Source organism: Phaenicophaeus curvirostris, unplaced genomic scaffold (genome assembly GCF_032191515.1).
Source record: "Phaenicophaeus curvirostris isolate KB17595 unplaced genomic scaffold, BPBGC_Pcur_1.0 scaffold_71, whole genome shotgun sequence".
NCBI lineage: Eukaryota > Metazoa > Chordata > Aves > Cuculiformes > Cuculidae > Phaenicophaeus > Phaenicophaeus curvirostris.
In genome coordinates this window covers 24,812-94,600 of record NW_027206693.1, presented here as the reverse complement: position 1 = coordinate 94,600, position 69,789 = coordinate 24,812, and the positions used below count along the sequence as shown (strand labels likewise).

The following is a 69,789-nucleotide window of genomic DNA, read 5'->3' as shown; positions in this document are numbered from 1 at the left end:
GCTGGGGAGGTCCAAGCTGGACACGAGGGGAAAGAAATATCACTCCAAGGGCTGCTGTGCTGCCACATGTCACCCAGAAGGCGTCTGGATCAGCCCAGGGCTTTGAGTCTCAAGGAAGAGCCAGGGAGGCCACAGATATAACAGCAAAGAAAGGTGACAGCAAGGTGAGGCACCTGGGGAGATGGCTGCAGCCTGCAGGGCAAGGGGCACGGGTGATGCAATACTGTGGGACAGTCAGTGGTGGAGAGGACAGACACATGTGGAAAAGATGAAAGTTCCCTAACAGGGTAGCCTTTTCATGGCTTTGGGGATGGTTTCTGTCTCTGACACTGATTCCTATGAGGAGATGACAAATCCTTCCGACCCTGGGGCCTCATTGCCCCCTTGTCCATACTTGGGAGCCTGGGAGGACCATAGTCCTGCCCTTGATATTGCCCATCTCCACATCCCACTCACTGTCCCAGGATGAGCCTTTTGAGGAAAGGGTGAGAGACAAGATCTTCCTTCCCAGGGACTGGGAGTCAGGACTGGCCATTTGGTTAACGGGGTCAGGGCTTGGGCCTTTGGATTAATGAAACACATCCAGGCTGACTCAGCATCAGAGACACCTTTACCTTGCTTTTCCCAGCCTGTCATCGCTGCCTCCAGTTTTCTGCTCTAACTGGGCCCTGGAGATGCTTTCTCAGCAGTGCCCTCAGTGGGACCAATTAACAAGAAACTTTGGACTCTGTATCTGACATCAAATCATTGAGAAGTTTGTTCAAGCTCTTGGGATCTGTGAGGAGGGGACTCTTGTGAGGCAGTTTGGAAGGGCTGTAAAGTCAGGGATTGCAGCATGCGTGCCTCAGGCTGTCCTTGAGAGCAGGGTCCTTGCACCCCAGGCTCTGGGTGCCAGAGCAGAGACTCTGCCACCTGCCCAGGGAACTCCACGTGGTGCTGTGGGGAGAAACTGGGGAGGGGGAAGAAGGATTTCCTGGCAGGAGAGGACCTCCAGCTGCTGACAGGGTCCTGTGTGGGTCAGGACTGCTCATGGCTGCAGGTCACCCCAGGATATTTCTGAAGGGAAAATTCTGTGGGAAAATCAAAGTAGGGATTATGTTACCGATGAGGAGCTTTCCTGAGTTTGTGTTTTCATTTTCCTACTCCGGGAGAATTTGGGGGGTGAATGGGAACAAGAGGCTCTCATGGTTGAACAAAACCCTGAGACTCCTGAGCTACAGTGCAAGGTTGGTGTCTGGGAGGGGGTGATCAGAGACAGGGAATGGAAATGCTGTCCGCGTGCCCGGCTGTCTCTGCCCTGGCCTCTTGCTGCCAGACCCTCACTCCCTTTCCCCCTTTTCTCCCTCTGACTCTGTTCTTGCTGGTGTTCTCTTCTTCTCACTGCCAGGCTCTCTGGGGATGGGAGTGTCAGCTGCAGAGTCACCCACTGCCCTGGTGGCTCCTTTCCTGCTGTTTTGTCCATGGGATCCTGTGTCTCGACTGTGCTCTGAGCTGTGAGGCTGTGGGCAATGCAGTCAGTGGGTCTGGGGAAGGACCTGAATCTCCAGCAATCAAATGCCATCACTTGGCTCCCCGTGAGGTGTCCTTCCAAGCTCTGAGCTTCCCTCCAGGATGCAAACCTGTCCTATCACATCTTTGTGATACCTGAAAGAACCATGGAGAAGCTCAGGGATGTTACGAGAGAGAAAATGCTGTTGGTTTTGTGAAATGAGCCGTGTGTGTCCTGAGCTGAAAGTGGGTGCTGAGACCTTAGTGGAGGGTGAGGCATTCAGTGGTGTGAGGCGGGTCCCTGTGATCTCAGCAGGGTCTGGTGGCTTTTCAGGGTAACACGGGAGTGTGAATCCCTTCATCTCAGAAAGGTGCAAGTCCAGGACAAGAAAAGGAGCAGATCCACAGGACAAAGCTGAACCCCAGCAGTGTCCCCTGTCCCCACCGTCCCCATGACCCCCTGCTGCAGAGCAGGGCTGACTCCTCACAGCCAGCAGGCAGAGGCCCTGCTCCTCCTGGCACATTCAGCTGGAATAAAGCAGGGCTCCAGGCACGGAGCTGAAGGAGGGGTTGGGTGAGAAGGGACAGGGGTTGTGCAGCAGGAGAGGGGAATGAGAAAGGGCTGTGGTTTGGCTCAGGAAATTCTCCCCCTAACTTGTCACTGTCTTTCTTCCTGTGACAGTGCCCCATGCTCAGCGGCAGCAGATGTCCAACAGCAGCTCCATCACCCAGTTCCTCCTCCTGGCATTCACAGACACACGCGAGCTGCAGCTCTTGCACTTCTGCCTCTTCCTGGGCATCTACCTGGCTGCCCTCCTGGGCAACAGCCTCATCATCACCACTGTCGCCTGTGACCACCACCTCCACACCCCCATGTACTTCTTCCTCCTCAACCTCTCCATCCACGACCTGGGCTCCATCTCCACCACTGTCCCTAAATCCATGGCCAATTCTCTCTGGGACACCAGGGCCATTTCCTACATGGGATGTGTTGCCCAAGTTTTTCTATTTATCTTCGTGTTTGGTGCAGAGTATTTTCTCCTCACCATCATGTCCTATGACCGCTATGTTGCCATCTGCAAACCCCTGCACTACGGGACCCTCCTGGGCAGCAGAGCTTGTGTCCACATGGCAGCAGCTGCCTGGGGTGCTGGGTTTCTCACTGCTCTGCTGAACATGGCAAGTACATTTTCCCTACCCCTGTGCAAGGGCAATGCTATGGACCAGTTCTTCTGTGAAATCCCCCAGATCCTCAAGCTCCCCTGCTCACATTCCTACTTCAGGGAGATTTGCCTTCTCGTGGTCGGTGTCTTAGGAGCATTTGGTTGTTTTGTTTTCATTGTGGTGTCCTATGTGCAGATCTTCAGGGCTGTGCTGAAGATCCCCTCTGAGCAGGGACGGCACAAAGCCTTCTCCACGTGCCTCCCTCACCTGGCCGTGGTCTCCCTCTTTATCAGCACTGGAATGTTTTCCGACTTGAAGCCCCCCTCCATCTCCTCTCCATCTCTGGACATTGTGGTGTCATTTCTGTACTCAGTGGTGCCTCCAGCACTGAACCCCCTCATCTACAGCTTGAGGAACCAGCAGCTCAAGGGTGCAATAAGGAAACTGATATCTGGATGGTTCTATGAAGCAATGAACAACTCATAACTTTCGGCATAACAGTTATCATGCAACTTGGGGCAGGCCCAGACTGCCTTTTTTTTTTTTTTTGGTGGAGTTGCTGGTTTTTCAATCAGGACAATGTTGTCGTCATGTTTTTAATTTACTATCTTCTTCTCTTATTGATAGGCTGTGTACATGAGGAGCTGTGTCTTTTAATAAAATAAAGGGATATTCATTACCTATTGTTTCGTGATACCTTCTCTCCAAGACCTTTCTGGAGTTGCAAGGACAGTTCCTGTGGGCATGGTTGGAGGGGAAAAGAGTCCCGGCACAGCAGCACTGCCAGGCACCAGCGCTTGATCCCCTGGAGCTGTTCTCTCTCCTCTTCCACACTCTTCTCCTCAGACATTGCGTTGCCGTAAAGCCTGAGGGCTCTGAGCTTGATCAGGCTGTCTGTGGTTTACATCATGTTTGGGTGTTTAAAATGAGATTATTGCACTAATTTAAAGCATAGAATGTGATCTATCTGGACTTCTGTAAAGCTGGGTCCCAGCAAGCTATGGTTGCACCCTTTAGGGTGTCCAGCAGAGCCAGGATCAAGACAGTGAGGCCTTTTCCTACCAGGATCCCTAAATCTGAAATGCTACAAAGAGGCAATGGTGTGAGTTGGAGCAACCATGGGCAGATCACGGAACGTTGGAGCAATTCCTCTGTGTGACACATAGGACCATCAGAGTTGGGAGACATCGAAGAGCTACTGCACAAAGTATTGGCCACCTGTCACCCGGGTATCTGTCACAAGCTATAGTTTCAATAAGAACAGAAAGGTGGTTCATGTGACCCAGAAGTGAGACTTGGGTGGCACCGAGTGGTGCCTCCAGAACATGAGGAATCAGTGGGCAGCTTCTTATGCTCCCAGATCTTGAACTAGTTTAACAAGGTGGTAGAAGGATGCTCATCAATTCCAGTTTTCCTGCCTCAAGAACCACATTTGGCTTTTTCAGCGCACTGCCAGGGATGACCAGCACCCAGTCTTTCTAGAGCTGCTCTCTTCACACCTGAGATCTCCTTTCCAGCCCTTGTGCTGGAGGAAGGTCTGAGTGCTCTGAGCTTGGTCCCACTCCTGTGTTGTGGCCATCCTGCGATCACAGACAGGGACAGGCAATGGGCCCTTGTGTGACAGGGATGATATCCATGGGGTTGCTGTGAAGGCCTGTCGGGCAGAGAGAGGCTCAAGGTCACTTCACTTTGAGAGTAACATCAACTGGAATCTGCCGGAGTGCAGCACTGGCATGTGCATCCTTGGACCTAAGGTCTCTGTGTCCATTCCTTGTGGTGAGGGGCATCTCAGATGAGTGCAGAGCAGGGTGACCAACCCCAGCTCTGGGGGTGGCAGCAGGAGAACAGAGACCCTCTGACTGCTGCTGTGCAGACGCTGCGTGAGCACGGGGAGGGTCTGACTCTGAGCACCCTGTGTGTGAGATGGGGGCACAAGGTGTCCCAGTTCAGCCCCTGTGATCTGGCAGCAATGAGAAGCAGTTGCTTATCCTTGTCTCGCTCTTCATCACAAAGGGGAATCAGGAAAGGAAAGAAGTCCTTAAAGTTGAGGGAAAAAGATGGATTTAATAAAAACAATAAAACCTCACACTATTCCTATCAATAACACTCACACTAACACTCATGATGGTGCCAGAGCTTGTTTTAGTACCAGTGGTAGTGTTAGGATCATAGAAACACGTCACAGAAGCATGGAATGGTTTGTGTTGGAAAGGAGCTTAAAGATCATCCAGTTCCAACCCCCTCTGCATGTGCAAGGACACCTCCCACTGGGTCAGGGTGCTTGCAGCGTCCTCCAACCTGGCCTTGAACGTCTCAGTACTAAAACTAAAATTAATACTAATTTAAATATACTGATATCAAGACATTTGGCCCAATTATTGATCAGAAATGACCAGCAATTGTCCCCTGGACACCTTGGGGAAGCTGAACCAGGGACATCATCCCTGATGAGTCCAACACACTGGTCATCTCCATGTCTGGCTGCACCTCCCAGCCCTAAGGAGGGACCTTTACTGCATGGTCACCTCTGTCCTCCTCCTTTGCTAATTGATGCCCAGCCCTACCACAATTATTAATAAAAAGGGAACCTGTTTCCTACCGACATTTCTTGCACACCAGTCCCACAGCTCTTGCCACTGCTGGTCTCTCAGTCAAGCCCTTTCTCACACAGCTCCAAACACATCAGGGGCTCATGGCCTTGTCTCATCAGACATGGAGAACATCCATGGATTGGGATCCACCAGCTGCCCTGGGTCTTTGCTCAGTGATTCACCCCGAAAGGTTTCTCAGACCCCAGCTCTCTCAGACTCTCCTTGTCCATGATATCCTCCAGGTCCAACCACCTGAGTCCCAGCCGCAGCTTGATCTGAGCTGTGGGTCTGCAGTTCTGCAGACACAGACACAGCCTGGGCTGCTCATGGACCTTGTTGAGTCAGATTTGCAGAGTCACTTCCCAGATTCATCCTTTTTGTCTGTATAATGCAATGACCATGGTGCCCTCCAAGGGCCAGACCCAGCTGATTCACTGAGCCCTAGGAGCATTTTTCTTCCTTTCTTCTTATCACTTGGTTAGGTTTTGGAAGGAAAGGAAGGAAAATCAGGTGATGTTTCAGTGTGCCAATGAATGAAATAACAGAGCAGAGACATCAAATGTGAAATGATCTAAAGGCAACACTTATTCAGAACTGTTCTCTTCTGTTCCTTTCATCGAGGAATTAAATATTCCACAGGAATCTGGAAGCTCTGGGATGACACCAACTCCCTTTCTTTTAGCATTAAGCTGAAATTCATTGTTAGAATTCTGTTTCCAGCATAAAGCACCCCATGGGCTGGTGACGGGCCAGGAGACAGAATGATCCCACTCCTATGGGCAAGAAGATGGATGTTCCCAAGTGTCACAGGAACCGTGGCCGACCGATAACTGTGTCCGTGGACCAGGTCATATGCTAATATCTTTTGTCTTAATGGAGGCTTTAGTGCCGTGTTGATGTCTAAACTCTCTCTGTGGATGCTGACGTGGACTGTGCAGCCTGGTCTGACCTCAGAGCTGGCCCTGCTTGGAGCTGGTACTGGACTGGAGATCATCTGAGCTCTTTTTTTCTCTAAGTTCTTCTAGGACCACAAGATGTAGAGACCCACTTAGCAGGTTGCCCTGAGCTTCCCCAGCAGGATAAAGTGTGTCCTCACCCCTCATGCTGTGGGCCCTAACTCCATCCTGCCAGACCTCCTCAAGGTCCTCTCCAGTTTCTTCACTTTCCTTTTGAAATGTGAGACTCACTGGGTCCTGTGGCATCATCCTGGTGCCAGAAGAGTGAGGGCAGCGATTGTCTCCTTTGTCCAGCGTCAAGAGTTTCTCCCTCTGCTCCTCCCAGGGAGTGTCTGGGGGTGGGCAAGAAGTTGTCAGGGGGACACAGGCAGGAGAGCTGACCCCAGCTGAGCAGAGGGAGATCCCATAACATAGATGACATGCTTAGCAATAAAAACTGTGGCAGAAGAAGAAAGAAGGAGATTTTTATCAATCAAGGTGGTGTGTGGTGGTAGATTGGCACCGGGTGGTGGTAGACTGACACCAGGACGCTTGCTTGTTCTCACTCACAAGAGACAGTTACCAATCCCATTCCCTTTCAAAAGAGATTTTCCAAAGAAATATTGATCTTCTCCTGGAAATTCCTCAGCCTGGAGAATAAAAGGATTCGGTGAGATCTTATAGTGGCCATCCCGTACATGAAGTGGGTCAGAAAGAAAGCTCAGGAGGGACTTTTTACAAGGACATGGAGTGATAAGATGAGGGCGCATAGATTTAAATTGGAAGGGGGGAAGATGTAGAAATTGCTCCGAAAGAAGGGAGCGAGGATGTGGCCCAGGTTTCCCAGGGAAGCTGTGGCTGCCCCCTCCCTGCAGGTTTTCAAGGCCAGCTTGTATGGGAACTTGAGCAGCCTGGTCCAGTGGGAGGTGTCCCTGCCCATGGCAAGGGGTGGAACTGGACTGGCTTTAAGGTCCCTTGCAACCCAAACCTGGGAAGTATGGAAACATAATCTTTAAACTAAGACATATTTTTCTTAGGTGCACTTTAAAATCTTCCTCTTTAACCACATTGGGAAATGACTCCAAGGGGCTGTGCAAGGCTTGAAGACCTGAAGTAATCTCTAGGCAGAAAAAAAGCTCATTAAGACTTTCTGTACTTTAATGAGATCCAGGGTGGATTTGTTTATGAGTTATTGTACCTCAGCTACTGAGAAGAGATAGAGCAAAGCTCTCAAGAAGTTAAAAGCAGAACTCAGGGTAACTTGAAGTATTAATTGTCCTCAGTGAACATGGTTTCTAAACAATTGTCTCCAGGGACTTGTTAGAGCCCAGAATTGGAGGCCATGATTGCAGGAGGACAAAGGCGCTGTACAGGCAGCTGTGATGCTGAGAAAAACCTGGGTTTGCTTGGTGAAGCAGAGAGGCCAAGCCCTGACCCCCAGGCCCTGGGCAAGCAGATCTGGCTTTCACTACAATGACACTGGTGTCATGAACATTCTCACATTGCTGAATCAAACTGGGAGCAGTCACTATGTGTAATTCCACATACAGGCCTGTAGAGTTATGGGAGATGCCAAGGCTCTCGCACAGCTCTGTGCATTTGTAGAGGATTTGGGTCATGGAAGCACAGGGTTGTAAAAGGATTGCGTCTTAGAAGAGTCAGAGAAAACTTGTGTGTGTGATAAGAGTCAGGTGATCGAAGAGTTGGATCATAGAGGAGTAACAGAGGACTGCAGTCACAGAAGGTTTATAGAAGTGTTGGGTCATAGAATTCTCATCGCGTACCTGGTTCATAGATGATTAAGGTCATAAAAGGTTCATAGAATGTTCGGGCCATGGAAGAGTCACATCATTGGAGTGTGAGTTTATTTGGGATTTAAGAGGGTTTGGTCATTGAAGGGTCACAAAAGGGTTTGTTCGGAAAAGGGTTGGGTCATAGAAGAGTCATAAAACCATCAGGTCATGGAAGAATCCGGTCACAGAAGGTTCCTAGAAGAGTCAGATCATGGAAATTAGCATCATAGAACAGTCAGACAACAATCAGACCATAGAATGAAGTGTTGTGTCATAGAAGGCTTCATCATATAAGAGATGGGTCACAGAAGAATTGCGTTGTAGGTGTGTCAGGTATAGAGGAATAATAGAAGATTTCAGTCATGGAAGTTTCATAAAAGTGTTGGGTGATATAAGTCAGAATTTTTGCGTAATAGAAGTGTTGAGTAATAGAAGCATAAGAGTTTAATTGGGTAACAGAAGGGTTTGGTCAGAGAAGGGACATTGAAGAGTCAGCTCATAGAAGCGTTAGGTCATAAAATGGTTGGGTCATAGATAATTCGGGTCATTGAGGACTCAGGTTATAGAAAGTCATAGAAGGATCATAGAAGAATTGGATCATAAAAGAATTGGATCATAGAAGACTTGACTCAGAAGGCTGAGGTTTTAGAAGAGTCGGGACACAGGAAAGTGGAGTGGTAGAAGAGTTGGTTCATAGAAGAGACACATCACAGGAGGCTCATAGGAGAGTAGGGTTAGAGAAAGGGTGTGACATTGATGTGTCAAGGGCATAGTAGCATTAGGTCATAGAAGGGTCATAGAATTGTTGTGTCAAAGAAGTGTCAATTCATAAAAGTATTATAGAATTATAGAATAACCAGGTTGGAAGAGACCCACCGGATCATCGAGTCCAACCATTCCTATCAAACACTAAACCATGCCCCTTAGCACCTCGTCCACCCGTGCCTTAAACACCTCCAGGGAAGGTGAATCAACCACCACCCTGGGCAGCCTGTTCCAGTTCCCAATGACCCTTTCTGTGAATAATTTTTTCCTAATGTCCAGCCTAAACTTCCCCTGGTGGAGCTTAAGGCCATTCCCTCTTGTCCTGTCCCCTGTCACTTGGGAGAAGAGGCCAGCACCCTCCTCTCCACAACCTCCTTTCAGGTAGTTATAGAGAGCAATGAGGTCTCCCCTCAGCCTCCTCTTCTCCAGGCTAAACAACCCCAGCTCTCTCAGCCGTTCCTCATAAGGCCTGTTCTCCAGCCCCCTCACTAGCTTTGTTGCTCTTCTCTGGACTCGTTCCAGAGCCTCAACATCCTTCTTGTGGTGAGGGGCCCAGAACTGAACACAGGATTCAAGGAGCGGTCTCACCAGGGCCGAGTCCAGAGGGAGAAGAACCTCCCTGGACCTGCTGGTCACGCCGTTTCTGATCCAAGCCAAGATGCCATTGGCCTTCTTGGCCACCTGGGCACACTGCTGGCTCATATTCAGTCGCTGTCGACCAACACCCCCAGGTCCCTCTCCTCCAGGTAGCTTTCTAGACAGACTTCTCCTGGTCTGTAGCACTGCATAGGGTTGTTGTGCCCCAAGTGCAGGACCCGGCATTTGGCCTTGTTAAACCTCATGCCATTGGACTCTGCCCAGCGGTCCAGCCTGTTCAGATCCCTTTGCAGAGCCTCATATGTGTGTCAGGTCATACAGGAATGACATCATAGAAGGGCTAGTTAATAGTTCATAGAACAGCTGCTTGATAGAGGGGTCACGCTTTAGAAGAGTCGGGTCATAGAAGCATCAGGACATAGATGATTTGTGTCACGGAAGAGTCATAGAAGAGTTGGGTAATAGAAAGTCACATCATAGAACAGTCAGAGAATACTAAAGTCATAGAAGGTCACAGAAGTTTTGAGTCACAGAAGTGTCAGCTCATATAAGGGATGGGTCAAAGAAAAGTCAGGATATAGATCAGCCGGATCACAGAGGAGTAATAGAAGAATTCAGTCATAAAATGTTCATATAGGTGTTGCATCAAAGAAGACTCAGGCCATAAAAGGTTTGGGTAATAGAAGAGTCATGAAATATTTGGGTCATGGAAGAGTCGCGTCATAGAAGCATGAGAGTTTAGTCAGGAAAAGGAAGGATCGGGTCATAGAGAGGTCTTAGAAGAGTTAGGTCATAGAAGTGTTGGGTCATAGAAGAGTTGGATCAAAAATAATTCAGATCATAGAGAAGTTTTTTAATAGAAGGATGACGAGACACAATCTGCTCAAGGGAAATCCAGTCCCCTTCTCTTTCAGATATCTGAAATAGAATCCAAGGGGAAAATGTCGGGGCAACCACCTTTGACTCTCCTGTTCATCCATTGGCCATTTCTGAAAACGAATGCACTGTGGGAGAGGTGCCAGTCATCAGGGAGTTTCCTCAGCCTCCATGACCTCTAGAAGATGAGGGAGAGTGGCCTCACTGGGACATCGTCCTGCTCACTCAGCTCCCTGGGATGCTGGACCTCTTGTCTCATAGACTGGGAAGGATTGTGTTTGCTCAATTGATCCCTGACTTGATCCCCAGTCACCTCTGGCTGATCTCTTCCAGAGTCCTGCCCTGAGTCACAGAGGTGTGGAGACCTTGCTGGGGAAGACAGAGACAAAGAGGACACAGGGAATCTCAGATCTGTCTACTCCTACTCTTCTTATATCCAGCAGTGCCCACACAGGGTCTTTGTTTCTTCTTCAACTGTACCTGAAACAGCAAACACTCATCAAGAGGCTCTTGAATGGCTTTTCAGGTTGACAGTGAGTTTGTCTGGACCCTTGCTGAGCTTGGAGGATGATGACCTTGAACACCATCAGTCTTGAGTTCTGTGACCATGTCCCAGCTCTGTCTCCCACAGGAACAGGTCCAGCTCCTCCTGCCTGTGCCCCTGGCTGAGGCCGTTGCTGCCCACTGGGGCTGAAGCCCTGCAGCTGTGGCACCAGGCAACCTCACCCCTGCCATGAGGAAACCTGGGACCAAGCGTTCAAGACCCCATGTGTGCAAAGGTTTTGCTTAGAGCAGAGGCATGGCTGGAACAGAAGTGTCTTTCCAGCCCCAGGTCTTAAACCAAGGATGAAATGCCCGAATTCACTCAATGGAACAGATCCTCCAGCTTGGAGATTTGAGATTATGCCAACTCCTGCCTAGGTCCTTTCTAATGAGGGGGCCAAAAAAAAAAGTGATTCTCATGCACAGCCATTTGAATCAGAGGAGCAATGACACTGCATTCAATCACAGAAGAATTTGGGTTTGAAGAGAGCTCTGGGCATCCTCTTGTCTCACTCCCCCGCTCAAGGCAGGCTGAACCAGATGAAGGTGGTCAAGGCCTCAGCCAAGCTCTGCATCATCCACAAAGCAGCTCAAAGTGTGTTCCATTTATTAGTACCATACAGGGTACTAATAAAGACACTTGACAGTGCTGACTCAAGCGCTGGTCACTGGGGGATGCCACAGGTAATTGGCTGCATGGAGGACTTTGTACCAATGATGACATTTGGGCTTGGTTGTTCAACCAAATTCCCCCTCAGGGTCCCTTCTTCAGCCCAGGCAGCCTCACTCTGGCTATGGGTCATAAGATTCAAAAGAGAATCTTTGGGAAAAAGCCCTAAGCCTTCAGGCTCTGTCCTGAGTAAATCCCCTCTCTTCATAGAAAGGCTGTTGTGCAGGCAGCTCTGTCCCACAAGTGCCCACTGCCTGTCCCTGCCTGCGGGCACAGCACTGCCACGCAGCACGGCTGTGACCAAGCTCAGAGCCCTCAGGCCTTACAGCAAGGCAAGGGGTGAGGAGGAGAGTGTGGAAGTGGAGAGAGAACAGCTCTGGGAAATGAAGCGCTGGTGCCTGGCAGTGCTGCCGTGATAGGACTCCTTTCCCCATGCGCACAGAAAATGTCCCTGCAGCTGCAAAAAGTTCTTGGATGAAGGGTCCCTCCTCCCCCAAACAAAAAGTAAAGGTGCTACAGATCCCTTTATCTTGTTCACACAGGGATCACAGTTCCTCATTTACACAGCCACTGGATCAGAAAAGACAAGCAGACAGTGAGTGAGAGAGAGGAAGAGAACATTATTATAATTTAAAAAATACCAACAAAACCAAAGAATACAGAAGATAGGGTGGTCCTGTGGTGAATTACATAAGATCTGCTATGCAGAAGCCTGGCAGTTTATTTCTTGATAAAAACATCCACGTATCAGTTTCCACACTGCATCCATGAGCTGCCGGTTCCTCAGGCTGTAGATGATGGGGTTCAGTGCTGGAGGAACCGCTGAGTACAGAATTGACACCACCAGATCCAATGATGGGGAGGAGACAGAGGGAGGCTTCAGGTAGGCAATCATGCCAGTGCTAATAAAGAGAGAGACCACGGCCAGGTGAGGGAGGCAGGTAGAAAAGGCTTTGTGCCAGCCCTGCTCAGAGGGGATCCTCAAAACTGCCCTGAAGATTTGCACATAGGACGCCACAATGAAAATAAAACACCCAAAATCAAGAAAACAAGTTAATATAAGAAGCTCAACTTCCCTGAGACTGGCATCTGAGCAGGAGAGCTTGAGGATCTGAGGGATTTCACAGAAGAACTGGTCCACAGCATTGTCCTGGCAGAGGGGCAGGCAAAATGTATTGGCCGTGTGCAGCAGAGCAGTGAGAAACCCAGCGCCCCAGGCAGCTGCTGCCGTGTGGACACAAGCTCTGCTGCCCAGGAGGGTCCTGTAGTGCAGGGGTTTGCAGATGGCAACATAGCGGTCGTAGGACATGACTGCGAGAAGAGAATACTCTGCACCAAATAAGAAGATAAATAGAAAAACTTGGGCAACACATCCCATGTAGGAAATGGCCCTGGTGTCCCAGAGAGAATTGGCCATGGATTTGGGGACAGTGGTTGAGATGGCGCCCACATCAAGAAGTGAAAGGTTGAGGAGGAAGAAGTACATGGGGGTGTGGAGGTGGTGGTCACAGGCGACGGTGGTGATGATGAGGCCGTTGCCCAGGAGGGCAGCCAGGTAGATGCCCAGGAAGAGGCAGAAGTGCAAGAGCTGCAGCTCCTGTGTGTCTGTGAAAGGCAAGAGGAGGAACTGGGTGATGGAGCTGCTGTTGGACATCTGCTGCCGCTGAGCATGGGGCACTGTCACAGGAAGAAAGACAGTGACAAGTTAGGGAGAGAATTTCCTGAGCCAAACCAAAGCCCTTTCTCATTCCCCTCTCCTGCTGCACACCCCCTGCCCCTTCTCACCCAACCCCTCCTTCAGGTCCGTGCCTGGAGCCCTGCTTTATTCCAGCTGAATGTGCCAGGAGGAGCAGGGCCTCTGCCTGCTGGCTGTGAGGAGTCAGCCCTGCTCTGCAGCAGGGGGTCATGGGGACGGTGGGGACAGGGGACACTGCTGGGGTTCAGCTTTGTCCTGTGGATCTGCTCCTTTTCTTGTCCTGGACTTGCACCTTTCTGAGATGAAGGGATTCACACTCCCGTGTTACCCTGAAAAGCCACCAGACCCTGCTGAGATCACAGGGACCCGCCTCACAGCACTGAATGCCTCACCCTCCTCTAAGGTCTCAGCACCCACTTTCAGCTCAGGACACACACGGCTCATTTCACAAAACCAACAGCATTTTCTCTCTCCTAACATCTCTGAGCTTCTCCATGGTTCTTTCAGGTATCACAAAGATGTGATAGGACAGGTTTGCATCCTGGAGGGAAGCTCAGAGCTTGGAAGGACACCTCACGGAGAGCCAAGTGATGGCATTTGATTGCTGGAGATTCAGCTCCTTCCCCAGACCCACTGACTGCATTGCCCACAGCCTCACAGCTCAGAGCACAGTCGAGACACAGGATCCCATGGACAAAACTGCAGGAAAGGAGCCACCAGGGCAGTGGGTGACTCTGCAGCTGACACTCCCATCCCCAGAGAGCCTGGCAGTGAGAAGAAGAGAACACCAGCAAGAACAGAGTCAGAGGGAGAAAAGGGGGAAAGGGAGTGAGGGTCTGGCAGCAAGAGGCCAGGGCAGAGACAGCCGGGCACGCAGACAGCATTTCCATTCCCTGTCTCTGATCGCCCCCTCCCAGACACCAACCTTGCAGTGCAGCTCAGGAGTCTCAGGGATTTGTTCAAGCATGAGAGCCTCTTGTTCCCATTCACCCCCCAAATTCTCCAAGCATAGGAAAATAATGGGGAGTTCCCTGGGCAGGTGGCAGAGTCTCTGCTCTGGCACCCAGAGCCTGGGGTGCAGGGACCCTACTCTCAAGGACAGCCTCAGGCACACATGCTGCAATCCCTGACTTTACAGCCCTTCCAAACTGCCTCACAAGAGCCCCCTCCTCACAGATCCCAAGAGCTGGGAGTGTGCCAGCTTTAAGAGATGCTGCCAGGATCTATACCGGCATTGCCCTACACTCAGACTTACCGTGTCCAGGACTGCAAAGTTTTCTCCTCCAGTCACCTCCCAGTCATCCTCCTGACCACCTTTAAACTTGCTCTGCCTTGCTCTTCTCTCTGAGAAATGCTGGGATTTTTCTTCTTCCTGCTGGGTTGTGCAGAGGAGCTGCTCCTGGTCAGAGCTCACTCTTTGTAGTGCTGCCAGGTTTCCAGGAGCTCCCTCCATCCCAGGAGCCCAGTGCAGCTCAGCAGCAGAGGAGCAGCCAGGGAATTTAATGACCCCTCTGGTGAGTTTGATGCTGAGTCCATGAACCTCAGCCCTTAGAAGAAGCTGAACAAACTTCTCAATGAATTAATGTCAGATACAGAGTCCAAAGTTTCTTGTTAATGGGTCCCACTGAGGGCACTGCTGAGAAAGCATCTCCAGGGCCCAGTTAGGGCAGAAAACTGGAGGCAGCGACGACAGGCTGGGAAAAGCAAGGTAAAGGTGTCTCTGATGCTGACTCAGCCTGGATGTGTTTCATTAATCCAAAGGCCCAAGCCCTGACCTCATTAACCAAATGGCCAGTCCTGACTCCCAGTCCCTGGGAAGGAAGATCTTGTCTCTCACCCTTTCCTCAAGGCTCATCCTGGGACAGTGAGTGGGATGTGGAGATGGGCAATACCAAGGGCAGGACTATGGTACGACACCTCCCAGGCTCCCAAGTATGGACAAGGGGGCAATGAGGCCCCAGGGTCGGAAGGATTTGTCATCTCCTCATAGGAATCAGTGTCAGAGACAGAAACCATCCCCAAAGCCATGAAAAGGCTACCCTGTTAGGGAACTTTCATCTTTTCCACATGCGTCTGTCCTCTCCACCACCAACTGTCCCACAGTGTTGCATCACCCGTGCCCCTTGCCCTGCAGGCTGCAGCCATCTCCTCAGGTGCCTCACCTTGCTGTCACCTTTCTTTGCTGTTATATCTGTGGCCTCCCTGGCTCTTCCTTGAGACTCAAAGCCCTGGGCTGATCCAGACACCTTCTGGGTGACATGTGGCAGCACAGCAGCCCTTGGAGTGATATTTCTTTTCCCTCGTGTCCAGCTTGGACCTCCCCAGCTACACTTTGTGGCACTATTTCTTTCACATGTCCGTTTCCACCTTGAAGAAAAGTTCCACCACCGTTGGAACTGCCCTTCAATCACTCTCAGGCAGCTCCTACACTGTCTGCAGTCTCCACATCACTAAGCCCAGGGCCCACTGGTCATGTTCTCGAGGCCTCCAAACCCCATCTCAGGAGATCTCTGGGCACCCTCCAGAGGGTTTGCAGTTAACTCATAGCAGTCACAGGCCAAGAAAGAGAGAGAGGGACTTTTTAGCAAGGCAGAACTGGCAGAACAAGCGACAACGGCTTTAAACTGGAAGAGGGAAGATTTAGATTGGATCTAAGGATAAAATAGGCAAGATGGGGATGGCAAGACCCTGGCACAGGTTGCCTAGAGAAGTAGTGGATGCACCAACTCTGGAAGCGTCCAAGATCAGGAACGCAGAGCAACCTGAAAGATGTCCCCATCCATAGCAGAGGTCTTGGAACTGGATGATCTTTTAGGTCCCTTCCCACCTAAACGATCCTATGATTCCTTGATTCTAATCTCCCCAACCCCTTCTCCACAGGGCTACAAAGACCTGTAGAAATCACGTAGGTGTTCTAATCGGACCCGGTTCCCAACAGTCCCATAAAAAGAAACCATTGCTATTTCTAGGGCATGAATTGCCAAGTTTTCAGAGAAAGAATTCAAAACCCAGAAGGTGAAATATTTATTCAAAGCAAGTTCCAATGTCTCTGGGAGACATTCACCAAGTGGGTCAGCGGGAGCCTCCCAGGATGACGTTGCCAACTGAGGATGGGGTTTCTGCCTCTGGGTCTGGGACTCATGATGGGAAATCAGGAAGAGCATGTGGGGACTGTGCAAGAGCTGCCAGGGGATATCCAGGAAAGGGCCAAAGGCAGGGAAAGGGTGGGATCAGGGTGGTTTTTGGAGTCAGTCAACAGGGGACTGGTTAGGAGACCTGGAACCTGATTGGATGAATCCCATGGGATAACATCCCTGTGGAGAAGAGGAGTGCAGAGAGCAGTGTGAAGGTCAAAGAGAGCCTCTTCCTGCTCATCACGGTCCAGGTTCATTTGCAGCTGAACGCAAGCAGCTGTGGATCCCAATTCCCTTCCTGTCTGAGGAAAGGGGAATGAGAGAAGGGGACTTGTGAGGTAGAAACTAAAACTGAAACATCTTAATGAAACAACAATAATAATAAGGAATATCTTTTTTATAAGGAAATAGTAAATATATACAAATATGTAATTGCCCCACCTGGGTGACTCCATCACCACTGATGCTTCAGAGCAGGCATGGAGGGAAGGTCCTGGGCTGGACACAGCAGCAGGAGAGAGCTGGACTTAGGAACAGGATTCAGGAGTGCACGGATCTGGGATCACTGCATGTGCTGTAACTGACTGGCTGGGCCAGTCAAATCAGTCAAAATCAGACTTCGGGCCTTAAAACTCAGGCTCTTAAAATGTCTGTTTAGACACAAATAAATGAAGGTTTGGACACTCAAAATCTAACTGTGGGTTCTAAAAATTCTACGAGTCCTAAAAAACAGGTTGGAACCCTGGAACTGATGGATCCTTTCCATTAGAGACTGGAGCCTGGAGCTTTAGAAGGAGAGTTTGGGTCCTACAGAAGTGTGCTTTGAAACTGAAAATGAGTCCTTGAGCCCGGACTTCAGGTTTTGTGCCCTAAAATGATGATGTGGTAGCAAACAGGAAGGCTTTGCACCCTAGAATGGGACTGTGCCCTATAGCAAGGCTTTTGGCCCCAAAAGGGAGGTGTCCCCCAGCCCCCCCCACTGTTAACAGGCAACGGTTCAGCCTCAGGTCTCAGGTCAGGGGGATCTGCAGAAGCTGAGGGGCAGGGAGGGCAAAGCCAGGGGATGGGATGGGGCTTCTGCACCACAAAGAGGGGGTTCTGGCCCCAAAACGGGCCTGGGGGTGCTGGCAGGAGGAGCTGGAGCCACACAGGACTCTGGCACCTCAGTCACACGAGCACAGAACCATTAAGGCGAAAAAGCCTCTGGGCTCTCCCAGCTTTAGCCCAGCCCCGTGCATGGAACATCCCGAGGCATCAAATCTGCTGGGTTTGAATCCCCAGGGGTGGAGAATCCCCTGCTGCCCTGGAGCCTCGGCCGGGGCTGCACCGCACTCACACAAAGGCATTTTCCCTCCTGTCCAACCAAGAAGGATCCTGCTCTTCTGGACAAGAATGTGGACGTTCCCAGGTGTCACAGGAGCCGTGGCCAATAGATAGCTGTGTCCATGGAGCCTTCAAATGCCAAAATCCTTTCTTTTAACTGTGGCCTCGGTGCCTTGTTGATGTCTAAACTCTCTCTGTGGATGCTGACGTGGACTGAGCAGCCTGGTCTGACCTCAGAGCTGGCCCTGCTTGGAGCTGGTACTGGACTGGAGATCATCTGAGCTCTCTTTTTCTCTAACTTCTTCTAGGACCACAAGATGTAGAGACCCACTTAGCAGGTTGTCTCAAGCCTCCTCAGCAGGCCAAAGTGCGCCCTCACTCCTCATGCTGTGGCTCCTAACTCCATCCTGCCAGACCTCCTCCAGATCCTCTCCAGTTTCTCCACTTTCCTTTTGAAATGTGAGACTCACTGGGTCCTGTGGCATCATCCTGGTGCCAGAAGAGTGAGGGCAGCGATTGTCTCCTTTGCACAGCACCAAGAGTTGCTCCTTCTTCTCCCTCCCAGTGGGTGTCTGGGGGTGAGCAAGAAGTTATCAGGGGGACACAGCCAGCAGAGCTGACCCCAGGTTACCAGAGAGAGATTCCATAACACAGATGCCACACTTAGCAATAAAAGCTGTGGCAGAAGTGGAGAATTTTATTGTTCAAGCTGACAGGTTGCAGTAGACTGGTGGGGTATCAGTCTGCTTGAGGGAGGTGGCTAGTGTTTTGGTTTTGGTTTATGTTTGTTTGTATCTATACTCTTTCCCCTATTAAGCTATTTTCACCTCAGCCCACAAGTCAAAAAATATTTCCATGGAGCACCATGGGTAGAAATCTTGCCAGCTGAGGAGGGCCCTGAGGAGATGGACCTGGGCACCAGGACTCTTGCTTGTCTTCACTCACAAGAGACCTCGACCAATCCCATGCCCTTTCAAACGAGATTTTCCACAGAAATATTGATCATCTCCTGGAACTTCCTAAGCTTGGAGAAGAGAAAGCTTCGGGGACACCTTATAGTGGCCTCCTAGTACCTGAATTTCATCACAAGAAATTAACGTAGGGTCATTATCCAAGGACATGGAATGATAGGACAAGGGGGAACAGCTTTAAAATGGAAGGTGGAGGATATTGATTAGACATTAGGAAAAAATCATTCACAAAGGAGGTGGTGAGTTAATGTTCAAGGTCAGGCTGGATGGGGCCTTGAGCAGCCTGGTCCAGTGGGAGGTGTCCCTGCCCATGGCAAGGGGCTTGGAACTGGATGGGCTTTAAGGTCCCTTCAACCCAAACCATTCTATGATTTTGAAAAGTATAGAAATAAAAGTTTAAACTAAAAAATATTTTCCTTAGGTGCACTTTGAAATCTTCCTCTTTAACCACACTGGGAAATGACTTCAAGGAGCTGTACAAGGCTTGAAGACCTGAGGAAATCTCCAGGCAGTCAAAGAGCTCGTTAAGGCTTTCTGTAGTTTAATGAGACCCAGGGTGGATTGGGTTGATTGAGTTGAACCTCAACTTCTTGGAGAAGATGAAGTGACGCTCTCAAGAAGTCCAAAGCAGAACTCAGAGTACCTTGAAGTATTAATTGGTCTCAGTGAGTATTGTTAGTAACAAAGCCTCCCCAGGGACTTGTTAGAGCTGATAATTGATGGCCAAGATTGCAGACAGGCAAAGGCGCTGTGCAGGCAGCTGTAATGCTGAGAAAAATGTTTGGTTTTCTTGATGAAGCAGAAAGGCGAAGCCCTAATCCCCAGACCCTGGGCAGGCAGATCTGGTTATGGCTACGACGACACTGGTGTCATGAACATTCCCACATTGCTGAATCAAACTGGAAGCAGTTATTCCATGTAATGCCCAATAGAGGCCCATGTAGTTATGGGAGATTCCAAGGCTCTCACACAGTTCCATGGAGTTGTAGAAGAGTTTGGTCATAGATGGGCAGGGTCATAAAAGTGTTTGGCCATAGAAGAGTGAGAGAAAACTTGTGTGTGAGAAGTGCCAGGTGATGGAAGAGTTGAGTCCTAGAGGAGTAACAGAGAAGTGCAGTCATAGACGGTTTATAAAAGTGTTGGGTCACAGAATTCTCATGGCAGAACTGGGTCATAGATGACTTGGGTGTTAAAAGGGTCAGAGAATATTCAGGCCATGGAATAGTTGAGTCATAGAAGTGTGGGATTTTTTAGATTTTAGAAAGCTTTGGTCATAGAAGGGTCACAATAGGGTTGGTTCAGAGAAGGGTTGGGTCATTGAAGAATCGTAAAACTGTCAGGTCATGGAAGAATCTGTTCACAGAAGGTTCATGGAAGAGTCAGGTCATGGAAAGTCGCATCATAGAACAGTCACACAACAGCCAGGTCATAGAATGGAGTGTCGTGTCATAGAAGGCTTGAGTCATGGAAGGCCCTGGTTATATAAGAGATGGGTCACAGAGGAGTTGAGTTAGAGATGAGTCAGGTCATAGAGGAATAATAAAAGGGTTCAGTTGTAGAAGGTTCATAAAAGTCTGGTCACAAAATTTTTGGGTAATAGAAGTGTCAAGTCACAGAACCATGAGAGTTTATTTGGATAATGGAAAAGTGTGGTCAGAGAAGGGTGAGAGAAGAGTCAGGTCATGGAAATGTCAGGTCATAAAATGGTTGAGTCATAGATTATTTTGGTCACAGAGGAGTCAGGCCATAGAAGAATAATAGTCAAATTGGGTCATAGAAGGCTTGATTCCTAGAAGGCTCGGACCCTAGATGAGTCAGATGAAAGAGAAGTGAAGGAAGAGTGGGGTGGTAGAAAAGTTGGTTCATAGAAAGGTCATAGAAGACTAGGAGTGTAGAAGGGCTGTGTCAGTGAAATGTCGAGTTAGAAGAGCATTAGGTCATAGAAGGGTCATAGAATTGTTTGGTCATAGAAATCAACAAAAATGGTGATGGCTCATATAAAAGTCAGGTCACAGAAGGGTCAATTTATAGTAGGTTTTGTTCATAGAACAGTTGGGTCATCAGAAGATCAGGTTTTAGAAGACTTGGGTCATAGAAGCGTCAGGCAGAGACGACTTGTGTCACAGAAGAATCATAGAAGACTTGGGCCATAGAAAGTTAAATCATACAAGAGTCAGAGGATAGTCAAGCCATAGAAGGTCATAGAAGCCTCATGTCACAGAAGGATCTGAACATATAAATTAGGTCAAAAAGAGTCGGGTGACGGGTGAGTCATAACATGGAGAAGGAATAGAACAGTTCAGTCATAAAAGGCTCATAGAGTTGATGACTCACAGAAGTCTAAGGCGGTAAAAGATCTGGGTTACAAGAAGGGTCATAAAAGATTTGGGTCATGGAAGAGTTGAGTAATAGAAACATGAGAATTTAGTCAGGAAAAGGAAGGAACAGGTCATAGAAATGTCTTAGAAGACTCAGGTCATAGAAGCGTTGGATCATAGAAGAGTTGGGTCATAGAAGGATGGTGAGACACAGTCTGCCCAAGGGAAATCGAGTCAACTTCACGTTCACATACCCAGAAATAGAATCTGAGGAGACGTCTGGGCAAAGCCTTTAGATCCCCTGCTCATCCAATGGCCATTTATAAAAAGGACATGTAATGTGGGAGTGGTGCCAGTAGTCAGGGAGTTCCCACCATCTCCGTGGCCTTGTGAACATGATGGAGAGTGGCCTCATGTGAGACCATCCTCCTCACTCAGCTCCCTGGGATGCTGCCCCTCCTGTCCCACAGACTGGGAGGGATTGGGTTTGCTCAAGTGATCCCTGACTTGATCCCCAGTCACCACTGGCTGATCTCCTCCAGAGTCCTGCCCTGAGTCACAGAGGCCTGGAAGACCTTGCTGGGGAAGACAGAGGCAAAGAGGACACAGGGAATCTCAGATCTGTCTGCACCTGCTCTTCCTAAATTCAGCACTGCCCACACAGTGCCCTGTGCTGCTCTTAAAAAGCAAAAACTCATCATGGGGCTCCTGAATGTCCTTTCAAGTTGAGACTGAATCATAGTCTGGACCCTTACTTGGAGGATGCTGTCCTTGAAGACCATCTTGCCTGAGCTCTGTGACCATGTCCCAGCTCTGCCTCCCACAGGAACAGATCCAGCTCCTCCTGCCTGTGCCCCAGGCTGAGGGCATTGCTGCCCACTGGGGCTGAAGCCCTGCAGCCTGCAACAGGCAACCTCTTCCCTGCCATCAGGAAACCTGGGACCAAGTTTCTACGACCCCATTTTTGTGTAAAGGCTTTGCTTAGAGCAGAGACACAGCTGGGAGAGAAGGGAGCTGAGTATCTTTCCAGCCGCAAATCTTAAGACCCAGGATGAAATGCCTGAATTGAATCAACATAACAGATCCCCCCAGCTTGGAGAAATGAGATCATTCCCTGTTACCTTCCTGCTGTCCTATCTAATGATGGGACAAAAATATCGATTCTCTTGCCCAGGTATTTTTCTAACAGGAGCTGTGACACTGCAGGACAGAAGTGTCTCTTCCCAGCTGAGGGAGGGAACATCAGGGCTGGCTCAAGCCTATTTCTCAGCAGGTTCCCTGGAGCCCCAGGGACACCTCGAGGGAGCCCAGAGCGGGCAGAGAAAGCGCTGCCTTGGGCTGCTCCTCTGTCGCTGAGCTGGGCTGGGCTCCTGGGACAGCGTGAGCTGAGAACGAGAGGGCAGTTCTGAAAAGAGACAGCTCTGGCCAGGAGCAGCTCCTCTGCAAAGCCCAGTAGGGCTGAGGGCACTGCCTGCAGGCAGCAAGAAGAGATAACTGAGGGAGACAGCAATCTGGAGTAGGAGCAGAGCTGAGTGTTCTCTCCGGGAGAAATCATCACAGTCACAAATACAGTAAGTCTCTGGGTGCAGGGCAGTGCAGTCACAGTTCCTGGGAAGATCTCATAAAACTGGCATGTGCCACAGCTTTTGGAATCCATGAGGAGGACTCTCAGAGTTTGTCTAGTGCAGAGGAGAGAGACACCGTTCTGCAGCCAGGATTCTCCACTGCACCCCCAAAGGACTGGTTGTGAGGGCTGCGAGTACAGCCAGGGGTGCCCTGGGCTGTCCTTCAGCTCCCGGCCAGGAAGCTCCCTGCGCTCCTGTGGGGGGAAGGAGCGACCCCCGGCAGGGCAGGGCAGGGTCCACCTGCTCTCCAGAGGGTGCTGTGTGTGTCAGGGCTGCTCACAGCTCCAGGTCACTCCCACAGCTCCAGGTCACCCCCACAGCACTTGCAGAGGGTCTTTTTGTAGAATGACATTGAGGCAGCATCTACCTGGAAGTGATGGATTCTGTGCTTTCAGGTTTCCACTCCTGGTGCTAGGGCTGGAGGGGGCACTGGGGATGAGAATTTATTTCTCTGTTCTTGAAAGGCACTGGTACTCCAGTTCCTGTTAGGATTTGTGTGAGCTGCTCCTCAGCCCCTGCACACCCAGAGATGCCCCTGGGCAGGGCCCCACTGCCAGGAGGGGTCTGCAGGGCAGAGCTGAGCACACTGTGTGTGGGGTGGACTCTGCGAGCACAGACAGGGAGGAGATCCAGGGACAGAGAAATAGCTCCCAGCAGCGACAAGATCCAGAAAGCAGAGACTTGGGTAGGGATGGAAAAGGATCTGCTTCCATTAACACCATGGGAAGGGGTATTGGGTCATCTCCCTGCCACCCCCTGCAGTGCAGACATCTAGGATGGAGCAAACCTGCCCTCTGCTGTCTCACCTCTTCTCCTCAGGCCATGGCTGGTCAGTAACCTCAGCACCCTCATCACTTCAAAGTAGAAATTACCAACCCCCTGACTGTCTGTGTCTCTGCTGGCTCCCTCTGCAGCAGTGCTGTGCATGTCTCCCTCTTCCCCCTCCTGTCTTTGCTCACCCGAACCTTCTGGGATGGGGTTTGGGTTAAGCTGTAGCTCAAAGACCAGTCCTGTGGGTCCTGCCATGCAGGCGTAGCCATGGGAGTAAAGACTCAAATCCCTCTCCTAACTGACAGGTTCAAGCAACGCAAATGAGCAGATTCTCCTTACAGGACATCTCGCATTTGTGACATTTGATTCTTTGCTTGCAGGGTGCTGCTGTGCTTCAGGCTGCCCTCCAGAAGGGCAGAGCTCTCCCATGGTGTCTCGGTGTCATCTGGCAGTCCCACGGGGAAGACACATCACACTAAAGCCATGGAAGTGCTGCTCATCGTCTGTGTGGAGGAAGCAGCAATGAGCCCTCTGTGTCCCTGGCTGGGAGGGGAGAGCTGAGATCCCCCTCCAGTAGGATGGGGTGAGGCTATTTGGAGATCTGCACTGGGAAAATGGATTCCTCTGCTCCCAGAAGTGCCAGTTTCTTTGGCTGGGAACACTCGAGTGCAAAAATTCTCCAGAATAGGTCAGCTGAGACCAGGGCTGATGGACAGACTGGCTGTGCTCACTCTGCATGAAGGGACAGTCGGTTTGCCTGTCAGGACCCAGGAGATTTCACTTGGAGTGAGGAGGAAAAGCCAGGAGTTTCTGCATCAAAACAATCCTAAGCTGTGTTGAGGCAACCAGGACAGAAGTCACAAACCAAAATCCCCTCAGCTCTGCTCTTAAGTCGTGTGAATGGGGAGGGGCAGTGTTGGAAAGCCCTTTGATAACAGGAGTGGATTCATCCCGAGATCACCCTGTGTTCCATTCTCGGTTGCTGTAGGGCAGGACGGACTCCTGCAGAGCCCACATCACTGCCTCCTGCTCCCTGGGACACCCTCAGCGCGGAACATCCAGACCTTGTGAAAGGGACCTGCCAAAGGTTTTCCTTAGTGCACAGGCACACTGCTGGGGGCGGTTTTGTGGGATGTTTCTTTGATTTTGCTGAAAGAAGTCTCTCCTAACTTGTTAGGTTCTTCTCCTTCCTGGACAGTGTCCTATGCCCAGAGGCAGCACATGTCCAACAGCAGCTCCATCACCCAGTTCCTCCTCCTGGCATTCACAGACACACGGGAGCTGCAGCTCTTGCACTTCTGCCTCTTCCTGGGCATCTACCTGGCTGCCCTCCTGGGCAACGGCCTCATCATCACCACCGTCGCCTGTGACCACCACCTCCACACCCCCATGTACTTCTTCCTCCTCAACCTTTCACTTCTTGATGTGGGCGCCATCTCAACCACTGTCCCCAAATCCATGGCCAATTCCCTCTGGGACACCAGGGCCATCTCCTACATGGGATGTGTTGCCCAAGTCTTCTTTGTGTTGTTCTTGTTTGGTGCAGAATATTCTCTTCTGACTGTCATGTCCTACGACCGCTATGTTGCCATCTGCAAACCCCTGCACTACGGGACCCTCCTGGGCAGCAGAGCTTGTGTCCACATGGCAGCAGCTGCCTGGGGCGCTGGGTTTCTCAATGCTCTGCTGCACACAGCCAGTACATTTTCTCTGCCCCTCTGCCAGGGCAATGTTGTGGACCAGTTCTTCTGTGAAATTCCACAGATCCTCAAGCTCTCCTGCTCAGATTCCTACCTCAGGAAGGTTTGGCTTCTTAGTGGCAGTTCCTTTTTAGTCTTTGGCTGTTTTGTTTTCCTTGTGGTGTCCTATGTGCAGATCTTCAGGGCTGTGCTGAGGATCCCCTCTGAGCAGGGACGGCACAAAGCCTTCTCCACGTGCCTCCCTCACCTGGCCGTGGTCTCCCTCTTTATCAGCACTGTGGGGTTTTCCTACCTGAAGCCTCTCTCCATCTCCTCTCCATCCTTGGACCTGGTGGTGTCATTGCTGTACTCAGTGGTGCCTCCAGAACTGAACCCCCTCATCTACAGCTTGAGGAACCAGCAGCTCAAGGGTGCAATGAGGAAACTGATAACTGGATGGTTCTCTGAAGCAATGAACAACTCATAACTTTCTGCACAACAGTTATCATGCAACTCATGGCAGACCCAGACTGGCTTTTTTTTTTTTTTTTTTTGGTGGTGTTGCTGGTTTTTCAATCAGGACAATGTTGTCGTCATGTTTTTAATTTACTATCTTCTTCTCTTATTGATAGGCTGTGTACATGAGGAGCTCTGCTCTCTGTCTTTTAATAAAATAAAGGGGTGTTCATTACCTTTTGTTTCCTGATACCTTTTCTCCAAGACCTTTCTGGAACTGCAAGGACAGTTCCTGTGGGCATGGGTGCAGGGGAAGAGTCCCAGCACAGCAGCACTGCCAGGCACCAGCGCTTGATCCCTCAGAGCTGTTCTCTCTCCTCTTCCACACTCTCCTCCTCAGACATTGCATTGCTGTAAAGCCTGAGGGCTCTGAGCTTGATCAGACTGTCTGTGGTTTACATCATGTTTGGGTGTTTAAAATGAGATTATTGCACTAATTTAAAGCATAGAATGTGATCTATCTGGACTTCTGTAAAGCTGGGTCCCAGCAAGCTATGGTTGCACCCTTTAGGGTGTCCAGCAGAGCCAGGATCAAGACAGTGAGGCCTTTTCCTACCAGGATCCCTAAATCTGAAATGCTACAAAGAGACAACAGCGTGAGTTGGCGCAACCATGGGCAGATCACAGAACGGTGTGGTGATTCCTCTGTGAGACACGTAGGGCCATCAGAGTTGGGAGACATCAAAGAGCTACTGCACAAAGTATTGGCCACCTGTCACCTGGGTATCTGTCACAATCTATAGTTTCAATAAGAACTGAAAAGTGGTTCATGTGACCCAGAAGTGTGACTTGGGTGGCACCGAGTGGTGCCTCCAGAACATGAGGAATCAGTGGGCAGCTTCTTATGCTCCCAGATCTTGAACTAGTTTAACAAGGTGATAGAAGGATGCTCATCAGTTCCAGTTGTCCTGCCTCAAGAACCACATTTGGCTTTTTCAGCGCACTGCCAGGGATGACCAGCACCCAGTCTTTCTAGAGCTGCTCTCTTCACACCTGAGATCTCCTTTCCAGCCCTTGTGCTGGTGGAAAGTCTGAGTGCTCTGAGCTTGGTCCCACTCCTGTGTTGTGGCCATCCTGCGATCACAGACAGGGACAGGCAATGGGCCCTTGTGTGACAGGGATGATATCCATGGGGTTGCTGTGAAGGCCTGTCGGGCAGAGAGAGGCTCAAGGTCACTTCACTTTGAGAGTAACATCCCTTGGAAACTGCCTGTGTGCAGCACTGGCATGTGCATCCTTGGACCTAAGGTCTCTGTGTCCATTCCTTGTGGTGAGGGGCATCTCAGATGAGTGCAGAGCAGTGTGACCAACCTCAGCTCTGGGGGCGGCAACAGGAGAACACAGACCCTCTGACTGCTGCTGTGCAGCCGCTGCGTGAGCACAGGGAGGGTCTGTCTCTGAGTACCCTGTGTGTGAGATGGGGGCACAAGGTGTCCCAGTTCAGCCCCTGCGATCTGGCAGCAAACAATGAGAAGCAGTTGGTTATCCTTGTCTCACTCTTCATCACAAAGGGGAATCAGGAAAGGAAAAAAGTACTTAAGGTTGACGGAAAAAGATGGCTTTAATAAAAACAATAAAACCTCACACTATTCCTATCAATAACACTCACACTAACACTCATGATGGTGCCAGAGCTTGTTTTAGTACCAGTGGTAGTGGTAGAATCATAGAAACACATCACAGAAGCATGGAATGGTTTGTGTTGGAGAGGAGCTTAGAGATCATCCAGTTCCAAACCCCCTTTGCATGCGCAAGGACACCTCCCACTGGGTCGCGGTGCTTGCAGCATCCTCCAACCTGGCCTTGAACTTCTCAGTACCAAAACTAAAATTAAAACTAATTTAAATATACTGATATCAAGACATTTAGAATCATAGAATCATAGAATAAGCAGGTTGGAAGAGTCCCACCGGATCATCGAGTCCAACCATTCCTATCAAACACTAAACCATGCCCCTTAGCACCTCGTCCACCCGTGCCTTAAACACCTCCAGGGAAGGTGACTCAACCACCTCCCTGGGCAGCCTGTTCCAGTTCCCAATGACCCTTTCTGTGAATAATTTTTTCCTAACGTCCAACCTAAACCTCCCCTGGCGGAGCTTAAGGCCATTCCCTCTTGTCCTGTCCCCTGTCACTTGGGAGAAGAGGCCAGCACCCTCCTCTCCACAACCTCCTTTCAGGTAGTTATAGAGAGCAATGAGGTCTCCCCTCAGCCTCCTCTTCTCCAGGCTAAACAACCCCAGCTCTCTCAGCCCCTCCTCGTAAGACCTGCTCTCCAGCCCCCTCACCAGCTTTGTTGCTCTTCTCTGGACTCGTTCCAGAGCCTCAACATCCTTCTTGTGGTGAGGGGCCCAGAACTGAACACAGGATTCAAGGAGCGGTCTCACCAGTGCCGAGTCCAGAGGGAGAAGAACCTCCCTGGACCTGCTGGTCACTCCGTTTCTGATCCAAGCCAAGATGCCATTGGCCTTCTTGGCCGCCTGGGCACACTGCTGGCTCATATTCAGTCGGCTGTCAACCAACACCCCCAGGTCCCTCTCCTCCAGGCAGTTTTCCAGCCAGACTTCTCCTAGTCTGGACCTGCACAGGGTTGTTGTGCCTCAAGTGCAGGACCTGCCACTTGACCTTGTTAAACCTCATGCCATTGGTCTCAGGCCAGCGGTCCAGCCTGTTCAGATCCCTTTGCAGAGCCTCCCGACCCTCCAGCGGATCTACACTTCCACCCAGCTTAGTGTCGTCTGCAAACTTGCTAAGGGTGCACTCGATGCCTTCATCCAGGTCATTGATAAAGACATTGAACAGGGCTGGACCCTGCACTGAGCCCTGGGGACACCACTTGAAACTGGCCTCCAGCTGGAGTTAACTCCATTTCCCACCACTCTCTGGGCCTGGCCATCCAACCAGTTTTCCACCCAGGAAAGTGTGCACCTGTCCAGGCCAGAGGTGACAATTTCCGAAGCAGAATGCTGGGAGAAACTGTGTCAAAGGCTTTACTGAAGTCCAGGAAGATACATCCACAGCCTTTCCCTCATCCAGCAGCCGAGTCACTTTGTCATAGAAGGCGATCAGGTTAGTTTAGCAAGACCTGCCTTTTGTGAACCCGTGTTGACTGGGCCTGATCACCCAGTTCTCTTGCATGTGCTTCATGATAGCACTCAAGATCACCTGTTCCATGACTTTCCCTGGCACTGAGGTCAGACTGACAGGCCTGGAGTTCCCTGGATCCTCCCTGCGACCCTTCTTGTAGATGGGCACAACATCAGCCTCCAGTCCAGTGGGACTTCCCCAGTCTTCCAGGACTGTTGGAAGATGATGGAAAGGGGTTTGGCCACCACATCCACCAGCTCCTTCGACACCCTTGGATGAATCCCATCCGGCCCCATAGACTTGTAGGTGTCCAGTCGGGCAAGCAAGGCTCTGACCACCTCCTCTTGGATCATGGGAGCCTCATTTTGCTCTCTGTCTCCTGGGTTTGTCCACAGAGGGAACAACTTTCTTTACAGTTAAAGACTGAGGCAAAGACGGCATTAAGTACCTCAGCCTTCTCCTCATCTCGTCACTGTTGTTCCTTCTGCGTCCAATAGGGACTGTATGGTCTCCCTAGTCCTCCTTTTATTATTTATATATTTATAGAAGGATTTTTTGTTATCTTTCACAGACTTTGCCAATCTGATTTCTAGTTGAGCCTTAGCCCTTCTGATTTTTTCCCTACACAATCTCACTTCCCTCCTGTAGTCCACCCAAGAGGACCGTCCCCTCTTCCAGAGCCCATAAACGTTTCTCTTCTTCTTGATATCACTCAAGATCTCTCTGTTCAACCAAGCTGGTTTTCTCCCCTGCCGGCTTTTTTTTTTCTGGAACACTGGGATGGCTTCCTCCTGAGCTTCTAGGATTTCCTTTTTGAAGAGCTCCCAGCACTCATGGGCTCCCTTGCCCTTAAGGACTGTCTCCCATGAGACTTTGCCAACCAGCCTTCTGAAGAGTTCAAAGTCTGCCCTCTGGAAATTTAATGCTACCGTCCTGCTAACCACCCTCTTCACTTCACCTAGAACAGAAAACCCTATCATCTCATGATCACTTTGTCCTAGGCGTCCACCTACTGCCACATCCCCCACAAGGCCTTCTCTGTTCACAAACAGCAGGTCCAGGAGGGCACCCTCCCTTGTTGGTTCATTCACCAGCTGTGCAAGGCAGTTGTCTTCCACGCACTCCAGAAACCTCCCAGACTGCTTCCTTTCTGCCCTATTGTACTTCCAGCAGGTTTCAGGAAGATTGAAGTCTCCCACAAGAACGAGAGGCATTGATCTAGAGATTAACCCCAGCTGTTTATAGAAGAGCTCATCAGCTGCTTCTCCTTGGCTGGGTGGTCTGTAACAGACTCCCATCACAAAATCTACCTTCTTATGGGCTCCTCTGATTTTAACCCACAGGCACTCAACCTCCTGATCGCCACAATCCATCTCAACGGAGTCCAAGTCCTCCCTTATGAAGACGGCTACCCTGCCTCCTCTCCTGCCCTTCCTATCCTGCCTGAAGAGCTTGTACCTGACCATAGCTGCACTCCAGTTATATGAGTCATCCCACCATGCTTCTGTGATGGCAACGACATCATAGGCTCCTTGCCCTACGACAGCTTCCAGCTCTTCCTTCTTATTCCCCATGCTGCATGCATTGGTGTAAATGCACTTCAGCTGAGCTGCCGAGCCTTCAGCCCTCTTAGAGGGAACAGAGTTCATTCCCAATTGCCTGGTAACTGGAGTAGCTAGCGCCAGAGTGCCCGTATCTCCCTTAGCACCCCGAGGTCTGTTCTCCTCCACTTGCTGTGTGGTGAGGTACTGGTGGTCCACACCAGCACACCCTCTCCCAATCACCAGTGCCCCACATCCAGGCTCGTTCATGTCTAGCCTGGTCTCAACCCCCTCCCCCTTCACATCTAGTTTAAAGCTCCATTTATGAGCTTAGCTAGGATTTTAGCAAGGCCTCTAGCCCCCCTAGGAGACACACGTGTCCCATCCTTAGCAACAAAGCCTTGGGGTGCATGAGCCACCCCATGTTCAAAGAAACCAAAGCCCCTCTCCTCACACCAGGCTCAGAGCCAGGCATTAACCAAATTCTTCTTGCTGACTTCCAGCTCCTCTCTATTTAGCCTTGGGATGGAGCAGAATACTATTTGTGCCCCAGAGCCCTCCATCATTTTCCCAATGGCCCTGAAGTCATTCTTGATGGTTTTGGTCTTTCTGTTTACTAGACCATCGTTACCAGTTTGGACTATCAGAGGACAGTAGTCTGTCTCATGGACCAGGGAAGGAAGTTTTCTAGCTACCTCCTTCCCTGATGCCCCCGGTAAGCAGCAGACCTCTCTGTGGAGTGGGTCTGTTCTGCAAATGGGTCCCTCCGTTCCTTTTAGGAGGGAGTCACCGACAACAATCACCCTCCTCTTCTTCTTGATGGAGGATGTTTTTATCTTCATCAGAGGATGGTGTGGCCTAGGGAAGGATTCTAGGCTGTGGGAGCCATCATCCTCATCCTCAGGGTTGGATTCCACCTGTAGCACCTGGTACTTGTTCACCAGGGGGATCTGGGGTTTTGGTGTCTGGGCGAGGGGAGCAGGTTTCCTTTGTCTGGCAGGAACTTGCTGTCATTCCCCATCTCTTGTTCCCCCAACCTTGCAGTTTGCAGGTGGATGATGTTGGGACACACCAGCTCCAGCAGGCTGCTGAGTTAGTGAGAGGGCACTACTCCACTGGTCTGTCTCCCTCTCACACTCCCTGATGGTCCTCAGCCTCTTTACCTCCTCCCTTAACTCCTCCACCATGTGAAGGAGTTCACCCACTTGAGTGCAGCTTTCACAAGTGGAGCCAGTAACAGAGGCACGAGCTGGTGTGGGAGGGGGCACTGCCTGCAGCCCAGGGTCTGGGGAGCTGCTGCACCCACTGTGGCTCTGTCTGGGTGGCAGCATCCACCCTGCCTACTGCAGCACACGGAGAAGCTTTAATCTTCTGCCAGGTGGACACCATGGTCTTCGGTGTCTTCTGTCCAGTCTCTAGGTCCTCTCTGCGCCCTGCCTTCTCGCCCTGCCCGCTCGAACTGCCACTCAAACTGCCCCGCACCTCTTTGCCACACTTCTCTTCGCCATGCTCCAGGTCGCAGTGCTCCCAGGGGGACTGTTTAAATCATGGACATGCCAGGTCCTCTGCTTCTGCTTTCCTCTCCAAACAAAGCAGTGTGGGAGTCAGGGCAGAAGCAACCTGAGGGCAGCCTGATGCTGCAGTGGCAGAAGCAAAGTGTCACTGCCACCCCCAGTCCCGCACGGAAACCCTCTGGCAGGAGGCAGTGGGGGCTGTGGGGCACAGATCTTCTGACTACGGAGAAGAGGCTCCTTGGGCAGCTGCCTTGAAGATGCCTGGAGTTGCAAGCCAGGATCTTCCCTCTCTCACCAGGAAGCAAGAAGGAATTTGTCCTGATGACCAATATGAACCTGGTTCAACTTGACGACATGCCCTCTCATCCTATCACCTGTCACTTGGGAGAAGAGACCAACACCCACCTCACCACAACCTCCCTTTAGGCAGTTGTAGACAGTGATGAGGTCTCCCCTCAGCCTCCTCTTTTCCAGGCTAAACAACCCCAGGTCCCTCAGCTGCCTCTCCTAAGACTTGTTCTCCAGACTCTTCACCAGCTTTGTTGTCCTTCTCTGGGGGTGCTCCAGCCCCTCAATGTCCTTCTTGGAGTGAGGGGCCCAAAACTGAACCCAGGATGCAAGGTGCAGCTTTACCAGTGCTGAGTACTCGGCGATGATCCCTTCCCTGCTCCTGCTGACCACACCGTGACTGATCCAAGCCAGGATGCTGTTGACCCTCTTGTCCACCTGGGTCACTGCTGGTTCATGCTCAGCCCCTGTCAACCAGCACCCCCAGAGTCTTTTCCGCCCAGCAGCTTTCCAGCTGCTCTTCCCCAATCCTGGAGAGCTTCATGGGGTTGCTGTGGCCCAAGTGCAGGACCTGCCAACAGCCCTGCTGAAATAAATACAACTGGCCTCAATCCATCAATCCAGCCTGCCCAGGTCCCTCTGCAGAGCCTTCCTGCCCTCAAGCAAATCAAAATTCTGCTCAACTTGTCATCTTCATACAGACTGATGCTCCTTCCAGCCTTTCTTGCTGGTGCATGTCACATTTGCCGGTCTCCAGTCAAGTGGGATGCCCCCAGTCAGCCAGGAGTGCTGAAAAATGATGGAGAGGGGCTTGGTGAGCACTTCCATCAGTCCTTTCAGTACTCAAACTTACAACTAAACATCCTTCCATGAAATAAACCCACAATAAAATACTCAAAATCATATATTTTCATTTTTAACCGTGGAGGCTTGTCTGACGTCATATAAAAACCTTCAAAGGATTTTTGCAGGTGCCTTTGTATTTTATCGATCAAAAAGAAGCAATTTTGCACTTTAAATCAATCCGCATGATTGCCCTTAAAGACTTCTCTGAATGGCGGATGGCAGCAAAACGTGGGCAGATTTATTGTTTCTTGCCCACAGCTCATGTTCATATTTGTATAAAGTGCAATGAGCAGGATGCCAGCTGGAACTCCAGCTTATGCAGATCACCTCGTTTCACATTTGTTGTAATGTTCAACAGCCAAATCATATTGCAGATTCATAACCTTTAAAAAAACAACAAATCCTACTTTCCGAGGACAGGGGATCTACACTAACCCACAGCTCCTTTCTGCACTGAATCACTGAACGCAAACTGACCATGCATGGTTGGAGAGCAAAGGGACTGAAGAAGCCGAAGAGGAAGAAGAAGAGCGGAAAACCAGCTGGTGAAGACGAGACATTTCAGCTCTGTGGCCAGCAGGATTTTCAGGCATTTCAGCTCCATTGCAGAGTGTAGTTTTGGCCCAATTCCACTTCAAGGCCAGTGATTGCCAGGACCTTTGAACCACAAGCAAACAAAAAACAATGAGTGATTCCTCTCATGAGGTTCCTTGGTTTTCTGGAGCTCATAGAAGCTGCAGGTTCCCATTTCAGATTACTTCTTTTTACCTTTTTAATTCATCTTTTTGGTTTTTCATAGTATATACATATAATAATATATAATTCTAGGTAATTCATATCTTAAAATGCATTATGTTATTACATCACATCACATCGTTACAGAACCATAGAATCATGGAATGGGTTGGGTTGGAAGGGACGCCCGCCATGGGCAGGGACACTTCCTACTAGATCAGGTTGCTCCAAGCCCCATCCAACCTGGCCTTCAACACCTCCAGAGATGGGGCAGCCACTGTTTCTCGGGGCAACCTGGGCCAGGGCCTCCTCACCCTCACAGGAGAACATGTCTTTCTAAGATCTCACCTCAATCTCCCCTCTTTCAGGTGAAAACAATTCCCCTTGCCCTATCCCTGTACTCTCTGGTCAAGAGCCCCTCCCCAGCTTTCCTGTAGGTCCCAATTATATTTTGTTATCACAGAATCAAGGAATGTCCTGAGTTCGAAGGACCCACAAGGATCATCAACTCCAACTCCTGTCCCTACACAGGACAACCCCAACATCCACACCATGTGCCTGAGGACGTTGGTCAAGCACCTCTAGGATGTTATCAGGCTTAGAGCCTTGACTGCTGCCCTGGGAGCTGTTCCAGTGCTCCACCACCCTCTGTCAGAAGAACCCTTCCCTAATGTCCCACCTAACTCTTTCCTGGCATCTTCTTGCCATTCCCTCAGGTCCTGTCATTGGTCACCAGAGAGGAGAGCTCAGCACCCGCTCCTCCTCCTCCCCCTGTGAGGAAGCTGCAGATCATGATGAGGTCTCCCCTCAGTCTCCTCTTCTCCAGGCTGAAGACACTAAGTAACTTCAGACACTCCTCATACAACTTCGCCTCTAAACCCTTCACCTTCTCGGGATGCTCTCCAGTGGCTTTAGATCCTTTTTATCCTGCAGCACCTAAAACTGCACCCAGTCATTGAGTGGGGCCACACCAGTGCGGAGCAGGGGGGGATAATCCCCTCCCTCGATTTTCTGGCAATGCCGTGCTGGCACACGGCAGAACACAATTGTTCTCTTGGCTACCACCTGCTGGCTCATGGGCACCTTGTCACCAACCAAAACCCCCAGGTCCCTTTCCACAGGGAGGTTCTCCAGCCTCTCACTCCCCAGTCTGGATGGACACCCATGGCTGCCACATCCTGGGTGCAAAACCCAGCAAGAACGTCACTTTATGTTATGTTACGTAAAATTATCTTATGTCATGTTGTATTATTTCATGTTATATTCACTATACGATCAAAGCGGGGCGGGAAAGGGGAAAAGCGAGGTGTGAAATGGGGGAAAAGCGCCTGCCCCACTGAGACCCCTCTCTTGCAGCACAGAGACCCCCCAATCCTGCCCCACAGAGACCCCTCTCCTGCCCCACAGAGAACCCTCCTCCTGCCCCACAGAGAACCCCCCCCTCCTGCCCCACAGAGAACCCCCCCCCCGCCCCACAGAGAACCCCCCCTCCTGCCCCACAGAGAACCCCCCCTCCTGCCCCACAGAGAACCCCCCTCCTGCCCCACAGAGAAGCCCCCCCTCCTGCCCCACAGAGACCCCCCACTCCTGCCCCACAGAGACCCCTCTCCTGCCCTACAGAGAACCACTCCCCCCGCCTCACAGAGACTCCCCCCTCCTGCCTCACAGAGACACACCCCCCGCCCCACAGAGAACCCCCTCCTGCCGCACACAGACCCCAACTCTTGCCCACAAAGAGCCCACTCCTGCCCCACAGAGACCCCCTTCTCCTGCCCAACACAGACTCCCCTCCTGCCCCACAGAAGCACCCTCCGCCTCACCTCTCCGCTACCTCCGTCCCCCTCAATCCCGCACCGGAAGTGACGATCAACGAGCGCCGGAAGTTGGGAGGAAGGGACGCTCTGGGCGGCGGCGGCTCCGACCGGGATCGAGAGGGGAAAAACCATAGAGAGCGGTGGCGGCGGCGGCCAGAGCGGCGCCCTCAGCCGACGGCGAGGGGAGCGGGACGGGAACCGGCGGGGCGGCAAAGCTGGGCCTAAAACCCGTCCTAAAGCTGGTCCTAAAGCTGGGTTCTGCTCCTACACCTGATCCTGGTCCTAAAGCGGATCCTAACCCCATTCCTGGTCCTAAACCAGGTCCTGAACCTCGGTTCTGGTCCCAAACCTGGTCCTAAGCCTGGGTTCTGGTCATAAATCTGGTCATAAACCTGGGTTCTGGTCCCTAACCAGATCCTAACCCCGTTCCTGGTCCTAAACCCAGTCCAGCCCTCCGCCTTCCACGCCCTGAAGCTCGCGGCTGCGCTGTGGGGCCCACGCGGCGTGGGGCGAAACCGGTTTGTTGTGTTCCAGCGCGGCGTCTAGATGGAGCCCGATATCGCCCATGGGAAGGTATGGGGCAGGCAGAGACCCCCAGCCCCAAACTGGGCACCCTATAGATCCCTGCCCCATTCCTGTGCCTCCCCCGACCACAAACTGGGTGCCCCATAAATCCCTACCCCATCCCAGTGCCCCAAATTGGGCGCCCCAGAGGTCCCTGCCCTATCCCAGTGCCTCCACTGGCCCCAAGCTGGGCGTCCCATAGATCCCTGCCCCATCGCAGAGCCCCCCACGACCCCAAACTGGGCGCCCCATAGATACCTGCCCCATCCCAGTGCCCCAAACTGGGTGAACCATAGATCCGTGCCCCATCCCAGAGCCCCAAACTGGGCACCCCATAGATCCCTGCCCCATCCCAGTCCCCCCCGACCCCAAACTGGGTGCCCCATAAATCCCTGCCCCATCCCAGTGACCCGCCAACCCCAAACTATGTGCCCCATAGATCCCCGCCCCATCCCAGTTCTTCCCCCGTACCCCAAACTAGGCGCCCCATAGATCTCTGCCCAATCCCAGTGCCCCCTACAGCCCCTAACTGGGCGGCCCATAGATCTGTGCCCCAACCCAGTGCCCCCTCCCATCCCCAAACTGTGCACCCCATAGATCCCAGCCCCATCCCATTGCACCCCCAAGCCCCAAACTGGGTGCCCCATAGATCACTCCCCCAACCCTGTTCCCCCCTGACCCCAAACTGGGCGCCCCTTTAGATCCCTGCCCCATCCCAGTGCCCCTAACTGGGCGCCCCAGAGATCCCTGCCCCATCCCAGTGCGTCCCCTGGCCCCAAACTGGGTGCCCCATAGATACCTGCCCCATCCCAGAGCCCCCGCCGACCACAAACAGGATGGCCCATAGATCCCTGCCCCATCCCAGTGCCCCAGCCTGGGTGAACCATGGATCCGTCCTCCATCGCAGTGCCCCAAACTGGGCGCCCCGTAGATCCCTGCCCCATCCCAGTGCCTCCCCCGACCCCAAACTGGGCGCCCCATAGATCCCTGCCCTGTCCCAGTGTGCCCTCCAAGTCCCAAACTGGGTGCACAATAGATCCCTGCCCCATCCCATTTCCCCTAACTGGGCACCCTATAGATCCCTGCCCCATTCCAGTGCCCCCCACAAGCCCCAAACTGGGAGCTCCATATATCCCTGCCCCATTCCAGTGCACCCCCCGACCCCAATCTGGGTGCCTCATAGATCCCTGCCCCATCCCAGTGCCCTGAACTGGGCGCCCTCATAGATCCCTGCCCAATCCGAGTGCCCCAAACTGGGCGCCCCATAGCACTCTGCCCCATCCCAGCGCCCCAAAGTGGGGACCCCATAGATCCCTGCCCCATCCCAGTGCCTCCCCCGACCCCAAACTGGACGCCCCATAGGTCCCTGCCCCATCCCAGTGTCCCCCCAAGCCCCAAACTGGGTGCCCTATAGATCCCTGCCCCATCCCTGTTCCCCAAACTGGGCAGCCCATAGATCCCTGCCCTATCCCAGTCCCCCCCGACCCCAAACTGGGCGCCCCGTAGATCCCTGTCCCATTCCTGTGCCCCCAAACTGGGCACCCCATAGATCCCTGCCCCATCCCTGTGCCCCCAAACTGGGCACCCCATAGATCCCTGCCCCATCCCAGTGCACCCCCAAGCCCCAAACTGGGTGCCCTATAGATCCCTGCCCCATCGCAGTGCCCCAAGCTGTGTGCCCCATAGATCCCTGCCCCATCCCAGTGTGCCCCCCAAGTCCTAAACTGGGCACAACATAGATCCCTGCCCAATCCCAGTGCTCTCCCCGACACCTAACTGGGCGCCCCATAGATATCTGCCCCATCCCAGTTCCCCTAACTGGGCGCCATATAGATCCCTGCCCCATCCCAGTGCACTCTCTGACACCTAACTGGGCGTCCCATAGATCCCTGCCTCATCCCAGTTCCCCTAACTGGGCACCATATAGATCCCTGCCCCATCCCATCGCCTCCTCCGGCCCCAAACTGGGTGCCCCATAGATCCCTGTCCCATCCCAGTGCCTCTAGCTGGAGTCCCCATAGATCCCTACCCCATCCCAGTTCCTCCCCCGCCCTCAAACTGGGTGCCCCATAGATCCCTGCCCCATCACAGTGGCCCCCCCAGCCCCAAACTATGTGCCCCAATAGATCCCTGCCCCATCCCAGTTCTTCCCCTGGACCCCAAAGTGGGTGCCCCATAGATCTCTGCCCAACCCCAGTGCCCCCCACAGCCCCTAACTTGGCGCCCCATAGATCCCTGCCCCAACCCCGTGCCCCAGACTGGGTGCCGTATAGATTCCTGCCCCACCCCGCTGCCCCATCATCCTTAAACTGGGCACCCCATACATCCCTGCCCCATCCCAGTGCCCCCCCCCCGACCCCAAACAAGGTGCCCCATAGATCCTTGCCCCATCCCAGTGCCTCCCCCAGCCCCAAATTGGGAGCCCCATAGATCCCTGCCCCATCCCAGTGCCCCAAACTGGGTGCCCCATGAATCCCTGACCCATCCCAGTGCCCCCCACAGCCCCAATTTGCCGGTGCCTGATCTGTTGCCATCTGATGCTGGATGCCCCCAGTGTCCGGGCACCTTTCAATGCCTTTAATTTATTAATTCCTTAATTATGCCTTCAGCTGCCTGCTCCCCATCAGCGCTCCCGTAGCTCCACGTTTACCGCCGTCCTCCTCACCCTCTTCCTTCTCACTTTCCTCCTCCTCTTGCACCTCCGGCTGAGCTCGGTCCTGTTCAGCAATGCTGGTGCCACTGCTGAAGCCAATGCCGCCGCTGGCTCCTGTGGTGACACATGCCGGTAAGACGAAGCCACCAGGGAGGGGATGCTTGGCCAAGAGCCTTGGTGATGCCGTCTCACCGGTGTCACTGCAGGATCGTCCTGGTGGAGAGCATCCCGGAGGGAATGGCTTTCGGCAACGGCTCCATGCCGAATCCGTCCACCTTCTCGGTGTGGATGAAACTCCTGGGTATGACCACCCGTCGCTTGGACATCGCCTCCTTCTACTGGACCATGACCAACAAGGACACGCAGACGCAGGAACCCTCCGCCGACCAGGTCTGATGCTGGAATTCTGGCTGCCTTTTCTGTGGAATCGTAGAATTTGGGTAGATTTGGTAGATTTGGGTTGGAAGGAGCTTAAAGATAATCCAGTTCCACCCCATGCCACAGGCAGGGACACCTCCCGGTAGATCAGGCTGCCCGAGGTCCATTCAACCTGACCTTGGACAGCTCCATGGATGGGGCAGCCACAGCTTCTCTGGGCAACCTCAACCCTCAAACTGAAGAAATCCCTCCGTAATTCCAGTCTCAATCCGCCCCTCTCTAGTTTGTCCCCGTTGCTCCTTGTTCCATCGCTCCAAGACTTTGTAGAAAGCCCCTCCCCAGCTTTTCTGGAGCCACTTCAGGTCACTCTGAGGTCTCCTTGGAGCCTTCTCCAGGCTGAACAAGCCCAACGCTCTCAGCCTGGCCTTGTAGAGAAGGTTGTCCAGCTCTCGCATCATCCTCGTGGCCTCCTCTCAACCTGTTCCAACAGCTCCTGTTGAGGTTCTCCTCCCCCAGCATTCCAAGTCCTTCTCCTCAGGGCTGCTCCCCATCCCCTCAGCTTGGATTGAGCCCATGGACTGCCCCGACCCTGGTGTAGGACCTTCCCCTCGGCCTGGTTGAACCTCATGAAATTCTCACAACCTCACTTCTCCAGCCTATCCAGGTCCCTCTGGATGATGTCCCGTCCTTCCAGTGTGGCAACTGCCGTGCTTGGCTTGGCGTCATCTTTGACCTTGCTCCGTTTTCTCACTTTCCTCCCATTTTTAATCATTTCGGCTTCTTTTTTGTTGGCCTCAACCCGCTGCTTCAGGGGGAGCGAGTCCTTCAGGAGCTTCTCCAATTGCCCCAGCGCGGCATTGCTGTCCGCATCGCCGTCAGCCGCCCGTCGGCCAAATCGCCGCTTAGCGATCTCCGAGCGCTGGAGGAGAGCGGTGAGTGAGGCGGGAGGTGGGGGGCAGAGGGAAATCGCCCCCAAAAGTGGGATTTTCGGGTGGGAATTTGGTGCGGGAGCCGCCCAATACACTTCATGCAGGAGCCGCAGTGCGTGTCGTTGATATGCCGCGCCTCACTGGTGGCGTCCTCCACACAAAGTTCTGGCTCGTCGACGGCACCCACCTCTACCTTGGCAGTGCCAACATGGACTGGAGGTCCTTGACCCAGGTGAGCAGCCCCGCCAGATGGGGCTGAACCTGTGCCAAACGGTGCCAGGGCTGCCCAAAAACCCAACATCCCCATCGCCGGGTGCTCCGTGCCGTAGGACGGGCATTGAGTGAGGCAGCACCATCTGGTGACGTGACGGTGCCGCCATGCTGCCGGCTGCAGGTGAAGGAGCTTGGTGCTGCTGTCTACAACTGCAGCTGCTTGGCCGGGGATTTAGGGAAGATCTTTGAAGCTTATTGGGCTCTCGGCGTTCCCGGTGCTTCCATCCCAGTGCCGTGGCCGGCCAATTATTCCACCACCTTCAACGCAGAGACGCCGCTGGAGTTGAAGCTCAATGGCACTGACGCTGCCGTCTACTTCTCGGTACGTCCCCAATCCGCCAGGGCAGCTTCGCTCAGCCCGGGCCGGGGCTTTGACGGCTCTCCACCAATTCCGGCAGAGCTCGCCGCCGGCTCTCTGTGCTGTCGGTCGCACCCAGGATCTCGGCGCCCTCCTCGATGTCATCGACGCCGCTGAGGACTTTGTGGACGTGGCGGTGATGAGCTACCTCCCCACCACGGAATTCTCCCACCCAGCAAGGTTTGCCTGGTCCCGACGCTGATCCCGGGCTGCTGGTGCCAGGAACGCCAACCGGCTTTCCCTTGGCAGGTTTTGGCCGGCGATCGATAACCGGCTACGGCAAGCCGTCTTCGAACGACGGGTCAAGGTCCGCCTGTTGGTGGCTTGTTGGCACCACAGCCGAGCGACCATGTTCCCCTTCCTCAAATCCCTCGCCGCCATTGCCGATAACCGCACCCGCTACAGCGTGGAGGTGGTGGGTATCACAGGATGGCCGGGGCGGTGCTGCCGGGCGATATTTCGGGCAACAAGGGCCTCCTCACTCTTCCCACAGCGGCTTTTCCTGGTGCCGGCAACGGCAGCGCAAGCACAGCTCCCCTACGCCCGGGTCAACCACAACAAGTACATGGTGACGGAGAAGGCGGCGTATATTGGTGAGCACCACACCAGGGGTGCTGCCACTGCACCAGGGGCCACTGGGTGACAGTGACGGTGACCCGGGGGTGATTTTTGGGCCATCTCCATGCAGGGACATCCAACTGGTCCGGCGATTATTTCATCCAGACGGCAGGAGTGGCGCTGGTGGTGAACCAGACTGGGAGCCGAACCAGCACCGTTCGGGACCAATTGCAAGTGATATTTGACCGGGATTGGAGCTCCCAGTACAGTGCTGACATCGGTGACACTGAGCGGTGGCAGAGCCGCTGTGGTTCACATTAGGTTGCCGAATCCGGCCTCCCCAGTTTGGGGGAAAAAAAACACCGGATTTTTCTGGACTTTGCACTTTGTTCTTGAGGTGGGGGGCGGGGCTTGGCACCACGCCTTGGTGCCGGCACTGGGAAGGAAGCCAAGAAGCCCTGGGCGTCTCGGTGCCAAAGGTGCCCTGGCAAAGAGTCAGGAGCGACACCGAGCCATGACAAACTGTTTATCGCGCAGCGGTTGGCAGAAGCGGTGCTGGCAGCGTCTGGCACAGCGCGTCCCGGTGCATCCCTGGCCACATTCGGTGCCAAGCCGGTGATCCCCCAGTGAAGGCAAGGAAGAGGAAGGGTTGCAGGTAGCTCCCTCGAGTGGGTTCCCTTGATGCCACTGAAGCCCATGGTGCTACTGTGGCGGCTACACCAGCTGACCTCACCAAGAGCTGGTTTCTAGCAGCTGGCTCCATCCCGGCCCGCTGGTGATGACGCTGGGCATCGTCAAATGTGGGGGCAGTGGCTTGGAGATCCATCTAGTTCTTGCCTCCCTTGGTATGGCTGAGGGGAGGAAGCTCCTTGCCAGGGAAGATCTCAACCGTACCAATGTCCTCCTCGGTTGCCCTCGAGTCCTCTTGGCCAAGCTGGTAGCGCCGGGTGGCCTTGAAGGCAGACTTTGACCTGCTACGAGGAGATGAAGGGATGCTTGAGGGCCATGCTGGGCGTGATTCTCTCGTGGGTCCCAGGTGAGGACCCTCTTGAGCTGTTCCACCAGCTCATGTCAGTCACGGCACTCAGCCTGCACCTCCTTGTTGGGAGCAGCCACCCAGTAGACGTTAACTTCCGCCAACTGGTCTGGCGAGGAGAAGACGTACTTGACAATCCCATGGGTCCTTTCCAACCTAATGATTCTCTGATTCGGTGATTTCTCCTCCCCTTTGGCTTCACTGTGGCCTCACCTGGTGGCCTGAGCTGCCAGGAACCAGTAGGATATGACACCCGCCTCAGGGCAGATGAAGAGAACCCGGTCGGACTCGTTGACGCCAGGGAACAGGGGCTGACCCAGGTGAGGCTTGGCCATCACCCAACCCGGAGGCCACGTGTCCACCTTCTCACAGAAGGGCAGCTCCAACAAGATCTCCCCATCCCTGCTCCCCAGGAATTGAGCCCTGGTCCATTGAAACCCGTCCCCGCTCCCCAAATCCCATCCCAGCCCCCTAAAACCCGTCCCTGCTCGCCAAAATCCAACCCTAATCCCCCCAAAGCCGTCCCCGCTCCACACATCCCATACCAGCCCCCTAAAACCTGCTCACGCTCACCAAAATCCAGCCCTAATCCCCCGCCAAACATGTCCCTTCTCCCCAAGTCACATCCCAGTCCCACAACAGCCATCACAGAGCCCAAAAAACATAGCCCTGGTCCCCTAAAACCCATCCCTGTCCCCCCGCAACCCCATCCCAGCTCCCCAAGCCCATCTCAGCTCCCCTAAAACCCATTCCTGTCCCCCCTCAACCCCATGCCAGCTCCCCAAACCCATCTCGGCTCCCCTAAAACCCATCTGAGCTTCCCAAACCCATCTTGATTCCACCCAAACCCTTCTCAGCACCCCCCAAACCCATCTCCGCTCCCCTAAAACCCCATCCCAGCTCCACTAAACGCATCTCAGCTCCTGCAAACCCATCTCAGCTCCCTCCAAACCCTTCTCAGCTCCCCCAAACCCATCTTGGCTCCCCTAAAACCCATATCGGCTCCCCCTAAAATCCATCTGAGCTCCCCAAACCGATCTCAGCTCCCCTAAAACCCATCCCAGCTCCCCAAACCCATCTCGGCTCCTCTAAAAACTTTCTGAGCTCCCCCTAAACCCATCTCAGCTCCCGTAAACGCATCTCGGCTCCCCCAAAACCCACCCCTGTCCCCCATCAACCCCATCTCAGCTCCCCTAAAACCCTTCTCAGCTCCCCCTATACCCATCTCAGCTCCTATAAACCCATCTCGGCTCCCCTAAAACCCATCTGGGCTCCCCAAACTGATCCCGGCTCCCCTAAAACCCATCTCGGCTCCCCTAAAACCCATCTCAGCTCCTCAAACCCATCTCCGCTCCCCTAATACCCATCCCTGTCCCCCTTCAACCCCATGCCAGCTCCCCAAACCCATCTCGGCTCCCCTAAAACCCATCTGAGCTTCCCAAACCCATCTTTACTCCACCAAAACCCTTCTCAGCCCCGCCCCAAACCCATCTCAGCTCCCCTAAAACCCATCTGAGCTCCCCAAACCTATCTCGGCTTCCCTAAAACCCATCTTGGCTCCCCCTAAAACACATCTCTGTCCCCTTCAGCCCCATCCCAGCTCCCCAAACCCATCTCGGATCCCCTAAAGGCCATCTGAGGTTTGCAAACCTATCTTGGCTCCTCTGAAACACTTCTAAGCTCCCCCAAAACCACCTCAGCTCCCCTAAAAGCCATCTGAGGTTCCCAAACCCATCTTGGCTCCCTCCAAACACTTCTAAGCTCCCCAAACCCATCTCAGCTCCTCTAGAACGCATCTGAGCTTCCTAAACCCATCTCAGCTCTCCTAAACCCCATATCAGGTCTCTGTAAAGCCCATCTTGGCTCCTTCTAAAACACATCCCTGTACTCCCTCAACCCCATCTCCACTCCCCAAACCCATCTCAGCTACCCTAAAACCCAGCTCAGCTCCCCTGAAAGCCATCTGAGCTTCCCAAACCTATCTCAGCTCCCCCCAAACCCTTCTCAGCTCCCCCAAACATATCTCAGCTTCCCTAAAACCCATCTCAGCTCCCCTAAAACCCATCCCTGTCCCCCCTCAACCCCATCCCAGCTCCTCAAACCCATCTCAGCTCCCATAAAACCCATCTTGGCTCCCCAAACCCATCCCAGCTCCCCTAAAACCCTTCTGAGCTCCCCCTAAACCCATCTCAGCTCCCCTAAAACCCATCTTGGCTCCCCTTAAAACCCATCCCTTTCCCCCCTCCACCCCATCTCAGCTCCCGTAAAACTCATCTCGGTTCCCCCCAAACCCTTCTTGGCCCCCCCAAACCTATCCTGGCTCCCCCAAACCCATCTTGGCTCCCCTAAAATCCTTCTCAGCACCTCCTAAAACCCCTCTTAGCTCTCCCTGGGGAGAGGGACATGGGGGACACAGGGACAGGGGGACACAGGGTTAGAGGAATGGGGGGATATGGGGACACAGGGATATAGGGGACACAGGGATATAGGGGACACAGGGATATAGGGGGTGGGGGAATACCGCTTCCCTGGGGTGGACAGCACTGGGCTCCTGACACCTGGCAGGGGTAGGTCCCGCTGGCTCCCGCAGGAGATTTAAACGCTCCCACAGCCCAATACCCTCCAATCCTGTCTCCTGGGGGAGGTTTTCAGCCCAGTCCTCCTGCTCCACACATCTGGGTTGGGGTGCAGATGGCCAGGCATGCCCACCCCTTGGACAGATGGGCATGGGCAGATCCCATGGGCAGATGGGCTGGGCCATCCTTAGCTTGTGCTTTTCCAGGACACAACTGCCAGGGTGATGCCAGCAAGGAGGGAAAGCAAACAATATCGTTCTCTCCCACCCCTCAGACCTGAATTCCACCACTCAACCATGTCCTTATCACATCTCTAAGTCTTTTAAATCCCTCCAGGGTTGGGAGCTCAACCATTGCCTTGGGCAGCCTCTTCCAGTGCTTGACAACCCTTTCCATGAAGGAACAGTCCATAATATCCCACCTAAACCTCTCCTGGCGCAACTTGGGGCCATTTCCTCTCATCCTGTCATTTACTGCTTGGGAGGAAAGATCAACACCCACCTCACCACAACCACCCTTGGAGATAATCAAAAGCAATCTGAGCAAGGTCCTGGTAACTGGCTCTGGGTGGCCCTAATGGAGCAGTGAGTTTGGACCAGGTCCCTTCACTCATCAACTAGTCTGCAGTGGCACAACCACCCCAGTTGCTCAAGCCTCAGGCTTTGCCCAGGAGCTGGATGTCCACAACTCCCTGTAGGGCCAGCAAACACCATCAGCCTCTCCCAAACACTTTCAGGTCCAGCTCTCCACCCACGGGAGCTCAGAGGTCAAAGGAAGCCTGCCCTAAAGCAACCTCTGTTCCGTGGTCTCTGGTGCAGCACTGTGATTCTGAGACCTGCATGCTGGTGGCTCCACGAGGTGCAGTGTCACAGCATCGCAGAGTGGTTTGGGTTGGAAGGGCCCTTAAAGCTCATCCAGTTCCACCACCTCACACCATTGCTTGAATTTCAAGGTGATTTTACCTGGTGAGACACCATCCAAACCTTCAGCCCCCCTGAGGAGATGTTGCTCCAGCCCGGTCAGGTGAGGGCTGGAGGGATGTTTTGGAGGCTTCTAATGCTGAGAGCCCACATGCCCCAAAACTGGACATCCTTGTATCCTGCATCCCTACCCAGGGCTGTCTCCTGGGGGATTTGTGGGCTCCGTCCAGCATCTCCCTGCTCCACCGATGGGTGGGTTGGGGTGCAGAAGGCCAGGATTGACAACTCCTTGGACATGACCATGGGGAGATGGGCTTGGCCATCCTCAGCTTGGCACTCCTCCCAGGACAAATCTGCCGAGGTGATGCCAGCAGGGTCAGAAAGCCTGGGATCACCAGGAACTGGGGTGGCAGCTTCCTCCCAGGACACATGAACCTGCCAGCCAGGAGTCAACTAGATCTCCTCCCAGCTATGCTTGGAGCCTTTGCCCAAAGACACAGGAGCAACAGCAGCTGCCTCTGCTCAATAAACCCTCCATCACTTGCCTCCCACAGACCCTCTGTCCACCATCATGTCTCCTCGAGGGACACCACAATCTATTGGCAGGAGCATCACGGAATCAAACGCAGAGATCAATATGATCAGCGAATGTTCAATTTATTACAGAGCACCAGAAGCTTTTATAGAAAAGACAATAGTACACGCGACCAATATGTAAATCTTTTCCTTAGCATCGGTTAATATCATGTGTCCATGCAAATACACTGATTCTCTGATTGGTTAGTTCGGCAAGAATAATTGTTAGCTGAACAGCTTTGTACGTACGCCATGTATACACAGGTCCAAAGTTTCTCTTTGCAACATCAGGGAGTTATCTGTTCTTGTACTCCCTTAATTCTCACGGGTACCGCTCCTCAGTTGTCCTTGGTTTGTTACTTTTTAATGTATCAACTCATAGGCCGGATTGTTCACATGGCTGTTTTCCATGAGAAAGTCCTTCAATATTCCAACAACAATCATCTGTCTGGTGGACAGATAATCATAGAATCACCAGGTTGGAAAAGACCCACCGGATCATCGAGTCCAACCATTCCTATCAACCACTAAACCATGTTCCTTAGCACCTCGTCCACCCGTCCCTTAAACACCTCCAGGGAAGGTGACTCAACCACCTCCCTGGGCAGCCTCTGCCAGGGCCCAATTACCCTTTCCATGAAATTTTTTTCCTAATGTTCAGCCTAACCTCCCCTGATGGAACTTGAGGCCATTTCCTCTTGTCCTGTCCCCTGTCACTTGGGAGAAGAAGCCAGCACCTTCCAGCACAGGATCCAGCTGAGAAGCTGGAGCAGGAGCCACATCTGCACACAAACATCCATGAGAAGTTTCCATCACACACAGTGATCACCCCGTCAAAAGTGAACAGCAGAATGCAGGAGGATCATGGAATAGGGTGGCACACATGATGCAGGTCTGTGTTCTCACACACACAGGAGAGGCAGCGTTCCTGTGGGGCCTTTGAGCTGTCAGCTTCCAAAGGAGCTGCCAAAAAGCCATGACGTATCCATTTGATGTCCCTGCATGTCATCCCTGGGACTCAGCTGGGAAGCTCATCACCTCCAGCCAAATCTACAAACAAACAGAAGAAAGCAGCTCCCATGAAATATTCTAATCTACTTCTTCCAATTGGAACAGTGGTGAATGCAGTTCAAAAGCGGGATCGCTTCATGAATCTCGTCTCTCCCTTCCACTCGTAAGCATCGTGCTGTCATTGCTTGCCTGCACCGTGCTGATCCAACACGAACAAGAAACAGAGCTGACAGGAGAAAGGACTCCCTGGAGCTCACACCAGCTCTAAGCTCAGCCCAAACCAGCTCTGCAGCCGGCATGGGGAGCAGCGCACGGTGGGAGAGGTCAACAAAGATCTTCCCAGGGCAAAGCACCCAGGGCACATCACTGACCCAACCCATTCCCCTCTGCTCTTCCAAACGTCTGCGCTCTGGGCAAGAAAATATGAAGGTAAATCTCCTATGAGTCCCCAGTGCCACTCACTGCAATGAGGAACTGTGGGGTCACCCTGAGGTTCTTGGACAAGTTGCGGCTGAGAATCTAGGTGGCCTTTGCTTACGGGAACAGCTGGAATCCACCCCATTTCCATGAGATTTTGTGACACGCGTCTTTCCAGGGACCTGCAGTGGACTTGCCTGCAGTGGAGTTGCCACAGCTCTCCCAGCCCATCCAAGCCCTGCTGCTCTCCCAGACCTGCCCCATCCTGACCCCAGCCACACTGGCACCCCAAGGAGCGCTGGGCACAGCTGCACACTGACCGGGGCTGGGTGCCGGCTCTTGCCTGCTCACCTAATCCACACACTCGCTATGGAACAGCCTGGACATCCTGGGCTTTGAGAAGAACCAAGAAGAATCATAGAATCATAGAATCATGAGACCCACCAGATTGTCGACTCCAACCATTCCTATCAAATACTAAACCACGCCCCTTAGCGCCTATTCCACCCGTCCCTTCAATACCTCCAGGGAAGGTGACTCAAACACCTCCCTGGGCAGCCTGTTCCAGTGCCCAATGACCCTTTCTGTGAAAATTTTTTCCTAATGTCCAGCCTAAACCTCCTCTGGCGGAGCTTGAGGCCATTCCCTCTTGTCCTGTCACCCAAACCACCCCAGGACCTTCTCAACTCCCATAAGACCCCCTCCAGGACCCTCTCAATCCCCTTAAGACCCCCAAAAATCCCCCCCATACCCTCTCAATCCTAAGAAGATTCTCCATATCCCCCCAGAACCCACCCACCCCCACCCCCAATCCCCATCAATATAACAAAGTGACTTGACTACTAGATGAGAGAAAGGCTGTGGATGTATCTTCCTGGACTTCAGTACAGTCTTTGACACAGTTTTTCACAGCATTCTGCTTCAGAAACTGTCACCTCTGGCCTGGACAGGCGCACACTCTCCTGGGTGGAAAACTGGTTGGATGGAGGGCCCAGAAAGTGATGGGAAATGGAGTTAACTCCAGCTGGAGGCCAGTTCCAAGTGGTGTCCCCAGGGCTCAGTGCTGGGTCCAGCCGTGTTCAAAGCCCCTCAAGACACCTTAACACCCCCCTGAACCCCCCCAAGCTCTCCAGCATCACCAAAACTACCTCCAAGACCTGCCCAAACCCACCAGGACCCTCTCATTGTCCAACAGAACCCTTCCAACCACTCCTCAGGACCCTCTCAACCCTCCCAAGACTCCCCCAACCCCTCCTCAATATATCTCAAGACCCCGCAAACCCCTTCCAGGACACCCTCAACCCCCCCCCCAGGATGTCTCCAAATAGTCTTTTTTGGGAGGAGTATTGTCTCCTTGAGACTTTCCTGGGCTGTTCCTGAGGTGGGGGGGCACCTGATTGGGGACGGGGGGGGAATCCATTTTGGGGGGAGATGCTTGGTTTGGGGGTTTTGTTTGCAAGCCAGCTCCCCGCCCCAGCTCTGTTCGAGGAGGCATTGATTATTAACCACGGTTGGCAAACGGCTGGAAGGGAACGACAACGTGACCACTGTCCGTGTGTGCTGGGATGTCCTGAGGTCCAAGAGCCCCAGAAGATCTTAGGAGCTGCAGGAATTAAGGACAAAGTTGGGGTTTTATAGCAAAGGGGGAGGGTATTAACAATGAGGGAGGGGGTGGAATGGAGGTGAACAGGGTACCAAACGTCACCCTGGCACTGAGTTTTGGGGGCTGCTTGTTCTCTGGAGCCACTGCCTGGCAAAGAACCTCCCCTTGGTCCCATCCCATTGCCCATCATGCGGAACGTTCTCCAGGTGGTGGTGACCCAACTCATCGCCTCCCTCTGCAAGGTATGTTGGAGGGTTTCAAGGTGGGGGTCTCCAACCTTTAGAACCTCAACTTCTTCCCCTTGTGAACCCCTTAAATCCTTCTTGTCGCAGCTGAGCGAAAGGTACGGTCCCATCTTCACCTTCCACTTGGGTTCTTGACCCTGCATCATTCTCTCAGGCTACTGGATCCTCAAGGAAACCCTCATCGACCACGTCAAGGACTTAAGTGGCCGTGGGAACTTCCCGGCCATACAGCAGTGGAGTAATGGAAATGGTGAATCATAGAATCATAAAATCACCAGGTTGGAAGAGACCCACCGGATCATTGAGTCAACCCATTCCTACCAATAACTAAACCATGTCCTCATCAACCCATGCTGGCTCATGTTCAGTCGCTGTCAACCAACACCCCCAAGTCTTTCTCCTCCAGGCAGCTTTCCAGCCAGACTTCTCCTAGTCTGGACCTGCACAGGGTTGTTGTGCCCCAAGTGCAGGACCCGGCATTTGGCCTTGTTAAACCTCATGCCATTGGACTCAGCCCAGCGGTCCAGCCTGTTCAGATCCCTTTGCAGAGCCTCCCTACCCTCTAGCAGATCAACACTTCCACCCAGCTTAGTGTCATCCACAAACTTGCTAAGGGTGCACTGAATGCCTTCATCCAGGTCATTGATAAAGACATTGAACAGGGCTGGACCCAGCACTGAGCCCTGGAGACACCACTTGAAACTGGCCTCCAGCTGGAGTTAACTCCATTTCCCACCACTCTCTGGGCCTGGCCATCCAACCAGTTTTCCACCCAGGAGAGTGTGCGTCTGTGCAATCCAGAGGTGATAGTTGCTGAAGCAGAATGCTGTGAAAAACTGTGTCAAAGGCTTTACTGAAGTCCAGGAAGATACATCCACAGCCTTTCCCTCATCCAGTAGTCAAGTCACTTTGTCATAGAAGGCGATCAGGTTTGTTTGGCAAGACCTGCCTTTTGTGAACCCGTGTTGACTGAGCCTGATCACCCAGTTCTCTTGCATGTGCTTCATGATAGCACTCAAGATCACCTGTTCCATGACTTTCCCTGGCACTGAGGTCAGACTGACAGGCCTGGAGTTCCCTGGATCCTCCCTGCGACCCTTCTTGTAGATGGGCACAACATCAGCCTCCAGTCCAGTGGAACTTCCCCAGTCAGCCAGGACTGTTGGAAGATGATGGAAAGGGGTTTGGCCAGCACATCCACCAGCTCCTTCAATACCCTTGGGTGAATCCCATCCGGCCCCATAGACTTGTGGGTGTCTAGTCAGGCAAGCAAGGCTCTGACCGCCTCCTCTTGGATCATGGGAGCCTCATTTTGCTCCTCTGTCTCCTGGGTTTGTCCACAGAGGGAACAACTTTCTTTACAATTAAAGACTGAGGCAAAGACGGCATTAAGTACTTCAGCCTTCTCCTCATCCCCTGTCACTGTTGTTCCTTCTGCGTCCAATAGGGACTGTATGGTCTCCCTAGTCCTCCTTTTATTATTTATATATTTATAGAAGGATTTTTTGTTATCTTTCACAGACTTTGCCAATCTGATTTCTAGTTGAGCCTTAGCCCTTCTGATTTTTTCTCTACACAATCTCACTTCCCTCCTGTAGTCCACCCAAGAGGCCTGTTCCCTCTTCCAGAGCCCATAAACGTTTCTCTTCTTCTTGATATCACTCAAGATCTCTCTGTTTAACCTAGCTGTTTTTCTCCCCTGCCGGCTTTTTTTCCTGGAACATGGGGATGGCTTTCTCCTGAGCTGCTAGGATTTCCTTTTTGAAGAGCTCCCAGCCCTCCTGGGCTTCCTTGCCCTTAAGGACTGTCTCCCATGAGACTTTGCCAACCAGCCTTCTGAAGAGTTCAAAGTCTGCCCTCTGGAAATTTAATGCTACCGTCCTACTAACCACCCTCTTCACTTCACCTAGAACAGAAAACCCTATCATCTCATGATCACTTAGTCCTAGGCGTCCACCTACTGCCACATCCCCCACAAGGCCCTCTCTGTCCACAAACAGCAGGTCCAGGAGGACACCCTCCCTTAATCACCATTGCCCCACGTCCAGGCTCGTTCATGTCTAGCCTGGTCTCAACCCCCTCCGCCTTCACATCTAGTTTAAAGCTCCATTTATGAGCTTAGCTAGGATTTTAGCAAGGGCTTTAGTCCCCCTAGGAGACACACGTGTCCCATCCTTAGCAACAAAGCCTTGGGATGCATGAGCCACCCCATGTTCAAAGAAACCAAAGCCCCTCTCCTCACACCAGGCTCAGAGCCAGGCGTTAATCAAATTCTTCTTCCTGACTTCCAGCTCCTCTCTATTTAGCCTTGGGATGGAGCAGAATACTATTTGTGCCCCAGAGCCCTCCATCATTTTCCCAATGGCCCTGAAGTCTTTCTTGATGGTTTTGGTCTTTCTGTTTACTAGATCATCATTACCAGTTTGGACTATCAGAGGATAGTAGTCTGTCTCATGGATCAGGGAAGGAAGTTTTCTAGCTACCTCCTTCCCTGATGCCCCCGGTAAGCAGCAGACCTCTCTGTGGAGTGGGTCCGGTCTGCAAACGGGTCCCTCCGTTCCTTTTAGGAGGGAGTCGCCGACAACAATCACCCTCCTCTTCTTCTTGATGGAGGATGTTTTTATCTTTTTCTGAGGATGGTGTGGCCTAGGGAAGGATTCTAGGCTGTGGGAGCCATCATCCTCATCCTCAGGGTTGGATTCCACCTGCAGCACCTGGTACTTGTTCACCAGGGGGATCTGGGGTTTTGGTGTCTGGTTGAGGGGAGCAGGCTTCCTTCGTCTGGCAGGAACTTGCTGTCATTCCCCATCTCTTGTTCCCCCAACCTTGCAGTTTGCAGGTGGATGGTGTTGGGACACACCAGCTCCAGCAGGCTGCTGTGTTAGTGAGAGGGCCCTGCTCCACTGGTCTATCTCCTTCTCACACTCCCTGGTGGTCCTCAGCCTCTTTACCTCCTCCCTTAACTCCTCCACCATGTGAAGGAGTTCCTCCACTCGAGCGCAGCTTTCGCAAGTGGAGCCAGGACCAGAGGCACGAGCTGGTGTGGGAGGGGGCCCTGCCTGCAGCCCAGGGTCTGGGGAGCTGCTGCACCCACTGTGGCTCTGTCTGGGTGGCAGCATCCGTCCTGCCTGCTGCAGCACACGGAGCAGCTTTAATCTTCTGCCGGGTGGCCACCATGGTCTTCGGTGTCTTCTGTCTAGTCTCTAGGTCCTCTCTGTGCCCTTCCTTCTTGCCCTGCCCACTCAGACTGCCCTGCTCCTCTTCGCCCTGCTCCAGGTCACGGTTCTCCCAGGGGGACTGTTTAAATCTCCCACGGTGGCCGCCGGGACCTCCCCCTCCCATCAGGCACCGCGGGACCAGTGTGTGGGGACTGTCAGGATCCCCGCCCCCGCCTGTTTTTTTCTGGGATTTTCCCAGCTCAGGGAAGCTCCCACAGCTTCAGAATGTCCACCCCACCACAGAACTCACCGTCATGCTGCCGGGTGCCGCCAAAGAAGCAGTGTGATGATTTTGGTATCGGTGACATTTATGTCATCTGTGACTATTGTGACATCAGTGATATTTGTGACATCTGTTACTATTGTGATGTCATTGACATCTGTGCCGTCTGTGATGACTGTGATATCAGTGACATCCTGTAGTCCAGATCAGGCCCAGTCAACACGGGTTCACAAAAGGCAGGTCTTGCCAAACTAACCTGATCGCCTTCTATGACAAAGTGCTGCTAGATGAGGGAAAGGCTGTGGATGTATCTTCCTGGACTTCAGTAAAGCCTTTGACACAGTTTCTCACAGCATTCTGCTTCAGAAACTGTCACCTCTGGCCTGGACAGGCGCACACTCTCCTGGGGGCAGATTTAGAAATTGCTCAGAAAGTGAGGAGTGAGGCAGTGGCCCAGGTTGCCCAGAGAAGCTGTGGCTGCCCCCTCCCTGCAGGTTTTCAAGGCCAGCTTGTATGGGAACTTGAGCAGCCTGGTCCAGTGGGAGGTGTTTCTGCCCATGGCTGAGGGGCTGGAACTGGATGAGCGTTAAGATCCCTTCCAAGTCAAACCGGAAAAGTATGGAATTGTAATCTTTAAACTAAGACATATTTTTCTTAGGTGCACTTTGAAAGCTTCCTCTTTAACCACATTGGGAAATGACTCCAAGGAGCTGTGCAAGGCTTGAAGACCTGAAGTAATCTCCAGGCAGAAAAAAAGCTCGTTAAGACTGTCTGAATTTTAATGAGACCCAGGGTGGATTTGTTTATGATATTTTGAATCTCAGCTACTGAGAGGAGATTGAGCAAAGCTCTCTAGAAGTTCATAGCAGAACACAGAATAACTTGAATTATTAATTGGTCTCCGTGAGGATGGTTTCTAAACAATTGTCCCTAGGGACTTGTTAGAGCCCAGAATTGGAGCCCATGATTGCAGAAGGACAAAGGCGCTGTGCAGGCAGCTGTGATGCTGAGAAAAGCCTGGGTTTGACTGATGAAGCAGAGAGGCCAAGCCCTGACCCCCAGGCCCTGGGCAGACAGATCTGGCTTTGGCTACAATGATTCATGCTGGGTCATCCTCATGGCCAGTTGAAATTTGCAGAAGTTATTCCATGTAATTCCAAGCACAGACCTGTAGAATTATGGGAGATGCCAAAGTTCTCACACAGCTCCATATAGTTGCAGAAGAGTTTGGTCATAGATGGGTAGGGTCATAAAAGGGTTGGGTCTTACAAGAGTTACAGAAATCTTGGGTGTGAGAAGAATCAGGTGATAGAAGAGTTTAGTCATAGAGGAGTAACAGAGGAGTGCAGTCATTGAAGGTTTATAGAAGTTTTGGATTATAGAATTCTCAATGCAGAACTGGGTTATTGAGTGTTCAGGTCATAAATGGGTCATAGAATATTTAGGCCATGGAAGAGTTGAGTCGTGTGTGTTTATTTGGGTTTTAGAAGGGTTTATTCATAGAAGGATCACAAAAGGGTTGGTTCATGGAAGGATTGTGTCATAGAAGATTCATAAAACAGTCGGATAATGGAAGAATCTGGTCACAGAAAGTTCATAGAAGAGTCAGGTCATGGAAAGTAGCATCATAGAACAGTCAGATAACAGTCACGTCATCTAATGAAGTGTTGCGTCATAGAAAGCTTGAGTCATGGAAGGGCCTGGTCATATATGAGATGGGTCACAGAAGAGTTGAGTTATAGATTAGTTAGGTTGTAGAGGAATAATAGAAGTGTTCAGTCACGAAAGGTTCATAGAAGTCTCAGGTCACAGAATTTTCCCATAACAGAAGAGTCAAGTCACAGAAACAGGAGAGTTTATTTGGATAATTGAAGAGTTTTGTCATAGAAGTGTCATCGAAGAGTTCAGTCATAGAAGTGTCAGGTCATAAAATAGTTGGGTCATAGACTGTTCAGGTCCTAGAGGAGTCAGGTCATAGAAAGCCACAGGAGGATCATAGAAGAATTGAGTTGCAGAAGGCCTGACTCATAGAAGGCTCAGACTCTAATTGAGTCAGATCATGGAGGTGTCGTAGAAGAGCGGGGTGGTAGAAGAGTTGGTTCATAAAAGAGATGGTTCATAGAAGGCTCCTTGAAGAGTAGGGTTGTACAAGGGCTGTGTCATTGAATTGTTGGGTCATAGAAGCACTAGATCATAGAAGGGTCATGGAATTATTGGGTCGTAGAAGTCATAAAACACAGCTGGTGGCTCATAGAAGTGTCAGGTTGTACAGGAGTCAGATCACAGAAGGGTCAGTTAATAGTAGGTTTAGTTCATAGAACAGTCGGGTGATAGAGGGGTCGGGTTTTAGGAGAGTCAAGTCATAGAAGTGTCAGGTCATAGATGATTTCTGTCACAGAGGAGTCATAGAAGACTTGGGTCATAAAAAGTCATGTCATGTAAGAAAAGAGAATACTCATGTCATGTAAGAAAAGAGAATATTCAAGTCATAGAATGTCATAGAAGGCTCAAGTCACAAAAGGGTCAGATCGTACAAGAGAGGGGTCAAGAATAGTCAGTTTATAGATAAGTCAGATCATAGAGGAGTAATGGAAGAATTCAGTCATGAAAGGTTCATAGAGGTGTTGTGTCACAGAAGTCTCAGGCCATAAAAGATTTGGGTCATAGAAGAGTCGAGTCATAGAAGCATGAGAATTTAGTCAGGAAAAAGGAAGATTGGGTCACAGAAAGGTCTTACTAGAGTTAGGTCACAGAAGTGTTGGGTCGTAGAAGAGTTGGGCCAAAAATAATTCAGGTAATAGAATAGTTTGGTAATAGAAGGATGATAAGACACAATCTGCCCAAGGGAAATCCAGTTCCTTTCTCTTTCAGACATCCAGAAATAGAATCGAAGAGGAAAACATCTGGGGAACTGCCTTTAGCTCCCCTGCTCATCCACTGGCCATTTCTAAAAAGGACAGGCAATGAGGGATTGATGCCAGTGGTCACAGCATTTCCTTAGTCTCCATGACCTTGTGAAGATGATGGAGAGTGGCCTCACTGTGACATCACCCTCCTCACTCAGCTCCCTGGGATGCTGCCCTTCCTGTCCCACAGACTGGGAAGGATTGTATTTGCTCAAGAGATCCCTGAGTTCATCCCCACCCACCACTGGCTGATCTGCTCCAGAGTCCTGCCCTGAGTCACAGAGGCCTGGGAGACCTTGCTGGGGAAGACAGAGGCAAGAGGACACAGGGAATCTCAGATCTGTCTGCACCTGCTCTTCCTAAATTCAGCACTGCCCACACAGTGCCCTTGACTGTTCCTGAAAAAGAAAACACTCATCATGGAACCTCTTAAATGGCCTTTCAATTTGAGACTGAATCACAATCTGGACCCTTACTTGGAGGATGCTGTCCTTGAAGACCATCTCTCCTGAGCTCTGTGACCATGTCCCAGCTCTGTCTCCCACAGGAACAGCTCCAGCTCCTCCTGCCCGTGCCCCTGGCTGAGGGCATTGCTGCCCACTGGGGCTGAAGCCCTGCAGCTGTGGCACCAGGCAAGCTCATCCCTGCCATGAGGAGACCATGTGTCCAAGAGCCCATGCATGCAAAGGCTTTGCTTAGAGCAGAGACACAGCTGGGACAGAAGAGAGGTCTTTCCAGCCGCAAATCTTAAGACCCAGATGGAATGCCTGAATTCACTCAATGGAACAGATCCCCCCAGCTTGGAGAAATGAGATCATTCCCTGTAACCTTCCTGCTGTCCTGTCTCATGATGGGACAAAAGTATCAGTTCTCAAGAATAACAGGAGCAGTGACACTGCAGAAAAGAAGTTTCTCTTCCCATCAGGGATGGCTTCAGCCTCTCAGCAGGTTCCCCTGGAGCCCCAGGGACACCTCGAGGGAGCCCAGAGAGGGCAGAGAAAGCGCTGCCTTGGGCTGCTCCTCTGCTGCTGAGCTGGGCTGGGCTCCTGGCAGGGAGGGAGCTCATAATGAGACAGGAGGTCATAAGAGAGCCAGGTCTGGCCAGGAGCAGCTCCTCTGCAAAGCCCAGCAGGACTGAGGGCGCAGTCTGCAGGCAGCGAGGGGAGAAGAGGGAGGCAGGAAAGGCAGGGTGGGGTGGGAGGAGAGAGGAAGCTTCACATGGACAAAGATCTTCACATCCCTTCCCCAGGTGAGTCTCTGTGTGAAGGACAATGCAGGTGCTGTTCCTGGAGGGATGTCCTAAAGCCGGCACAAGCACAGCTTGTGGGATCTCTCAGAAGGGCTATTGCCATTTCTTCTGCTGAGATAAAAACACGGTCATGCTCAGCCTGCCCGGGGAGCTCCTCATGGTGGGACAGGGAGAAACTGTGGGTAGAAGAAGCACCTCCTGGCAGGAGAGGGTCTTTCTGCTTTCAAGAGGGTGCTGTGTGAGTCAGGGCTGCTTACAGCTCCAAATCATCCCAGGACATTTCTAAGAGAAGTTTTCACAGGGAAGGTCAGCGCAGGGTTTACACTTAACATAAGGAACTCGCCTGAGTCAGAATTTTTAGTTTCCTACTCTTGTGGGTTTTTGTGGGAGAAATGCAACAAGAGGCTCTCACGCTTGATCAAATTGTTGAGACTCCTGGGGTGTATCCTTGAGTGGTCAGTAGATCTGATAGGAGCCTCCTAAAGTGTCTCCAGCTGCTCCTCTGCCGACAGACATCACCAGCATCACCTCTGCTGGACCCATCAGGCTTAGTCTGTCCTGTCTTTTCCTGCTTGTAAATAAGAATCTGTTCCCAGCTTTACCTGGCAAACAGGCAGGTTTTTGTATGGCCAGGAGGATGCAGAGAGGGTCAGATGGGGTCTGTGAGCACTGACAGGGAGAAGAGATAGGACAGGGAAATATCTCCAGTGAGGAAAATATCCAGACAGAAGAGATAGTATCCGAGAGTGAAAGGAACATATAACAGAGATTTTGTGGGAGGGGGAATTCAGGCAGCTGTGTGTGATCCCCTGCAGTGCAGATCCTTCCTCTGAGCAAGCCCCCTTGCCTCCTCTCCCACCGAGCAAAGTCTCTGCCCTCAGGGCTCTGGGCTCCAAGGCTGAGGCCCCTCCTCTGTAGCCACAGCTCCAGTGCCCTCTCCAGAGCCCAGGGGCTGAGAGCAACTGCCTGGCAAGGTTGGTGTCTGGGAGGGGGTGAGCACAGCTGGGGAAGGGGAACGCTGTCTGCATGCCCGGCTGCCTCTGCCCTGGCCTCGCAGCCAGACCCTCACTTTGTTTCTCCCCGTTTCTCCCCTTAACTCCATTTTGCTCTTGCTCCCTTTTTCTTGTTGCCGGGCTCTCTGGGGATGGGAGTTTCAGCTGCAATTGAGTCAGGCACTAATCTTCTGATTCCTCCCATGCCGGTGGGTTCATGGGAATGCAGAGTCCAAGCTTTCATCTCACTGGTGGGGCTGTGGGCAGTGCAGTCTGTGTCATTCCCCAAGGAATAAGCTGACTCTCCCTCACTGGGAGATATCATCACTAGGACACTAAGTTTCCTCCTTGAGGTTTGCTCCCATGCTGTGAGCTTCCCTCCAGGATGCAAGCCTGTCCTGTCACAACTTGGTGTTACCTGAAAGCACAAGGGAGCAGTGCAGAGATGCTACAAGAGAGAAAATGCTGTTGATTTTTGAAATGAGCCATGTGTGTCCTGGGCTGAAAGTGGGGGCTGAGACCTTAGGAAAGGGTGAAATATTGAGTGCTCAGCAGTGGGGTTCTCCACTTTCAGTGCCTGGTGGCTTTTTAGGTTAACATGAAAATTAGAGTCCAGGGCAGCTGGGAAGAGGAGCAAGGGATGGAGCAGCTTCTCTCCCTCTGCACTGAGCCACAGGCAATGCTCTCATCTTGCAAGACTCCCTTCATTCTCCCTCAGTTCAGCAGAGATGCTGAAGGTTTTTCACTTCCAGGAAAAATCGCCAGTTGAGGTGGGGCAAATACTTTTTCATCTGGGGAGTCTTAGCACTGGGAGCTCAGATGCTGCCAAGCACTTTTTCATTAGCAGTAGTTTTATCTGACAAATTTGAACACCAGAACTGACCCCACCATCCCCATGACCCCCTGCTGCAGAGAAGGGCTGACTCCTCGCAGCCAGCAGGCAGAGGCCCTGCTCCTCCTGGCACGTTCAGCTGGCACAGAGAAGGGCTCCAAGCACTGAGCTGAAAGAAGAGTTGCGAGAAAAGGGACAGGGTGTGTGCAGCAGGGGAGGGGAATGAGAAATGGCTTTGATTTGGCTCAAAGAAGGCTCCCCTAAATATTCCCTGTCCTTTTCTTCTTCTTCGCTACTTCATGCCCGGAGGCAGCAGATGTCCAACAGCAGCTCCATCACCCAGTTCCTCCTCCTGGCATTCGCAGACTCACGTGAGCTGCAGCTCTGGCACTTCTGCCTCTTCCTGGGCATCTACCTGGCTGCCCTCCTGGGCAACGGCCTCATCATCACCACCATCGCCTGTGACCAGCAACTCCACACCCCCATGTATTTCTTCCTCTTAAGCCTCTCTGTTCTTGATCTGGGCTCCATCTCCACCACTGTCCCCAAATCCATGGCCAATTCCCTCTGGGACACCAGAGCCATCTCCTACACAGGGTGTGTTGCCCAAGTCTTTTTTTTTTTTTTTCCTTATTTCAGCAGAGTATTTTGTTCTCACCATCATGTCCTATGACCGCTACATTGCCATCTGCAAACCCCTGCACTACGGGACCCTCCTGGGCAGCAGAGCTTGTGTCCATGTGGCAGCAGCTGCCTGGGGCGCTGGGTTTCTCGCTGCTCTGCTGCACACGGCCAGTACATTTTCCCTGCCCCTCTGCCAGGACAATGCTGTGGACCAGTTCTTCTGTGAAATCCCACAGATCCTCAAGCTCTCCTGCTCACACTCCTACTTCAGGGAGGTTGGGCTTCTTGTGGTCAGTGCCTGGTTATTTTTTGGCTGTTTTCTTTTCATTGTGGTGTCCTACGTGCAGATCTTCAGGGCTGTGCTGAGGATCCCCTCTGAGCAGGGACGGCACAAAGCCTTTTCCACGTGCCTCCCTCACCTGGCCGTGGTCTCCCTGTTTCTCAGTACTGGCTTTTTTGCCTACCTGAGGCCTTCCTCTGTGTCCTCTCCATTCCTGGACTTTGTGGTGTCAGTTCTGTACTCAGTGGTGCCTCCAGCACTGAACCCCCTCATCTACAGCTTGAGGAACCGGCAGCTCAAGGATGCAGTGTGGAAACTGATAACTGGATGGCTCTCTGAAGCAAGGTACTGCTCATCACCTTCCGCGTAGCAGTTATCATGCAATTTATGGCAGGCCCAGGCTGTCTTCTCTTTTTTTTTGTTGGTTTTGTTGGTTTTTCAGTTGCGATAATATTGTCATCTTGTTTTTAATTCACAGTTGTCTTCTCTTCTCTTGCTGATTTGCTGTGTAAATGAGAAGCTGTCCTCTCTGTATGTTTAAATAAAATAAAGTGATTTTCAATGACTATTGTTTCCCCATATCTTTCCTCCAAGGCCTTTTTGGAGCTGCAGGGACAGTTTCTGTGGGTATGGGTGGAGGGGAAAAGAGTCCCAGCATAGCAGCACTGCCAGGCACCAGTGCTTGATCTCCCAGAGCTGTTCTCTCTCCTCTTCCACACTCTCCTCCTCACCCCTTGCCTTGCTGTAAGGCCTGAGGACTCTGAGCTTGGTCACAGCCGTGCTGCGTGGCAGTGCTGTGCCCGCAGGCAGGGACAGGCAGTGGGCACTTGTGGGACTCAGCAGGCTTTCCATGAAGAGAGGGGATCTGCTCAGGGCAGCTCCTCAAGGCTTATGTCTTGTTCTAAAGCTTCTCTTAAGAAAATGACCAAGGAAGTGACACAGAGAGGCAGACAGCACTCTGCAGATAGAGTGTGGGTGTGCAGGGTTGTGGCAAGCAGCTGAGAACTTCCACAGCCCAACCTCCTGTGAGCAACTTCAAGAAACAGCAGAGCAGGGGCTGATCTGTGCCCATGTGCACTTGTTGACACAAGCAATGTCCCCCGCAGCGATCATCCTGGAGCAGCCCCTCACAACCACCATTCCCAGCACTTTCTTCTCATCCCAGCCAGGAGACTTTCTTTGTCCCTCCATGCAAAGACACTCAATGCATAAGTCAGAGCTGATGTTCACATTGCACAGGTGAAATGTGAACGTGCACATCATGTGCTTGAGATGAGATGAACTCAAAAGAACTCAAGCATCCCTTCCTTGTATTCCATGAAGGCTCGAGACAGACAATGCTTTGAGATCACTTCACATTGGCAGCAACACCCCATGGCAAATCAGCCGAATATAACACTTGAACGTGCATCCATGGACCGAGGTCCCTGTGTCCATTCCTCACCGTCTGGGGCATCTCAGACAAGGGCAGAGCAGGGTAACACGCTGCAGGGCTGAGGTGCCTCCCATATTTTGGGAGCAGCAGAAGAAGGGTAGAGGGACACTGTGACTCCTGCAGGGCACTGTCTCTGTGCACAAAAAAGAAGGACTCTATCTCTGAACATCCCTGGGTTTGTAAGGAGTCCACGAGGCCACCTCAGATGTGGACTCCTGATAGAACCCTGACATTTCCGTGTGTGACTCCAAGAAGAAACCCCACTGGTCAAGGCAGGTTCATCTCTGCTGCCTTGGTCAGGCTCAGGGCAGGTGTTCCTGTCTACTACCCTTGCCCCTGACTCTTGGTTGTGCTTTCTAAGGTGAGCGATATTCTTGGTTTCTTGGAAAAGGCAAACATCAAACCCATGTTCAGGAAAATCAGGAACAAAAGTTGGGAGAATTAGAGGCAGGTCAGGCTACCCCTGACCCTGTGGAGTTGGTGGCAGATGTCCTGCAGCCATTTCCAGGTGCTGGAAGGACAAGGAAGGGATCGCTGAACCAAAATGGGCAGGGAAAGAAGGGCATGGGGTGTATGTGGAATTCTGCAAGGAATTAGACATGGTTTCCTGTGATGTTCTTACAGCCAGAGTGGGGCTGTCTGGGATGAACAAGTGGGCCCCGGGTGGGAAGTTTGCTGAACGACCAAGCCAAAATGTCATCAGGGTACAAAGCATATCAGTTCACTCCCAGAGCATCCCAATGAGTCTCAGGGAGGGGAATGGGTAAAGAGTCTCTTGTGCTGGAACGAATCAGAGACTGGCACTGAGAGGTAGACTGGGGATACTGAGAGGGACTGGTAGGCACTGGGATGTGATGGGAGAGGGGGTGGAGGAACTGGAAGGGACTGGGTCGGGGATGGAGGAACTGGGAGGGACTGAGGGGCACAGGGAGGGGGATTGGGAGGCACTGGGAGGGACTGGGATGGGGGAGTGGGGCACTGGGAAGGAGTAGGGAGGACACTGAGGATCACTGTGACACTGGTAGTTAGTGGGAGGGCACTGGGAGTCACTTGGATTTCACTGGGATGTGCTTGGAGTCAATGGGATGCACTGAGAGTCAGTAGGATGCACTGGGAGAATACTGGGAGGCACTTGAAGGGCACTGAGACGGAACTAGGAGTCACTGGGGAGCATTGGTAGGGCATTGGGATGCACTGGGATTCATGGGCAGGGCACTGGGACAAACTGGGAGTCACTGGGATGCGCTGGGATGGCACTGGGAATGGACTAAGGAGCACTGGGAGAGCACTGGGACACTGGGAGTTACTGGGGAGCACTGCGGGGGCAATGGGATATACTGGGAGTCACTGGGATGGACTGGGAGTTACTGGGATGTGCTGTGAGGGCACTGAGAAGTGCTGGGAGTCACTGGGAGAGCAGTGGGAGTCACTGGGTGGCACTGGTGTATAACTGGTCTGTACTGGTCCATAGTGGGAGCACTGGTGTCCATAGTGGGAGCACTGGTGTCCATAGTGGGAGCACCGGTCCCATCCTGCTCCCACATTTGTGCCTTACTGGTCTGTGGTGGTATCCCTGGTGTCCATATTGGGAGCACTTGGACACACCGAATGGGTTACTGGGATGCACTTGTTGTCACTGGTAAGCAATGGGAGTCACTGGGATGCACTGGGAGGGCACAGGTTCACACTGAGAGTCACTGAGATAGATTGGGAGTCACTGGGTCATTCTGTAAGCCATTGGAAAACACTGGGAATCACTGGAATGCACTGGGATTCACTGAGATGCAATGGGAGTCACTGGGATGCACTGGGACAGCACTGGGAGGGCACTGGGACACACTGGGAGTCACTGGGAAATTCTGGGAGTCACTGGAATGTCCTGGGAGGGCAGTGGGACTCACTGGGTGGCACTGGGCAGCAGTAGGATGCACTGGGAGTCACTTGGACACACTGGGATGCACTGGGTGGGAACTGGGAGTCACTGGGATGCACTGGAACATCAATGGGATGCACTGGGGATCATTGGGATGCACTGGGAGAGCATTGGGATGCACTGGGAATCACTGGGACATGGTGGGAGAATGTACCATACTGGTGAATATTGGTGCCATACTGGTAAATATTGGTGCCATACTGGGAGCCCTGGCATCCCTGTTGCCCATCCTGGTCTTGCACTGGTGCCATATTGGTCCATTACTGGTGCCATACTGGTCTGCACTGGTGTCATCCTGGCATCTCTGATGTCAATACCGGGAGCACTGGTGCCATCCTGGTCCCACACTGGTGTCTTACTGGTCTGTACTCGTGCTGTACTGGGTTCCCTGGTGTCAATACTGGGTGTACTGGTGTAATACTGGTGCTACAATGGTCCCATACTGGTCTGCACTGGTCCACAGTGGGAGCAGCCGTGTCCCTGGTGTCCATACTGGCAGCACTGTTCCCATCCTGCTCCCACATTTGTGCCTCACTGGTCCATACTGGTGCTGTACTGGAAGCACTGGGAGCCTTGGTGTCCATACTTGGGTGCCTTGTGTTCATACTGGGAGTACTGGTTCATTACTGGTCCCACACTGGTCCATACTGGTGTCACACTGGGTGCACTGGTGTCCCTTGTGTCCATACTGGTGTTCCTCCTGTTTTGTGGAATCAAGCTCGATAACTCCGTTAAGGGTTATAAAGTAGGTCTGTGTTTATTCACCAGCGGGTGCGAGGGTTAATCCTCCTAACTCACACCCCTCTGGTCTAACAAGCAGGTAGTTATAGTGTAAAGACCTGCCTATCCATAAACGCCTGTTACATATCCACGACCTTTCCCTGTTTCCTATTATAATTAGATTTGAGAAGCTTCTCCCACACTGGCGCAGGCGCAGTGTCTCCTGGTGGTCGTGTCTGGGGGCTCAGGGCTGAGTAGCCTTCATCTTCCTCATGAATCGTCCCTGAACCCAATCTGTGCGTAGGCGCAGTCTCACCCTGGTCGAGCTCCAGAACCGCAGAGCAGGATGCAGTCAGCTTTCTGCTGTTCTTCACATTCCATCTTTCCCTTATCAGTGAATGTCTGCGAACGAGCTCCTTCCTTATCAGCATTCAGGGTCTTCAAGGCCTTTACTAGCAGACAGTGCGCATTTCAGTGAGCGAAGCCATCTAAGTTTTTCTAACTTCTCCCCTATATCATATGCCTGCTCATCATTCTGACCCCTCCAGAAAGTGTTCTGGCCCCAGAAATTGGTGTTCTAGCCCCCAAAATGCGTGTCTCACTCTCAAAATCAGTGTTCATGCCCCTAAAAGAAATGGTTTTGCCCTAAAAAACAGTGTTCTTGGCAGAAAAGGGGGAGTTCTGTCACTAAAATCAGTGTTCCTGCCCCAAAATAGCTCTTCTGGTCCCTAAAATCAGTTTTCTGCCCTAAAAATAGGAGTTCTAGCCCCAAAATGGGTCTTGTGGACTCCAGAATGGGAGTTCCGGCCCCAAATACCAGTGTGCAGGCTCTAAAAATGGGAGTGATGTGCCCTAAACTAGAAGTTCTGGCCCCTAAAGTTGCTGCTCTCAGCCCAAACTGGGTGCTCTGGCCCCCAAAATCAGAATTCTGGCACCAAAATTCAGTGTTCTGGCTCAAGATTTGATGTTCTGCCCCCTCCAGAAAGTGTTCCGGCCCCAGAAATCAGTATTCTAGCCCCCAGAATGTGTGTTTTGGCCTCAAAGTCAGTGCTCGTGCACCCCCCAACATTGTTTTTGCCCTAAAACCCAGTGTTCAGGCCGTACAAAACGGGGAGTTCTGGCACCAAAATCAGTGCTCCTCCCCCGAAAATAGCTTTTCTGATCCCTAAAATCAGTGTTCTGGCCCTACAAATGGGAGTTGTGGCCCTGAAAGTGGGTGTGCTGGCTCTGCTCCGGGGACGGACACCAGGTCTATCTGGCACCGATCTGCTTAGCAGAGTAGACCTGGTAGTCAGGGTGGGATAGACCTGGAAGCCAGAGCTAGATACACCAGAACGAAGGTGGGTAGAGCTGGTGGCCGGAGAAGGGTTGACCTGTCAGCCGCCCCTGTACTCCGGGAGACCTGGTGAATTGTCCTAAAATTGGTGTTTTCCCTCAAAAATTGGTGTTCTGACCCCCAAAAAATCAGATAAGATCAGTGTTCTGGCCCTACAAATAGGAGTTGTGGCCCCAAAAGTGGGTGTGATGGCTCCGCTCTGGGGCAGACGGTGATAGCCATTAGGTGTCACTGGCTCCAGGGAGGGACACCGGGTCTCTGCGGCACCAGCCGCCAGGTCAACCCAGTCTCCGCTCGCTGAGGTGGGTAGACTTGGCGGCCGGAGCTGGGTAGACCTGTCAGCCGCCTCTGCTCCCGGTCCCCGCCGAAGGGGTCGCTGTTTCGCGCCGCCTCCAGCAACGTCCTCGTAAGAGGCGGGGTCTCTGCCGCCCCGCCCCCGGCCACCCCCCTTCCGGGTCAGCCACTGCTCCAGCCTCCAGCCAGCTTGATGTGGGCGTCCCTGCTGCTGTGGTGCAAGCTCCGTGACCTCCACCTGCCTTGTAGCGGCCCTGCTGCCTCAGGAGACCTCAGCTGCCACCACTCCAAACCCCACCGGCTCCCTGTGAGGGTCCCTGCTGCGATGCCAGCTCAGAGACCTCCAAATGGCTGATGGATTCCCTGATGCCACCGGAGACCCCAGCTGCCACCTCTCCTGTTTGGAATAGTACCAGCCGTGCCCTTGGGGGCAGGGACAGCCTGGGAAGTCGCCCCAGGGCACTGGTCATGAATAACAGATTCCCTGGCCTCCCCTTCCTTAGTGCTTTTCACCCTGTGAGGTGAGGGAGAGAAAAAGAGAGAGGAGTGAGCTGCCTATCCGTTCTGTCCCATGGAATTGTTCTGGATAAGAGACACACACACAGAGCAGAGAAGTCAAAGCAAACAGAAGGGTTTTTACCTCAGATGTGCAATCAGCTTGTGATAAAGGGTCAATGTTTCCTTATTCAAGCAAGAACTGGTCCATAAGGCATTTTACCTACAAGACATATAAGCTATCAGTAGCTAGAAAAGAAATCTGTTACCTGTCAGAAGCTTCACCAGAGCTAAGTTACTCTTGTTCCTTTTATCATATTAGCACTTGTGTTATGTTACTTTTCTTATTTTCGTATTAGCAACCCCAGAAAGTTGTGCACACGAGGTATCACCAGCCAACTCCCCCCCTGCCAAAAATCAGAAGGTGGCAAGTGCTCGCTCTCTAGGGTGTCCTCAGCTAAACCGTGACAGGAGGTCCTCACAAATCCAGTTTTTAGGAATCAAGTAGATCGTAGCCATCCTGGGAACAGAGGGAACTCTGCTCGAGGAGCCAAGCACGGAGCCCAGCAGGTGCCTTAGCGAACGTCAGCGAGAGTCGCTGCCTCCTTAACCGGGAAACCACCACCCCTCTTTAACCACTACTTCATAGCCTAAGGAGGAAAATGCGTGTCCCTACTACCTATCCAAATAAAGTATTCGGAGAATAACTAAAAGCCTTATCACTCACCCTGAGGTGATCACAGTGCTGCTCTCATCATGCATCTCTCACAGCAGCTGCTGATGGATTCTCTCCCACACCATCCTCTTCCTGAAGTAAGGCATGTGACTCTGGAAAGAAAAGGAAAAATCCTTTAAACACGAAGTCAAGTCAGAAAATATGTGCAAACATCTAAGAGCAGGAAACCCTCTTCTCCAGAAGACATAAGAGCCCAGTGTCCCATACCCACCGGCTGCGGCAGCTCGTGTAGTGAAGTAGGAAGCAGACACCAGAGGTAAGGATGGAGAACAAAGCTCTGCCCTTCCAAGGCCACTGTGAAGCTCCAGCCCCACCAGCTCTTTCTTTCCCTGGCTCTTGTATCTGAGCAAAGATGTCTGGAGCCGGTTTTGACTCCCACTCACCTGTGTAAAGGCTAACGGTTTGTCTGTGGCGATGTAGTCTGCGTACTTGCAGACAAAACCCCCGCAGTCATCTCCATTCTGCTGCTGAGGGATTTCCTAAGGAATGCAAAGAAGCAGAATTTTCCAATACCGTAAAAGAGAGGCAGTTTGGAAGCAGCCCACGTTACCCATCCTAACAGACACTCTGGACAATCCATTCACCATCACACAACTCAGGGAACAGACCCGACTGACCACACATGATCTCTTCACTCCCTCCACCTGGGTGTCACAATCCAAGTCCTTGGCAGGCTGAGAAGGGGAAGCAGCCTCCTAAGGGAGACGCCCTCCCTGAGAAGTTTACTTGGGGTTGTGGTTTTTAAATTGAGTCTTTAGGCAGTGCTCTTTGCATCTAACTCGTAATCATCAAATGGTTTGGGTTGCTCCTGACTGCAGCCGCTCTCTGTGTGATTCCATGGTTTCCTGGGTCAGCTGCAGCCTAAGGTGGCACCGTAAGAACATGAGACGCTTACAGCTCTTTTCTAAAAGCCTGGACTTAGAGAGTGTCAAGACCTCTAAGGAGAAGGAGTTGAGGGTTCACGTTTCACATCCCAGTAGTGCTCACATACATTTGCCCTCATGCTGTGAAGTGTCCACTCTGAACAATCCAGCTCCAGTGGCCTTTTTTCCCGGCTTTCTTCTTGCAGGTATTTGCTGTTGAAAACGCATCACAATCGCTCTTTGCCTCTTGCAGTTGTGTCCCAGAGACAAGTTCAGAGAAGGTCCAAAAGCCTTCTCATAATTCACAACGTGAGAGCAGCGCCCAAGCGGTTACTTACAGCAGTTTCACAGATCTTGTTTCCGCTGTTAACTTCCACAGAATCAAAGTATTTGATGGTCTCTTTCTCCTGTCGGTGACCTGTGGTTACAAGGGGACTGTCAGACAAAGCACAAACTTCTGCTGCGCACACATCAAAATCGACACGGCTTTTCTCAGCAGTTTTCTCTCCACATCCAATTCCAAACGAAAAGCCAATTCAACTCAGCGCAAGAGTAAGATGGTGATTCCGGTAGACAGGGACTAAGACAATATCATGCTTGGAGAGATCCACACCACTGGTCCATCTCCTCACTGCTGCACAGCCCCAAGAACTTAGTTCACAATGGAATAAAATATCCAAGGCATGAACTGCTGGATATCCTTCCTTCTTGCTTCTTTCCATGAGAAGATTCATGTAGAAGTGAATGATCAAAGGCATGAACTGCTGGATATCCTTCCTTCTTGCTTCTTTCCCTCACAAGATTCACGTAGAAATGAATGATCTGTACCATAAAGAGTAAGCTTGAGATGTAAAACAAGACACCAGCTTACCAAAAGAATGAAGCAGCAACAAGGGCCACGAGGCTTCTCGCCAAACGAGGATATCATCATGCTGCGGCCAGTTTTACCTCAGAATTGAGCCAGCGATCTTTCTGCAGGTGTCACCTCGAGTGATGTTCATTGGAAGGCACTGCTAATGATGTCATTTGGCTCCCAGTGGCTAAATGCAGCCTTGATCTCTCTCTCTATGGCCTAAACCAAACAATTAAATGGGGAAGGACTCATGAAATGGAGTAATGAGCACGCTAACGAGCTTTCAGCTGCAAGAATGCCTGCAATTAGGCTCAGGTACCAGCTTTTTGCTAAGTTAGTAACAGCCCTTCATTGTTGGTTCAGCAGCTGGAAAATTAAGCACAGCACCTGGTTTTCCTTGCACTGAGCAGACTCTGTAAACCCTTGGAAAGGACAAGTTAGCCTCTGCCTTTCTCCTCAACAGGCAAAACCAGACGTGGTCAATTAGATCAGCACGACCGTGACTCCAGACAATAAAAGCAGCCAAAGTTCAGGTGAGCGGGGGAACCTGGACTCCCACTCCCCATTGAACAGTGTAAGAAGTTAACTCCTCCAGCCACTGCAACGCTCAGCACGCACACAGGGCTCTGCGGGGTCCTGAGGGCCCACGCGCAGCTCTGTGGGACCCTGAGGATGCACACAAGATGCTCAGCTGCCCCCCAAGCAGTGCAGCGCTAGGGATCAGCCCAAGCTTGTTTTTCAGGTTCCACCACCACAGTAGGAGAGGACATAATCCTTTGAAGAGGCTCAGCCTCTTAACCAGGTGAATCGGGTTAACACTGCTGTGTTGTTAAGCCTGGTTAAGCCCCACAAACTCTTAGATGAGCTCAACTGAAGGAGCACGTGGAGCATAATAAATCCTTAAAAATCAGCTTTACTGCTGACACTTGCACTGTGAAGTCCCAGCTGCAGACACGCAGTAAAAGGTTAAATGCAAAGTCTTAACATTCCAAAAGCCTTTAAGAGCCGCCTATGCTAAATGGAGTTGGTTGTGGCTGTTTTACAGCCCTGTAATAGCCCTGTGTCCTGTCTAACAAACCGTCACCTGTGGTGCTTCTGTGATAGGAGGAAAGTCATCTGCTTTTTTGCCTGAGGCTGGGGATTTGTTTGCTTCCCTATGCTGGATGATTTTCTGGACGGAGCAGATGCTGGATGTAATTGGTATAACACCTCTCCTGAGATGTCGGCTCCATTCTGGTTCTGTTGGGCAAAAGGACATTAAGTCAGCAAGGAAACACACATTTTTTCTAGATGGTAGTGCAGAAAATCTTGCTGATGTATAAAACTGGAAGGGTTTTTGTGCACACATCCAGCCAGCAAACTGCAAAGTTACATTTATTGGGGAGCACGTTCCAGCCGTGCAGCGCTGCCCTCAAGGCTCAGC

General features: G+C 52.1%; 4 protein-coding genes and 1 pseudogene across 4 annotated transcripts; 4 read left to right on the top strand and 1 right to left on the bottom strand.

The window, feature by feature from the left end:
* Window positions 1-2,178: 2,178 nt before the first annotated feature.
* LOC138734302 (olfactory receptor 14A16-like) lies at window positions 2,179-3,138 on the top strand. Its single transcript, XM_069881912.1, has one exon. The coding sequence runs from the start codon at window positions 2,194-2,196 to the stop codon at window positions 3,136-3,138; it is 945 nt and encodes a 314-aa protein (XP_069738013.1). The 5' UTR covers window positions 2,179-2,193.
* An 8,984-nt stretch (window positions 3,139-12,122) lies between these two features.
* On the bottom strand, window positions 12,123-14,598 carry LOC138734301 (olfactory receptor 14A16-like). The gene is made up of 2 exons (XM_069881911.1): window positions 14,555-14,598; window positions 12,123-13,098 (listed from the first exon to the last, which is right to left on the bottom strand). The coding sequence occupies exons 1-2, from the start codon at window positions 14,569-14,571 to the stop codon at window positions 12,123-12,125; spliced, it is 993 nt and encodes a 330-aa protein (XP_069738012.1). The 5' UTR covers window positions 14,572-14,598.
* Window positions 14,599-24,481: 9,883 nt separating this feature from the next.
* On the top strand, window positions 24,482-25,426 carry LOC138734300 (olfactory receptor 14J1-like). Its single transcript, XM_069881910.1, has one exon. It carries the CDS (start codon window positions 24,482-24,484, stop codon window positions 25,424-25,426), a length of 945 nt encoding a protein of 314 aa, XP_069738011.1.
* A 9,946-nt stretch (window positions 25,427-35,372) lies between these two features.
* On the top strand, window positions 35,373-41,499 carry LOC138734296 (5'-3' exonuclease PLD3-like). Its single transcript, XM_069881908.1, has 10 exons — window positions 35,373-35,853; window positions 38,454-38,629; window positions 38,704-38,887; window positions 39,687-39,807; window positions 39,909-40,036; window positions 40,199-40,399; window positions 40,476-40,615; window positions 40,685-40,850; window positions 40,929-41,028; window positions 41,124-41,499. Exons 1-10 carry the CDS (start codon window positions 35,827-35,829, stop codon window positions 41,312-41,314), a joined length of 1,434 nt encoding a protein of 477 aa, XP_069738009.1. The 5' UTR covers window positions 35,373-35,826; the 3' UTR covers window positions 41,315-41,499.
* A 17,614-nt stretch (window positions 41,500-59,113) lies between these two features.
* Window positions 59,114-60,071, top strand: LOC138734299 (olfactory receptor 14A16-like; annotated as a pseudogene).
* Window positions 60,072-69,789: the final 9,718 nt, after the last annotated feature.

Excerpts from the sequence above, each read along its gene's own strand:
- LOC138734300 (XM_069881910.1), top strand. The coding sequence starts at position 24,482 with ATGTCCAACAGCAGCTCCATCACCCAGTTCCTCCTCCTGGCATTCACA.
- LOC138734296 (XM_069881908.1), top strand. The coding sequence starts at position 35,827 with ATGGAGCCCGATATCGCCCATGGGAAG. Across the intron at positions 38,888-39,686 it reads AGGAACCCTCCGCCGACCAG|GGGGAGCGAGTCCTTCAGGA; the intron begins GTCTGATGCTGG and ends CCGCTGCTTCAG. Across the intron at positions 40,037-40,198 it reads ACTGGAGGTCCTTGACCCAG|GTGAAGGAGCTTGGTGCTGC; the intron begins GTGAGCAGCCCC and ends TGCCGGCTGCAG.
- LOC138734302 (XM_069881912.1), top strand. The coding sequence starts at position 2,194 with ATGTCCAACAGCAGCTCCATCACCCAGTTCCTCCTCCTGGCATTCACA.